General features: G+C 44.9%; 1 protein-coding gene and 1 pseudogene across 5 annotated transcripts; both read left to right on the forward strand.

Annotated features, from left to right (window-relative positions):
- Nucleotides 1–19,569: 19,569 nt before the first annotated feature.
- On the forward strand, nt 19,570–21,167 carry LOC104664392 (annotated as a pseudogene). Its single transcript, XR_748264.2, has one exon. The product of XR_748264.2 is annotated as a heterogeneous nuclear ribonucleoprotein A1-like (transcript).
- Nucleotides 21,168–23,067: 1,900 nt separating this feature from the next.
- On the forward strand, nt 23,068–55,355 carry ZBTB43 (zinc finger and BTB domain containing 43). Of its 4 annotated transcripts, none has more exons than XM_010365881.2 (3): nt 23,088–23,211; nt 26,841–26,962; nt 49,643–55,355. In XM_010365881.2, the coding sequence occupies exon 3, from the start codon at nt 49,666–49,668 to the stop codon at nt 51,067–51,069; it is 1,404 nt and encodes a 467-aa protein (XP_010364183.1). In that variant the 5' UTR covers nt 23,088–23,211; nt 26,841–26,962; nt 49,643–49,665; the 3' UTR covers nt 51,070–55,355. The 4 variants fall into 4 exon arrangements, with proteins under 4 accessions (XP_010364185.1, XP_010364183.1, XP_010364184.1 ...); XM_010365882.2 differs by having other exon boundaries at nt 23,107–23,243; XM_010365883.2 differs by lacking the exon at nt 26,841–26,962 and having other exon boundaries at nt 23,068–23,211.
- The last annotated feature ends 15,233 nt before the right edge of the window (nt 55,356–70,588 follow it).

Raw genomic sequence — 70,588 nt, forward strand, 5'->3', positions numbered from 1 at the left:
GAAATGGAGCCCAAGAAGTATTCATGGCTCATATTTCTGCAAAACTGGACACCTGGAGGTGATAGTCACTAAAATGAGGCCCACACTTCTTCCACCACATCTCACTGGCCAAGAGCAGTCAAGGATGGGAGCATTCTCTACCTTTGGTGGGAAAGACCACGAAGTTACATGGCAAAGGGCACACATGCAGGGACTGAAGAATCAGGGCCAGCGAAGCACAGTTTTTCGTTTGCTTGTTTTTTGTTTCAAGACAGAGTCTTGCTCTGTCGCCCAGGCTGGAGTGCAACGGCACGATCTCGGCTCACTGCAACCTCCACCTCCCAGGTTCAAGCAATTCTCCTGCCTCAGCCTCCTGAGTAGCTGGGACTACAGGTGCGCACCACCACAGCTAATTTGTATTTTTAATAGAGATGGGGTTTCGCTATGTTGACCAGGCTGGTCTCGAACTCCTGACCTCAAGTGATCTGCCCTCCTCGGCCTCCCAAAGTGCTGGGATTACACGTGTGAGCCACCGCACCCAGCCAGAGCACAGTTTTATTTCTTCTTAGTAATAGACGGTGTCCAGAGAGAAAGTGATCGATGTTTGAGAAGCCACCTTCCCCTTCCACACCCTTGCCCTGGTAATGGAGAAGGAGTCTTGCTTGCTGGTTCAGTTCCTGGCCACCCTTCTCTTGTGGGGATTCTGGGTGAATGGTGAATCTCACATAAACAAGCTAGAGGGTCTAGGTTAATCTATATAAAAAAGACTTGAGAGTAAGGGCAGGTTAGGGAGAGAAAAGCTGCTTGGGCAAGGAGAAAGAATACTGCCTGGCTTCCAGCAGCAACATGGGCCTTATTCCAGCCCTTACTAAGGCCTTGTCAAATTCCCAGCATTAGTTCCTTTTAATAAGCCATTAGAGGAGACTAGCCTGGGAGTGATGAGACTTGGCATACATTTTTAACAAAATTATCTGGCTAAGAATAGCTGAGAGGTTCTCAAGGGCAACAGGTAGCAGGGGTCAGGCCATCCTTATCACAACGCTCTAGTAATTAAAACAGTGTGGTTTCAGCACAAGGACAGACACAAAGACCAACAGAGGGGAAGGTAGAACCCAGAAGCAGACCCTCAAACACACAGGCACATGATCCATGACAGAGGTGCCCCACAGAGCAGTGGGGGACAGAGAGAGTCTTCAATAAGTAATTTTGGGACAAAATTGAGTACCCATGAGGAAAACATGAAATGGACCTCCACCTCTGCCATATGCAGCAACACTTACTCTCTGCAGGCCTCCCAGAGGGTCTGGAACCAAGAACTGGAGAGCTATCGGAACTGTGGCAGCTCCTCTGTCCCCAGCCCACTTTTTCTCCTCCCCTCCTGATGTTTACAGAGCTCATTTTAGACACTGGGCACTGTGCTAAGGGCTTTTTTGCATTCTCATTGAGTCTCCACAGCATTCCTCTGAGGCCAGTATGATGACCCCATTTTACAGCTGAGGAAACTGAGGCTCAGAGATTCAGTCATTTTCCCAAGGGTATATAAATTACAGGATGTGGGGTTGGGATTTGATCCCAAACAGGCCAGTTCCAGAGCCCACTGTGTTACAGCACCTGATATGGTTTGGCTGTGTCCCCACCCAAATCTCAACTTGAATTGTACCTCCCAGAATTCCCACACGTTTTGGGAGGGACCCAGTGGGAGGTAATTGACTCATGCAGGCTGGTCTTTCCCATGCTAGTCTCATGATTGTGAATAAGTCTCATGAGATCTGATGTGTTTTATCAGGGCTTTCCGCTTTTGCTTCTTCCTCGTTTTCTCTTGCCGCCGCCGTGTAAGAAGTGCCTTTCGCCTCCAATAGTGATTCTGAGGTCTCCCCAGCCATGTGGAACTGTAAGTCCAATTAAACTTCTTTTTCTTCCCAGTCTTGGGTATGTCTTTATCAGCAGTGTGAAAATGGACTAATACAGCACCCCTTCTGGAAACAGAAGTTCAATGTGATAGGGGTCTGTGGTATTGGGGTGGGGGGCTTGTGGTGTGGAGGCTGGAAGGTGAATGAGAGGGGTGGGAGGAGTTCCCGGAGAAGGGGGGTAGAAGCAGACCATCGAGGGCATCGAATGCCAATCAGGAAGCTGCCCCTCCTTCTTCAGGTAGGAGAGAGTGGGAGGATTGGAAAGTGAGAGAGTCACACTGGCTCCTCCACTGCAATTCCCCTCATCACCACTTAGACTATCCCAGCACCCCAAGCCAGCAGTTCTGCAAGAAGGCTGTTCAGACACAGGCCACTCCCTGCCAGCCTTCATCCTTGTCTCTTAGGCCTTAGAAGTGGCCCAGTTACATCTTCCCCTCTGTAATGCCAGAATCTGGCCTCACTGAATGCCGCATCAGGGTGAAGTGGAGAACCAGGAGGTAGGCTAGCCAAAGCAGTTAGAATGTTCCAGTTGGAAAAAAAAAAAAAAAAAAAAAAAAAAAAGCAGAAACCTACTTGGATTGGCTAATGCCCTAAAGTGAGAATTTCATGTTTCTAACACTGAAAATTAGAAATGCCACCAGGGCCTAGGAGGACCTGGAATCAGGAATTAAAGATCCCATGGTAAATGAGAGGCTCCTCTTCTTCACCCTAAGCCCCTCTTCTTTCTTTTTCTGTTTTAATTTTAATTTTTTTTTTTTGAGACAGGGTCTCACTCTGTTACCCAGGCTGGAGTGCAATGGCACGATCTGAGCTCACGGCAACCTCTGCCTCCCAGGTTCAAATGATTCTCCTGCCTCAGCCTCCCGAGTAGCTGGGATTACAGGTGCCTGCCACCATGCCCAGCTAATTTTTGTATTTTTAATAGAGATGGCTTTTACCATGTTGGTCAGGCTGGTCTTGAACTCCTGACCTCGAGTGATCTGACTGCCTTGACCTCCCAAAGTGCCAGGATTGCAGGAGTGAGCCACCACACCTAGCCCTTCTTTCTTTCTTAATCAGGGTTCATGTGGTCAATCCTCTCTGACGCTCCTGCAGTCCTCTGCCTCTCCAGCCACCTATGTGCGGATGAGCCCCACATCTCTGGTTCTAGCCTGGTCTGCTCTGGAATCTCACACGAAAACACCTCCTGAACATGGCCATTGGGATATTCCACTAGCTCCTCAAACTTAGCATGTCTCAAACTCAACTCAGCCCCCTCCCCTGAACGTGGTCTTCTTATCCTATGTTCCCCTGCAGTGGGTATATGATAGTGCCACTACGACAGTTGACCCAGTAACCAATGCCAAAAATCAGAGAGTTGCCCTGGACAACTTCCCCTCACTCGCACATTCACTATTCAGCAAGACCAGTTAGTTCTTTCTCTTAAATGGCCTTCACATCTGCCCTTTCCTCTAAGTCTCCACAGCCACCACATTAAACGTCTTTCACATGGAAAACTGCCATAGCTTCCTTACAGATCTCTCCCACTTCAGTCTTAAAATACAAAGTAGGTGTGCCACTCCTCTGTTTAAAACCCTTCTGTTACTAGGATTAAGATAGATAATGGTTCAATGGGATAGAATTGAGATTCCAGAAATAAGCCCATATATTTATGGTCAATAGATTGTCAACAGGGGTACCACAACGATTCAATGGGAGAAAGTTTAGATTTTTCAACAAACGGTGCTGGGACAACTGTGTATCCACGTGCAAAAGAATGAAGTTAGACCCCTACCTCACACTGTAAACAAAAATTAACTCAAAATTGATCAAAGATCTAAATGTAAGGACTAAAACTATACAACTTTTAGGGGGAAAATGTAGATATAAAATCTTTGTGACTCTGGATTAGGTAATAGCTTCTCATATATAACATCAAAGCACAACCAGGCCAAGGAAAAATGGATAAATCGGACTTCATCAAAACTTTTTAAATTTGTGCCTCAAAGGACAGTATTGAGAAAATGAAAATGTCTGCACGTCATATATATAAGAGTCTAGTATCCAGAATATATAAAGAAATATTACGATTCAACAATACAAGACACAAATGAACTAATTATTATTATTATTATTATTTTTTTTTTTTTTTTTTTTGACACAGAGTCTTGGTAGTCGCCCAGGCTGGAGTGCAGTGGCGTGATCTCAGCTCACTGCAAGCTTCACCTCCCAGGTTCATGCCGTTCTCCTGCCTCAGCCTCCCGAGTAGCTGGGACTACAGGTGCCCGCCACCACACCCGGCTAATTTTTTGTATTTTTAGTAGAGATGGGGTTTCACCATGTTAGCCAAGATGGTCTTGATCTCCTGACCTCGTGTCTGCCCGCCTCAGCCTCCCAAAGTGCTGGGATTACAAGCGTGAGCCACTGGGCCCGGCCCACTTGGGGCAACCTTTTCTAACACAGGTGCTCATAGGCAGTCCTGGGGCTGACTATACTCCTTTTGTTTCAGGGGATGGAGGTACCTGGGCACCAGGCTATTTCCTTTCCTAGATTGTGGGCCCCATCTGTCAAGAACCATGTCAGAACAGCTCAATGTGGGGTTCCCAGCATTTAGCCTAGGGGCTGGTGCACAGCAGACACTTGACGTCCATAAAACAAAGGAATGAGTGAATGTCTGGAGGATGAGAGAGGAGTGGCAGGAAAGAGGACAGGAAGATGGGTGGGCTGGGGGCTTCAGGAACTGGGCTGGAGGCAGAAAGACGAGATAGTACAGCGAGGTAGCTCAGACTGTGGATTCAGGAGCCAGACCCTCATCCCCATCACTTACTAGCTGTGTGACCTTCAGGAAGTTACTTCACCTCTCTGTGCCTCAATTTGTTGATCTGTAAAAATAGAGCTAAGAATAGCACCTCCCTCAAGGGATTGTAAGAGAATTCACTGGGCTAATATTTGCAAAAGGCATAGATAGCAGTACACAAGTGTTCATTAAACAAAGAAATACATACGTGCATGCATACATACATACACAAACAAACAAATGAATAAATACAATAAAGGAAAGATGAATAACTTTGTTTCTCTTTCAAAGCCAGGACAAAATGCGGCAGAAGGTGGTACTGGGGTTCCCTGTGCAAGTGGTGGGAAGGCAGTGTAGCGCTTTGACTCTGAAAGTACATAGGTTTAGGGGCATCAAGACAAATGCCCCAGCTGTCAAGAACTTCTAGACTAGAGGGTATTGCATTAGCGTACTGTTAGTTAAGGAGTTATAGCTCTTTGGATACCAGCTTCTGCACAATAAAATAATTTTTAAAACATTTTAAAAACCCAATTAAAACATAATGCTGTGTTTAGTTACTGCCACAAAATGTTTTGTTTGCAAATTACAACCTAGCAGATTTAATTTACTTTCTGCTGACACCCGTATTAGACATGATGGACCAGGCAAGCACAGAAAGGCTGCAGGCTGCAGAGCAGTGCTGCAGGAACTGGAGCTTGCGGCTCCACCATGGAGCATCTGTGGAGGAGGCGGCATGGCCAGGCCTCTCCGCTCCCACCACTAGGTCCTGAGGGTCTCACTAATGGTCTGTCACTATGGTCCTTCCCATAGGCTCTCTGCACCATAGAGGGTTTGGGGCTTGGCAGGACACTGTACGCTGAGAACAGAGACTGAAAAGGTGATCCAGGGCCAAGTTCAGCCACCTCATTGTTTGCCTGGCTCACACCAAGATTTCAAAAAATTTGAGCCAACCTTTTTTTTTTTTTAGTGCAGTGGGGCAACCTCGGCTCACTGCAATCTCTGCCTCCCCGGTTCAAGTGATTCTCTTGCCTCAGCCTTCCGAGTAGCTGGCATTACAGGCATGTGCCACCATGCCCAGCTAATTTTTGTATTTTTAATAGAAACGGATAGAAACGGGGTTTCACCATGTTGGCCAGGCTGGACTCAAACTTCTGACCTCAGGTGATCCACCCACCTCGGCCTCTCAAAGTGCTGGAATTACATGCGTGAGCCACTGTGCCCAGCCTGAGCCAACATTTAAAAATCAGGAGGTACAGGCTGGGCATGGTGGCATGTGCCTGTAATCACAGCTACTCGGAAAGCTGAGGCAGGCAAATTGCTTGAGCCTAGGAGGCGGAGGTTGCGGTAAGCCGAGATCGTGCCACTGCACTCCTGTCTGGGTGAGAGAGTGAGATCCTGTCTCAAAAAGAAAAAAAAAAAAATCAAGAGGTACTACTTTAAAAGTCTTGATGTTTTGCTACTCTTGAAAAAATGGGGCTGGGCGCGGTGGCTCAAGCCTGTAATCCCAGCACTTTGGGAGGCCGAGGCGGGCGGATCACGAGGTCAGGAAATCGAGACCATCCTGGCTAACATGGTGAAACCCCGTCTCTACTGAAAAATACAAAAAACTAGCCGGGCGAGGTGGCGGGCGCCTATAGTCCCAGCTACTCAGGAGGCTGAGGCAGGAGAATGGCGTGAACCCAGGAGGCGGAGCTTGCAGTGAGCTGAGATCCGGCCACTGCACTCCAGCTTGGGCGACAGAGCGAGACTCCGTCTCAAAAAAAAAAAAAAAAAAAAAAAAAAAAAAGAAAAAATGGGAAGAATAGGCAATACTGGGCTGTCATTGTCATGGCAACAAAAGGCTGGCGTATGAGTGGTCACGTGCCTTCTGTTTGTCACACTCTCTACCCTTCCCTACCGCCTCCCTCACATTCAGGAATCTGAGACGCACTGAAGTCCTATTTGCTGGTGCGTGTGAGCTGTTGTTTTTTCTTTGGGTGGAGAAGTATTTCCAGACTCCATAGATATCATTCCAGTACCAGCAGGAAACAGATGACACACTCAAGCTGAGTAATTGAGGAGAGTTTAGCAGTGAGGTTATTTACAAAGGTATGAATAGGGATTAAGAAAAGCAACACGGAAGGTATGATTTAGTACCCTGTGGCTAGGAACACTGGGGACTGTTACCATCCTAAATTTGAAGGGATGCAGAGAGGGGACCCGGAGAGAGAGAGCTACTGACAGAACTGAGGCTGGGTCAAGGGTTGTGGCCAGCCCATGGGGACTTCACAGGAAGGGAGCCTGGAAAATAATTTTTTAAATGTACTCCTCCTTCCCTTCAATCTCCCGTAGGGATCCCAGGGACCACACCAGCTGGAAGCTAGCAGACAGAAGAGTCCATATGAATTAGCCCCCCAGACACAGACTTGGGGTAGAGAGGCAGAGAGGATCTGAGGGAAGAGCCAAATGGAAGACAGCTAGCCTGTCACATGTCTTTCAGAAGTGGCAGGATGGCCAGGTGTGGTGGCTCACATCTGCAATCCCAGCACTTTGGGAGGCCGAGGTGGGTGGATCACTTGAGGTCAGGAGTTTGAGACCAGCCTGGGCAACATGGTGAAACCCCATCTCTATTAAAAAATTATCCAGGCATGGTGAAGCAGCCTACTCCGGAGGCTGAAGCAGGATAATCACTCGAACCTGGGAGGAGGAGTTTACAGTGAGCTGAGATTGCACCACTACACTCCAGCCTGGACAATGGAGCAAGACACCATCTCAAAAAAGAAAAAAAAAAATGGCAGGACAAAAAAAAATCCATACAGAGGAGTCAATGTCTAAGGACAAATGAGAGTGCATAGCTTTGTGTGGATGTTAAGAATATGCATCCTGGCTGGGCGCGGTGGCTCACGCCTGTAATCCCAGCACTGTGGGAGGCTGAGGCGGGCAGATAACGAGGCCAGGAGATCGAGACCATCCTGGCTAACACAGTGAAACCCCGTCTCTACTAAAAATACAAAAAATTAGCCAGGTGTGGTGGCAGGCGCCTGTAGTCCCAGCTACTCAGGAGGCTGAGGCAGAAGAATCGCCTGAACCTGGGAGGCAGAGGTTGCAGTGAGCTGAGATCACGCCCCTGTACTCCAGCCTGGGTAACAGAGCAAGACTCTGTCTCGAAAAAAAAAAGAATATGCATCCTTATAGAGTTAATGTGCAAATGTCTACTGTTCTCATTTGCATCACTGACTTTGCCTCCTGGGTAAGCTCGCCTCCCGTTGACACCCTCATGCCCCCGTCATCCCACTATACTGTGTTTTTGTGCTGTTTCCTCTTTGGGAAATGGATGGGACTTTCTATCCCCAAATGGAAATAGCATTAGAGAATCCTACCCCTCCGTCCCTCTGTGTGGGGAGGCAGAGGACAGGTGACAGCTCGGACACCAGCCTCCCCTGCACTTGCCCTCATAGACAGCTTGTCCCTTGTTTCTGCTCCTGATATCAAGCAGTATTTCAGCAAGGCAGAGCATCCCTGCTCCAGGAGGAGGGCTCTCCTACAGCCAGGAGAGAAATTCTGTTCTGGAGGCTGGGTGTGGTGGCTCACCCCTGTAATCTCAGCACTTTGGGAGGCCAAAGTGGATGGATCACTTGAGTCCAGGAGTTTGAGACCAGCCTGGGTAGCACAGGGAAACCCCATGTTTGTATTTTTGTTTCTACAAAAAACTAGCTGGGCAGGTGGTGGCACACCTAGCTACTCAAGGGGCTGAGGTGGGAGGATCATTTGAGCCGGGGAGGTCAAGGCTACAGCGAACCATGATTGTGCCATTGCACCCTAGTCTGGGTGACAGAATAAGACTCTGTCTCAAAAGATGAACAAAGAAAAGAAAATAGAAAAGAAGTTCAGTTCTGGGAGGGGGCAGGGAAGAGTCGGTAGCCCCATTTTGGCCCCAGGTTCTAGCTGCATTCTCCAATTTAGATCTACCAGGAATAAAACTGAAGCCATTGTCTCTATTTGATCTCAATCCCTTATGCCCTGTATTGAGTGTTTTACTCCCTCGCATGACACCCCATCCTGTGTTTGAGGAATTCCCCATTCTCCGAAACTTGGAGAGAGGCAGAAGCTACGTCCCACTGTAGAAGCCCAAAGGGCCAGTTTGCTGCTTCCTCAGCCTCCCTTGCAGCCAGGGAGCAGACGCTGGGCCAGGCTCAGCCAACCAGAGGACTCTGACTCGGCAGCTAGTGGCATATGAGGGCAGCGGTGGCAGCAAGATCTGCTTCCAAAGTAGCAGGGGCAGTGCAGTGCAGGCTGGAGGGGATCGGGGATCCAGGTGGCAACAGCAACGACGATGGCAACAGCGGCAGCCATGGTGGTGGCAGCAGTGTTCTGGCCACCCCAGTTCTGTAGCCTGATTGTGGGTGTGGCTTGGCTGCATAGTCACAGAGCTCGATTTTCCAGTCCTCTCAGGGATCAGATTACTTTAGTGAATTCCTTTTCTACTGTAATCAACCTGACTCCATTTCTGTTCCGTGCAGCTTAGAACGTCTACCCAGACATGTGCACGCATGCCCCAAAAGCCAGAACCCTGGAAGAAAGAGCGGGTGAGTCCTCCGACCACTCCCCCGAGCAACCACCTCACAGCCTGTGGATCAGTTAAGACTGTCTTGATGGTAAAGAAACGAAAACAAAAACAAAATCGCAAAGTGATGAGCAATGAAGGGAATGTGTTGGTTCACCTGTGTCTGGTCAGGTGCAGCTGGATCCAGATTCTCACCAAGACACTGACTTGGCCGGGCGTGGTGGCTCACGCCTGTAATCTCAGCACTTTGGGAGGCCGAGAAGGGCGGATCATGAGGTCAGGTGATCGAGACCATCCTGGCTAACACGGTGAAACCCCGTCTCTACAAAAAAATACAAAAATTAGCCGGGCGCGGTGGCAGGTGCCTGTAGTCCCAGCTACTAGGGAGGCTGAGGCAGGAGAATGGCGTGAACCCAGGAGGCCGTGCTTGCAGTGAGTAGAGATCACGCCACTGCATTCCAGCCTGGGCGACAGAGCGAGACTCTGTCTCAAAAAAAAAAAAGACACTGACTTTTCTCTACCTGTGTTTTATGTCTTTCTTGCTGTCAACTTCATTTCCAGCCCCCTCACACAGGCTCCTGCAACTCCAGGAGAAATAAAATGGCTGCAACAGTTCCTGACCTTGCATCCTCCCACACCATCCAACAAAAGGGTGTCTCTTCCAGTAGCTCCCCACACAACTCCGAGGTGTCCAGCTGGTCCCACAGTCTGAAGCAGAGCTGCCCAGTTGAGCCCAGCTTAAACCAACCAGCCCTTAACTGATCTGCAGACACACGAATGAGAATAAGTAATTACTGTTGTAAGCCACTGAGCTTTGCGGTGGATTGTTTTGTAATAACAGCAGGTGGACGCAGTCATCGGTACTGAAACTGGGAGCCTGCCATCATGAAATTCTCAAATATGAGGCATTGGGTTTGGGACCAGGCAATAAGCAACAAAGAAATATTTACAGGGGGCTAGAAAGTGGTGAGAAAACTTACAGGAAACAGGAAAAGGCAGCCTGTGTTAAGTAGTGGGAAACATTTAGTAAAACTCCTGTGTATGAAGATTTGAATGAGAACAATGTATCTAATGAAGTTTTAGAGTTGGGAGAAGATATTTAGAGGCAAAATGTCAAAAGTAGGACTTTCTTGGCTGGCCGCGGTGGCTCAGGCCTGTAATCCCAGCACTTTGGGAGGACAAGGCGGGTGGATCACCTGAGGTCAGGAGTTCGAGACCAGCCTAGCCAACACGGAGAAACCCTGTCTCTACTAAAAATATAAAAATTGGCCGGGCATGGTGGCGCGGCCCGTGGTCCCAGCTACTCAGGAGGCTGATGCAGGAGAATTGCTTGAACCCAGGAGACAGAGGTTGCAGTGAGCCGAGATCATGCCACTGCACTCCAGCCTGGGTGACAGAGAGAGACTCTGTCTCAAAAAAATAAAAAAAAAAAGGTAGGACTTTCTTTATGTTAGATAAATTTGAAAAGACATTACTATAAGAAGGAGATGTGCCCAGAAAAAAAAAATTGCCAATTTCACAAGCAATAATTAGGGAGAATATGGAGTCCAGAAATTGCTAGGTTGGAAAAATAAAGGTTTCTAATGTCCAGCCTCTCCAGACAGTGAAATTTCAGATTCTTTTTTTTTTTTTTTTTTTTTTTTTTTGAGACGGAGTCTCGCTCTGTCACCCAGGCTGGAGTGCTGTGGCCAGATCTCAGCTCACTGCAAGCTCCGCCTCCCGGGTTCACGCCATTCTCCTGCCTCAGCCTCCCGAGTAGCTGGGACTACAGGCGCCGGACTACCTTGCCCGGCTAGTTTTTTGTAGTTTTTTAGTAGAGACGGGGTTTCACCGTGTTAGCCAGGATGGTCTCGATCTCCTGACCTCGTGATCCGCCTGTCTCGGCCTCCCAAAGTGCTGGGATTACAGGCTTGAGCCACCGCGCCCGGCCAACAGTGAAAGATTCTTACATCAAAATACAATTTGGGGACAAAAATCAAATCAAGGGCATGGATTCTTTCAGCTGACAAAAAGGCTTCTAGAAAGATTAAGAGGTATTAAGGGTATGGTCCCACAAAATTTTAACACCCCTAAAGTGCCAGTAAGTACACTGAGTCTATAGAAAGAGGCACATGTTGAGAAAGTATACCTTTGTCTTATGAAGTTGACTGGAATCAAATACATAGAAAATCTATAATGTATTTGAGGGCTATGTACTAGCAAAAGTGCCATCAGTCTGGATGGAAAGAGGCAGAGATCTCCCCAACTTTCTTCCTGTTTTTTTTTTTTTTTTTTTGAGAGGGAGTCTCACTCTGTCACCTAGGCTGGAGTGCAGTTGCACAATCTCGGCTCACCACAACCTCTACCTCCCAGATTGAAGTGATTCTTTTGCCTCAGCCTCCTGAGTAGCTGGACTACAGGCGCACACCATCATGCCCGGCTAATTTTTGTATTTTTAGTAGAGACAGGGTGTCATCATATTGGCCAGGCTGGTCTCGAACTCCTGACCTCGTGATCCACCCACCTTGGCCTCCCAAAGTCCTGGGATTACAGGCATGAGCCACCTGGCCCAGCTGAGATCTCCCCAACCCTCTCTGGGAATGTAGCAACCTGAGAAAGTTAATCAGCCACAAAAAAAAAAAGTGCATATTTTTCAATGCTATCTTCAAGACATGCTTCAGAATTAAGCAAGGGAGTTGTTGTAAAAGGAAGGATTTCCCAGAGAGTAGAACCAACAGCTGTAGAGAATTGACTGAGGAGTTACTCTCAAGGAGAAATCAAGGGCCTTAATCCTAGCATAGTGAGACCTGGCAATATTTGTCCACTGGGATTTTGAAATTGCTGTTGACCAGTGACTGACTGCTATGCGTCTCCCATTCTTAACTATTTTCGAATGAGAGTGTTTATTGCAGTTATCTTATTCCTATTCTATCACTGTGTGTTGGGTGTGAGGGTGAGAAGGCAGACAATTGTCTTTCTAGTTCATAGATGTTTTAGAACCCAGAGGAGCCACATCTGGATCCGATGTAGATCACACGACTCTGAACTTTGACCCTTATGAGGATTTTAAGTCTCGATAAGATTTTGGAAGATTTCTTGGGATTGAGGTGAATGTGCTTTTCATGCGGGAGGAATTTGAACAATTGTAAGATGGCGACTCTGGTCAATTGGCTTATTGTTCCCAATCCTTCACCCCTCCCTGTGTATATGTCTGTTTTCACATGACGTTTTAGTTTCTCCCTCTAGAGGTCAAGTGCACTTCCTGCCCTTGACTTTGGGCTATCATGTGACTTGCATCAGCCAATAGAATATTAGCAAATAAGACATCCATGAAGGCTTAAAATGTGTTTGCAGGGTAGGGCTTTCGCTTTAGCCCCTCTGACATCATCATGAGATGAGCTTTTCCCGGGTAGCTGCTGTCCCTTTGGCCTGGACCTGCCTAAATGAATACACGTGGAGCAGACTTGGCCCCCAACCTGCAGACAGAAAAACCAAGCTCCACCAGAGATGCAGTTTAAAGCTGAAGAAGGACAAATTATTATCCTTTTAATCCACTAAGTTTGCAGTTATTATTTAACAATAGCTAACTCTGCCTCTTGCCTCTACAGTCTGCTCTCAAACTGATTGGTTTATCAGTTGAAAACATATCTGTCAGCAAACAAAAGAAAATCCCCAAAACAGTGGCTTAAATAGGAGGTTTGTTTATTCTCTCTTCTCTAGGTAGGTAATACATACAGAGAGATTTCCAGATATATCTCTGGGAGATACTCTCTATGATCTATGATATATATATCTCAGAGATATCTCTGTAAATCTTTCTCTATGTTATATATATCTTATCAGTCTTGCCTGAGATCAGTTTTATTAGTCAATTCAGAAACCTAACTTTGGGATTTATTGGTCTTCCTTATTGTATCTCTGTATTCTTTTTTTTTTTTTGAGACGGAGTCTCGCTCTGTCGCCCAGGCTGGAGTGCAGTGGCCAGATCTCAGCTCACTGCAAGCTCCGCCTCCCGGGTTTACGCCATTCTCCTGCCTCAGCCTCCCGAGTAGCTGGGACTACAGGCGCCCGCCACCTCGCCCGGCTAGTTTTTTGTAGTTTTTAGTAGAGACGGGGTTTCACCGTGTTAGCCAGGATGGTCTCTATCTCCTGATCTCGTGATCCGCCCTTCTGGGCCTCCCAAAGTGCTGGGATTACAGGCTTGAGCCACCGCGCCCGGCCTATATCTCTGTTTTCTAATTAATATACAAACTTACCTTTTTATTTCCTGTGTCTTTCCTTTCACTTTCCTTGAGTTTACTTTGCTTCCTTTTTCTAACCTTTTAAGTGATTAACTCATTAACTTAGACCTTTCTTCTTTTATCAGAATTGTTGGATATAAATTTCCTCCTTAAAACTTTTTTTGCTGACAACACAGATTTGGAAGGTAGTGTTTTTATAATCATTCAATTATAAATATTTTAAAATTTTCATTAGGATCTCTTTTTTAACCTGTTACGTATTTTTCTTTCTTTCTTTCTTTTCCCCCTAGACAGAGTCTTGCTCTGTCGCTCAGGCTGGAGTGCCGTGGCGTGATTTTGACTCACTGCAACCTCCGCCTCCTGGGTTCAAGTAATTTTCCTGCCTTAGTCTCCCGAGTAGCTGGAATTACAGGTGTGCACCACCATGCCCGGCTAATTTTTGTATTTTTATTAGAGACGGGGTTTCACCATATTGACCAGGCTGGTCTCAAACCTGACTTGGTGATCCACCCACCTTGGCCTCCCAAAGTGCTGGGATTACAGGCATGAGCCACTGTGCCCGGCCACCTGTTACTTATTTCCTTCCTTCCTTGCTTGCTTGCTTGCTTTCTCTCTCTCTCTGTCTCTTTTTTCTTTCTTTTTTAATTCTTTACCTGTTACTTATTTTCATGTGTGTTGTTAAGTGTCCAAATAGGGAATATTTTGTATTATTTTATTGTCAATTCCTTACTGAATTCCACTGAGGTAAGAGACACAACCCAGGTGATTTTATTTCTTTGAAATTTTTGGGGGGTTGCTTTATGGCCTACCACACAATTTTTATAACTGTTCTAAACATGTCATATAATAAAATGATGTACATTATCCAGTTCTTCTGTGCAGAGTTCTACCTATATCCTCTCTCAGTCTGTTTGTGCTGCTGTAACAAAATACCTGAGACTGGGTAATTTATAAAATAGCATTCATTTATTGCTCACAGTTATGGAAGCTGGAAGGTCCATAACCATGAACCAGTTACTGATCAAGGTGCCAACATGTTTTGTGTCTGGTGAGGGCCCAGCCTTGACTTCCAAGATGGCACCCTGAAAGCTGAGTCCTCCAGAGAGGAGGACAGTGGTGTCCTCACATGGTGGGAGGGATGGAAGGGGCAGAAAGGGCAAAACAGGGTGAACAGCTTCCATGCAGTTCTTTTATAAGATCATTAATCCCATTCATGAGGGTGGGTCCCTCATGACAAATCACCTTCCCAAGGGCCCCGCCTTCTTATCACCTTGGAGATTAGGTTTCAACATGCAAATATTGGAGGGACACATAAACCATAGCAACTAATGAGTTGCATAATCTCCATATGAAAGTGAATTTGTCTATTTCTTCTTATAGTTGTATCAATATTTATATGATAGTTTGAAGCTATATATATATATTATATATATTATATATATATTTTATATATTTTATATATATATATATTATATATATATATTTGAGACATAGTTTCACTCTTGTTGCCCAGGCTGGAGTGCAATGGCACGATATCAGCTCACTGCAACCTCCATCTCTTGGGTTCGAGTGATTCTCCTACCTTAGCCTCCCAAGTAGCTGGGATTACAGGCGTGCACCACCATGCTTGGCTAATTTTTGTATTTTTTGTAGAGATGGAGTTTCACCATGTTGACCAGGCTGATCTTAAACTCCTCACCTCATGTGATCCACCCACCTCAGCCTCCCAAAGTGCTGGGATTACAGGAGTGAGCCACTGCACCCAGCCTGAAGCTGTATTTTTATATGGATACGATTTAGAAGTATTATGTACTCCTGGTGAGCTTAACCTTTTCTCATTATAAATCACCTATTTGTATTACTCATCTTTTGCTAAGTTAGGCCATAGTAACAGCATGATAGCATGAATCATTCACTCGCTCTTAAAGTGCCCACCTGGAAATGATGCATGTTTTATAATACATTAGTGAGGCCGCGCACAATGACTCATGCCTGTAATTCCAGCAGTTTGGGAGGCCAAGGGGGGCGGATCACCTGAGGTCATGAGTTTGAGACCAGCCTGACCAACATGGAGAAACCCCATCTCCACTAAAAGTACAAAATTAGCTGGGCGTTGTGGCGCACGCCTGTAATTCTGGCTACTTGGGAGGCTGAGGCAGGAGAATCGCTTGAACCCAGAAGGCAGAGGTTGTGGTGAGCCAAGATTGTGCCACTCTACTCCAGCCTGGCAACAAGAGCGAAACTCTGTCTCAAAAAATAATAAAAATACATTAGTGAAAGAAAGCTACCCGAACACATCTACCTTCAAAAATTTCTGCAGCTTGCAAACGGTTAATTTCTCACTTACGTTATATGACTTTTGTGTGTCATTTGTGGCACTATCCATTCTTTTTTTTTTTTTTTGAGACGGAGTCTCGCTGGTTGCCCAGGCTGGAGTGCAGTGGCGCGATCTCGGCTCACTGCAAGCTCCGCCTCCCAGGTTCACACCATTCTCCTGCCTCAGCCTCCCGAGCAGCTGGGACCACAGGCACCCTCCACCACGCCCAGCTAATTTTTTTGTGTTTTTTAGTAGAGACAGGGTTTCACCATGTTAGCCAGGATGGTCTCGATCTCCTGACCTCATGTTCCACCCGTCTTGGCCTCCCAAAGTGCTGGGATTATAGGCATGAGCCACCGCGCCCAGTCTCCATTCTTTATTCTATATTATCTTCATCCGGGGACCCAGGAAGGAAGAATAATCAGTCCCACCCGGGACATGCTCTTCTTGTGGCAGAGGGAGAGAGCAATGGTTCTGAAAGCTGTGCTCCGGAGTGCACACATAACCTCCACTCACATTTCAGTGACCAAGCCTGACATCCATGGGATGGGAAGCAAAGCCTCTCACAGGAATGGCCACCGAATTACTGAAAACAATATAAGCTACCACATATTTCTAGAAATGCTTTTTGTTTTAGAGTCTATTTATCCAATGTTTTTTGGTTTTTGAGACTGAATCTCACTCTGTTGCCCAGGCTGGATGGAGTGCAGTGATGTGAACATAGCTCACTGCAGCCTCAAACTCCTGGGCTCAAGCGATTCTCCAACCTGGACTACAGGTGTCACCACACTGGCTTTTTTTTTTTTTTTTTTTTTTTTTTGGAGATAGGGTCTTACTCTATTGCCCAAGCTGTAATGCAGTGGTGCAATCATGGCACCCTGTGGCCTTGATCTCCTGGGCTCAAGTAATCCTTCCACCTCAGCCTCTCAAGTAGCTGAGACCACAGATGTGTGCCACCATATTTGGCTAATTTTTTTATTTCTTGAAGAGAGAGCATCTCACTATGTTGCTCAGGCTGAAATTTTTTAATTTTATAGGGACAGGGTCTCACTATATTGCCCAGGCTGGTTTCAAACTCCTGGCCTTAAGTGATCCTCTCACCTAGGCCTTCCAAAGAGCTGGAATTAGGGGTATGAGCTGCCACAACCATCCTTATTTATCAGATGTTAATATAATTTAACCAGCACAGAATCTCTTTTGCCATTCCTTTACCTCAATTTTTCTTTTTTTCCTTTTCTTTCTTTTTTTCTCTTTTTTTGAGATGGGTCTCACTCTGTTGCTCAGGCTCAAGTGCAGTGGCATGGTCATGGCCCACTGCAGCCTCAACCTCCTGGGCTCAGGTGATCCTTCCACCTCAGTCTCCCAAGTAGCTGGGATTACAGGTGCGTACCACTACACCATTTTTTGTAGAGATGGGGTTTCACCATGTTGCCTTGGCTAGTCTTAAACACCTGGGCTCAAGTGATCCACCTGCTTCCCAAAGTATCAGGCCTCTGAGCCCAAGCCAAGCCATCGCATCCCCTGTGACTTGCACGTATATGCCCAGATGGCCTGAAGTAACTGAAGAATCACAAAAGAAGTGAAAATGCCGGCTGGGCGCGGTGGCTCAAGCCTGTAATCCCAGCACTTTGGGAGGCCGAGATGGGTGGATCACGAGGTCAGGAGGTCGAGACCATCCTGGCTAACACAGTGAAACCCCGTCTCTACTAAAAAACACAAAAACAAAAACTAGCCGGGCGAGGTGGCGGGTGCCTGTAGTCCCAGCTACTCGGGAGGCTGAGGCAGGAGAATGGCGTAAACCCGGGAGGCGGAGCTTGCAGTGAGCTGAGATCAAGCCACTGCACTCCAGCCTGGGCGACAGAGCGAGACTCCGTCTCAAAAAAAAAAAAGAAGTGAAAATGCCCTGCCTCGCCTTCACTGATGACATTCCACCACAAAAGAAGTGAAAATGCCCGGTCCTTGTCTTAAGCAATGACATTACCTTGTGAAATTCATTTTTCTGGCTCTTCCTGGCTCAAAAAGCTCCCCCACTGAGCACCTTGTGAGCCCCACTCCTGCCCGCCAGAGAACAACCCCCCTTTGACTGGAATTTTCCTTTACCTACCCAAATCCTATAAAACAGCCCCATCCTTATCTCCCTTCGCTGACTCTCTTTTCTGACTCAGCCCGCCTGCACCCAGGTGATTAAAAAGCTTTATTGCTCACACAAAGCCTGTTTGGTGGTCTCTTCACACGGACGCGGACGCGCATGACACAAAGTGCTAGGATTACAGGTGGGAGCCACCATGCCCGACCTCAAATTTTCTTTAGGTTTGTGTTTTAAATAGTGTATAACTAGATTTTATTTTTTTAATCTCATGTTTCCACTTCATCCTCGCAAGTTGCTGGGATTACAGTCGCCCACCACCACGCTTGGCTAATTTTTTTGTTTTTGTTTTGTTTTGTTTTGAGATGGAGTCTTGCTCTGTCGCCAGGCTGGAGTTCAGTGGCACAATCTCGGCTTGCTGCAGCCTCTGCCCCCGCCCCAGGTTCCAGAGATTCTTCTACCTCAGCCTCCTGGGTAGCTGGGATTACAGGCACGCACCACCACACCCAGCTAATTTTTGTATTTTTAGTAGAGACAGGGTTTCATCATGTTGACCAGGCTGGTCTCGAACTCCTGACCTCAGGTGATCTGCCCACCTCAGCCTCCCAAAGTGCTGGGATTACAGGCACCAGCCACTACACCCGGCCATTTTTTTTCTTTCTCTCTCTTTTTTTTTTGTATTTTTAGTAGAGATGGGGTTTCACCATGTTGGCCAGGCTGGCCTTGAACTCCTGACCTCAGGTGATCTGCCCGCCTCAGCCTCCCAAAGTGCTGGGATTATAGGCATGAGCTGCCATGCCCGGCTGCCTGGCAATTTTTCAAGAGTTTCTCGATATTTGTGCTTTTAGCCCCTTTGTTTTTCTAAGCATGCTTGTTTTATATTCTGGTTCTAAAATATCGAATATCTAAAGCTGGTGTGGATCCACCTCTACTGCTTGTCTTCTCTGCTTATTTCCTCAGGGGGTTTGTGGTTTCTGGTTGTGAGTTCATATTTATTTAGAACCCTATCTGTGGGAATTCTTTGAAGCCTGAGTTGCCAGCAGGTTCTTTCAGAGATTTGTGTTTTGGCCAAATACTGTAGGCACCACCTACCCAGGTTCATTTCAAATTAAAATGTTCAGATTGTGGGCTTTTGAACTATGCAAATTGTGTGGCCATGTGATAGCCAGACTTTTTAGCCATGAATCCTCCAGGGGAATGATTTCCCCTTCTGCTCAGAACCAAGGCACAGAGAGACATCTTTAACTGCTGCCTACCTCTGTATGGCAGATTTTTTCCCCTATAGTTTATCGTTCACCTGAGGACATATTTCTTCTTGAGTCCCAACCTGATGTTGCAATTTGACTTTAATCCTGTCTGGACCCAGGTGAATGCTCCTATAGTTGGTAGCAGTATCAGTGTTTACCTATCTCCAGAGATAATTTTGAAAATATTTGTCAGTACAGGGCATGCACCAATGGATCAGAACAGATGCAGACTTTACCTCTGCATAATTTCTGAACATCAGTTGTTTGACTTCCCAGGCCTGTGTTCTTGTTTTCCTCCTAGCTTCAGATAATTTTCCTGATTTTTTTTTTGCAAGTGTATCCATGAGTTTAAGAGGGTATTCTAAATATTTCTTCTAGCAATTTTATATATTTTGTTGCAGTAATATTTGGAAATATATAGTCCTCAATATTGCCAGAAATAAAGTCCAAGTAAGAAGTTTATTTGTCTCCTTTCTGCCCGTGGACGCCGCCGAAGAAGCATCGTTAAAGTCTCTCTTCTCCCTGCCGTCATGTCTAAGTCAGAGTCTCCTAAAGAGCCTGAACAGCTGAGGAAGCTCTTCATGGGAGGGTTGAGCTTTGAAACAACAGATGAGAGCCTGAGGAGCCATTTTGAGCAATGGGGAACGCTCACGGACTGTGTGGTAATGAGAGATCGAAACACCAAGCGTTCCAGGGGCTTTGGGTTTGTCACATATGCCACTGTGGAGGAGGTGGACGCAGCCATGAATGCAAGGCCACACAAGGTGGACGGAAGAGTTGTGGAACCAAAGAGAGCTGTCTCAAGAGAAGATTCTCAAAGACCAGGTGCCCACTTAACTGTGAAAAAGATATTTGTTGGTGGCATTAAAGAAGACACTGAAGAACATCACCTGCGAGATTATTTAGAACAGTAAGGAAAAACTGAAGTGATTGAAATCATGACTGACCGAGGCAGTGGCAAGAAAAGGGGCCTTGCCTTTGTAACCTTTGACGGCCATGACTCCGTGGAAAAGATTGTCATTCAGAAATACCATCCTGTGAATGGCCACAACCGTGAAGTCAGGAAAGCCCCGTCAAAGCAAGAGATGGCGAGTGCTTCATCCAGCCAGAGAGGTCGAAGTGGTTCTGGAAACTTTGGTGGTGGTTGTGAAGGTGATTTAGGTAGGAATGACAACTTCGGTCGTGGAGGAAACTTCAGTGGTCGTGGTGGCTTTGGTGGCAGCCGTGGTGGTGGTGGATATGGTGGCAGTGGGGATGGCTATAATGGATTTGGTAATGATGGAAGCAATTTTGGAGGTGGTGGAAGCTACAATGATTTTGGCAATTACAACAGTCTTCAAATTTTGGACCCATAAAGGGAGGAAACTTTGGAGGCAGAAGCTCTGGCCCCTATGGCGGTGGAGGCCAATACTTTGCAAAACCACGAAACCAAGGTGGCTATGGCGGTTCCAGCAGCAGCAGTAGCTATGGCAGTGGCAGAAGATTTTAATTAGGAAACAAAGCTTAGCAGGAGAGGAGAGCCAGAGAAGTGACAGGGAAGCTACAGGTTACAACAGATTTGTGAACTCAGCCAAGCACAGTGGTGGCAGGGCCTAGCTGCTACAAAGAAGACATGTTTTAGACAAATACTCATGTGTATGGGCAAAAAACTCGAGGACTGTATTTGTGACTAATTGTATAACAGGTTATTTTAGTTTCTGTTCTGTGGAAAGTGTAAAGCATTCCAACAAAGGGTTTTAATGTAGATTTTTTTTTTTTGCACCCATGCTGTTGATTGCTAAATGTAATAGTCTGATCGTGACGCTGAATAAATGTCTTTTTTTTAATGTGCTGTGTAAAGTTAGTCTACTCTGAAGCCATCTTGGTGAATTTCCCCAACAGTGTGAAGTTAGAATTCCTTCAGGGTGATGCCAGGTTCTATTTGGAATTTATATACAACCTGCTTGGGTGGAGAAGCCATTGTCTTCGGAAACCTTGGTGTAGTTGAACTGATAGTTACTGTTGTGACCTGAAGTTCACCATTAAAAGGGATTACCCAAGCAAAATCATGGAATTACTGGTTATAAAAGTGATTGTTGGCACATCCTATGCAATATATCTAAATTGAATAATGGTACCAGATAAAATTATAGATGGGAATGAAGCTTGTGTATCATCCATTATCATGTGTAATCAATAAACGATTTAATTCTCTTGAAAAAAAAAAAAAAAAAAAGAAGTTTATTTGTCTCATGCAACAAAACATTTAAGGGTGTCCAAAGCTGGAACTGTGGCCTAATGTCATATGGAAACTAGGTTCTCTCAATCTTCCTGCTTTGCCAGCCTTAGCATTTACTTACCACTTCATAGGCACATGATGGCAGTTGAACTTCCCAACTTCAGGTCTGCTTAGAGGCAGGAATAAAAGTGGCAAAACACTTAAAGAGTATACTCAACTAGGCTGGGCGCAGTTGCTCACACCTGTAATCCCAGCACTTTGGAGGCCAAGGTGGGTGGATCATGAGGTCAGGAGGTTGAGACCAGCCTGGCCAAGATGGTGAAACCCCGTCTCTACTAAAAATACAAAAATTAGCCTGGCATGCTGGCGGGCACCTGTAGTCTCAGCTACTCGGGAGGCTGAGGCAGGAGAATTGTTTGAACCTGGGAGGCGGAGGTTGCAGTGAGCCGAGATTGCGCCACTGCACTCCAGCCTGGGCAACAGAGCAAGACTTTGTCTCAGAAAAAAAAAAAGGCTGGAGGGCTGGAGCATACATGTTTGAAGTAGAATCTTTGACAAGCTGTTCTGCATCCATTCCCATTTCTGTGCTTCCATATTTGTTTTCTTTCATTTTGTTTTCTAGAAATTTTTTTTCTTTTCTTTTCTTTTTTTTTTTTTTTTTAGAATTCTCTCTAGGAAAGCTACACTCCTGTGTCCTAGGGCCCAACAACAAGCAAGACAAGCATAATAGCTGGGAAACCAATCAGCTTAAACTAAGACAGACAATTATCAAAAGGGCATGTCTAGCCCGCGAGAACATCCACCCCAAATTCAGAAGGCATTATGACCACATCTCTTCAGCTGCCAGGATTTCAGGTATAAATTAGTTCTTCTACAAAGAGGGCACTTGGTCTGTAAACGGGTCCAAAGGTAAGAGTCCCACTGCTGAAGACCTATCTCTCTTCTACACTAACATGGTGGGGCAGGGGGGAAGAAAGGGGCGAGAAGAGGTATGGAGGGTTTTGGGAAGGAGTGGGAGAACTGGAGGCTAGAGAGATCGTTTCTGTCCCACCATCTGTGTGACCCCAGCGCCCAGCACAACGCAGCCCATGGAAAGGCACTGGTCCTTTCATTGAACATTTACTGAACATCTACTACATGCCAAAAAGCTGGATGGGTGCTGTGGAGGCAGAAATGGATTTGGAGATAATCTCCACCTGGCGAACTGAGGTCAACGTTTTCGTTTGTTTGTTTAGAGAAGAGACGGAGGTCAAGGTGTTTCTGTTTTGTTGTTGTTGTTGTTGTTGTTAAGAGTCTTGCTCTGTGCCCAGGCAGGAGTGCAGCGGCATGATCTCACCTCACTGCAACCTCTGCCTCCCGGGTTCAGACAATTCTCCTGTCTCAGCTTCCCAAATAGCTAGGATTACAGACGCCAGCAACCACACTCAGCTAATTTTTGTATGTTTTGTAGAGACAGGATTTCACCATGTTGGCCAGGATGGTTTCGAACTCCAGCCTCAAGCGATCTTCCCGCCTCGGCCTCCCAAAGTGCTGGGATTACAGGCGTGGGCTACCGCGCCTGGTCTATGTCAAGGTTTTAAGAAGATTTAGAACTCGGTATCTGCTCCCCTATTTTCAACAGCTTAGTCAGTCCCTAACATTGATTGACCCACTCCAGACTATACTGCGCAGGCGCTCGTTACCTATGCGCTCTCTCAGGACGCCTAGCTCAGACAGTGAATCCCGCATGCGCACTCCTCTTTCTCTCTGACGCACCCCCGGAAGCACTGTCAGTTTCGGGGGGCGGGACTTGGAAGCGTTTCCGGGGGCTGAGGCACAGGCTGAAGCTGTTGCGGCAGCGAAGGCTAGAACGGGCCTGCGCCGGCGGCGGAGAGGATCCCTTGGACGGGGGATGTGAGCGCTGAGCCCTTGGCAGGTACTGAGTGGCCAGGACCACGGGCAGCAAGGGTAAGGGAGGAGAAGTTGTTGGGGGAGTTAAGGGCTCCTCTGCAGGCCCCGACGCACGCGCCGCTTGCTCCGCCAGGCCCATTCCGTGGACCGGCATGCTAAAGCCCCGCGCGGAAGGTTGGGGTCCCGGCGCCCCAGCACCGAATCCCGCAGTCTCCTGCCCACGCGGCGCGCAGACCGCGATACCAAGGCCTTTGGGGCAGCTTCTCGCCCAAGGTCACCCTCGCGGCAGCGGAGCTCCGCCGGCCACAGCGCTTAGAGATCCTGCCCCTGTCCGTCCGCTGGGCTTTCGGGGCATAGGGTGGGCGCGGCTTGACGGCCTCGGGTTCGAGCGACCAATGCGTGAAGCGTGAAGAGCCGAGCTGGCAGAAAGACTGCGCCTGGACTTCTCTGATCTTCTTTTTCCTTCTGTTTCACCCCGGTTGCTGTCTCTGTCACCTGTTGTAACCTGCCCTTTTTGTCTTTCAGCTAGGTCCCTGTCGACCTGATATTTCTCTCCACTTTGTCTTTCTCGGGGTATCTGGATTCTGTTTTATATCTGTGTCCACCTTGCTTCTGTGTCTGTTCACCCTGTCTCTGCCACTCAGCCCTTGCTCTAATTCAGGGCCTGTCAGTCTGGCTTTTTGGCCATCTGTCTGTTTCTCTCTTTCTTCCAACTTTTATTTCCCCTCTTGTTTCTGTTTCCTAACTGAGTTTGTCTGGGTAGGGCAGGGCTACCCAGACCTCTGAGCCATGGAAGGTGACTCATGACCCCGTGAAGCTCCCTGCACTGGTGACACTCTCAGTGACTCGACCGCAGTTTGGCCTCAGCTCTGACAGGTGCCGCCCAACATAAGTGTCAGAGTGCGAGAGAGCCTGTCAGGAAGACAGGAGGCCCATTTTAGGGCCAGAGCAGCCTTTTCTCGCCTGTGGTTTTTCAGGCCTGCACAGCTTCCCAAATCCCTTCACTCCATCCACTTACCACGGGATGGTCTCCAGGGATCTCTGGAGCCTGCTCTTTGAGTTACAGCTGTTTAACAGGCGTGTCTACAGGCTAAGGAAGGATCAGACAGATCTTTGGGGCTACTGGATCAGTAGCAGAGTTTCTGGGAGAGCTGCATGCTTAGTTCAGAGATTGTGTCAGCATTTTCAGTTAAATTGTAAGAAACTTAATAATCAGGGATTTATTATTTGCTTTACAAAAGTACCACAGGAGAAGTAAAGCACACACAAAAGAACAAATATTGTTTGAGAGCACTTAAATGAAGTACGTAGAGTAAACCAATTAAGAGACGGAAAGTAGAATAGTTTACCAGGGGCTGGGGAGAGGAGTTAGTGCTTAATGGATACAGAACAGAGTTTTGGGGGATGATGAATAAAGTCTGAAAATGGGTTGTGATGATTGCACAATATTGTGAATGTACTTCACTGAATTGGACTCTTAAGAATGCTTAAAATTGTCAAGTCTTAAAGTTTTATGTATATTTTATACAATACAAAAAAAAAGTATTCATTGGAGACTCCTGAAACCAATAAGCTCCTTTTACGTGTAATTTTTCAAAATTCATTCTGTAGCTGTTAAGAACATCTAGTTGAACCTGTGTTTATTGATGCCTACTCTCTTTACAGCAGTGGGTACAGCTGAGGTTCTTAGAAAAGTTTAGTTAAATGGATATGGTTAAAATCTTCCTCAAGCTTTCTACTTACTTTCTGCCCTGGCTCTCTTCCCTCCGCCTTTCTTGGAATCAGTGCAAGAATCTGCTCATAAGTAGGATACTTGATAATTATACTCTTCACAGGAAGAAAACTCATAAGGTTGAAAAATAGCCCTTTTATTATAATGCAAAATTATGTGTTATTTCTTGAGTTTTCTTTTGGGGGATGCCTTTGTGGGTTTTTTGTTTTTTAAAATCTCTTATTTAAGCTATTTGCCTTCAAGGTAGTTTATCAAACTTTCTAATAAGATATCGCAACTGAATTACTAGTTTATTTCATTGAATCCTAGATGCTGTTGATTATTTCATGTACCACTAAGGAAGAGAGAAACCCTGCTAATTAAACTATGGCTTAATGCGCTCTTATCGTTTTAGACTTTTTATTATTGAAAACACTTTTAGACTTAGACACTAAAAAATGGTATCAATGCCTATGCTAATGCATGTATATACAAAGGAAAAATAAGAATAACTTGGTTAAACTATTCATTAAAGTTAACATTCCAAGTTCTACTCTTTATACTTTTCAGTTCAGAGTGTGTCCATATTTTTTCTAGCGTGTCATCCTTTGTGTCAAGAACATTGATGAAGACCTCAGCAGTTCTCTGTCATTGTCTCAGGCTGTGACAGCTATTAAAACTGCCACCTGGTGATCACGTTCTGATTTCATGAATTTTAAAATGTGAAAAAATGCATGTCTGAAACTTAATTGAATAGTATCATTTTCATGAACTTTTCCTTTTCTTTTCTTTTTTTTTTTGTGATGGAGTCTCGCCCTGTCGCCCAGGCTAGAGTGCAGTGGTGCAATCTCTGCTCACTGCAACCTCCACCTCCCAGGTTCAAGCGATTCTCCTGCCTCAGCCTCCCAAGTAGCTGGGATTACAGGCGCCTGCCACCATACACAGCTAATTTTTGTATTTTTAGTAGAGACAGGGTTTCACCATGTTGGCCACACTGGTCTCAAACTCCTGACTTCAAATGATCCACCTGCCTTGGCCTCCCAAAGTGCCGGGATTACAGGTGTAAGCCACTGCACTGGGCCTGAACTTTTTCTTTTCACTCTGTTTATATTTGCAGTTAGAATAGGGGCTTTTGTCTTATTTGTAACATATTGAGGAAATAAGATTTTTAAAACTTTGTCGATATGTTGTTAATTTCATGAAATGAGTGCTGTTTCTGCCTTCTGCTTTCTTGATTTCAACTTCTTATCCTGAATTCTAATGCACATGAGGGCACAGTTAAAAACATTTCCTTGGCTTTATTGAAATTTGATGGAAGGATGATTGATGAATGGAGGGTTAGTTTCTAGAACATTACCTTCTCTTTTGAATCTCAGAGAATTTGCTGTAATGGAATGTTTGTCCTGGAAATTTTTAAGTAAAACATTCAGCCGTGGCTTAAAATTGAAGGGAGTCATGAATCAAACTTCACAAAGCAGGTGGCTTGTTTTTTTACAAAACATCTTAAAATAGATTTTACTAAGTTATTTGGCCAAAGTGTTCTAATTAGGAAAAAAATAGAAGAATACTGATTGGTCAGGAGACCAATAGCGCTCTTCCAAAGGATATGTTAATTCTGCAAAATTACATAGTCATTGATCATGTTGGTTTTCTAGTTTTAACAAATACACCACAGTAATGGATGAGAGGTATACGGGAATTATGCACTGTCTTTTCAATTGTTTTGAAAATTTAAAATTATTACAAAATAAGTTTATTTTTTAAAAAAAATACAAAGGCAGGAGCTACAGAGTTGCAGAATGAATTTAATATAACCAAAAATGCCAGTCTTGATTACTTTTCTTTCTGCCACTAATGTACATCTCTAGTGTTTATTAGCAAATATACATGTACATAGCATCATAGCATCTCTTTTACATTTTCACTGTTACTCTTCCTTCCAGAAGTCAATGTGATATTATTTGAAGCAAAACTGAAATGGGTTCTTCTTCCTCATTCTATTCATATTGCTTTTTGATGGCCATGGCATAAGGAACTTTATCCCAGGAATACAGCTTTGCATTAGGTAAGCTATAAACTTGCTCATAATACCATTGTTAAAAATTACTTACTGTAATCATTTCTCTTTTAGCAAAAATAATAATGTATTTTGTTAAGATATTTAATTCCTCTAGACCAGAAGATTCTTTCTTCTCTTCTGAAGAGATATTACGCATTCTAAGGCCCACCAATGACATAATTTGCACTGATAGAACATTTAATGTCAGATAAATTTTTCTGCCAAGTGATTTTTTTTTTTTTTTTAACTTAGAAAAATATTAGATTTGGAGTTGTGCTGCTGTTTGAATCCTGACATGCCATTTCTGAGGTGTGTAACCACGGGCAGGTCTTTTAATTTGAGCTTCAGTTCACTCATCTTTCAAAAGGATGCAAGGATACGGGAGTGTTGCACAATGTAGGTTTACATAGTGTGCTCTGTGAACTCTAAAGCATTTCACTAATGTAAAGAGTAGGCATAGGGAATTGGTATTTTTGTACATTTGTGCCAGGCTTTAAATTTACTGAAGCAACATTTACTATGTTTAAATTTGCTTTCTGTAGTAAGCATGCCAATTACCATATGCTCTGATTAAAGAAGTCTCTGAAGGACTTCACAATAAGTAGCTAGTGGGTCTGCTTCCCTATTATATTGCTGTCATCTGTGTTTTTAGGATGTTTAATTGGTGTTTAAATCACGTATAAAATTTGACTTAGAGTTCCTCAGCTGAATAATAAATAGTGGCTGCTATTAAACTCATCAAAGTTGGAGGGAATCTGAAGGTCATCTAGTTCAAGATTTCTTCAGTATTGTTGCCCTTCATCTGCTTTTAAAAAGCCAAATAGCTTTTAAGAAGCAGAGTGGAACAGGCTGGGATTGGTGTGTTTGTTTTAGAACTGTTGCTATTGGATTAAAAAAATAAAATACATGCGCAAAGTGACATAAAACTGCTGGTATCTTTTTTTTTTTTTTTTGAGATAGAGTCTGGCTTTGTGACCCAGGCTGGAGTGCAGTGGCGGGATCTCAGCTCATTGCAACCTCCACCTTCCAGGTTTAAGCAATTCTCTGCCTCAGCCTCCAGAGTAGCTGAGATTACAGGCATCTGCCGGAATGCCCGGCTAATTTTGTATTTTTAGTAAAGACAGGGTTTCGCCTTGTTGGTCAGGCTGGTCTCAAACTCCTGACCACAGGTGATCCACCACCTCATGCTCCCACAGTGCTGGGATTACAGGCATGAGCCACCGTGCCCAGCCGTCTTTTTTTTCTTTTTTTTGAGATGGAGTCTTGCTATGTTGCCCAGGCTGGAGTGTGTGGTGCGATCTCGGCTCACTGCAACCTCTGCCTCCTGGGTTCAAGCGATTCTCCTGCCTCAGCCTTCCAAGTAGCTGGGACTACAGGCGCTGGCCACCACACCCAGCTAATGTTTTTGTATTTTTAGTAGAGACCGTGTTTCACCATGTTGGACAGGATGGTCTCCATCTCTTGACCTGGTGATCTGCCTGCCTCGGCCTCCCAAAGTGCTGGGATTACGGGTGTGAGCCACCGTGCCTGGCCTGGGCCATCTTAAGTCTAAGGATGGTCAGTGTGCTAAAGTTTATGAATGCATTGTATATAATAAGATTATTTAGATTATTTGTGAAAATGATATTCACGTTTACTTTCTATACTGTCAAACTATAATGATATTCACAGCCAGGCACAGTGGTTCACACCTGTAATCCCAGCACTTTGGGAGGCTGAGGTGGGCGGATCACATGAGGGTCAGGAGTTTGAGACCAGCCTGGCCAACATGGTGAAACCCCATCTCTACTGAAAATACAAAAATTAGCGGGGCATGGTGTCACACACCTGTGGTCCCAGCTACTCAGGAGGCTGAGGCAGGAGAATTGCTTGAATCTGGGAGGCAGAGGTTGCAGTGAGCCGAAGTGGAGCTACTGCCCTTTAGCCTGGGCGACAGAGTGAGACTCCATCTCAAAAAAAGAAAAAAGAAAAAATTATATTCACCTTTTCTTTCCACATCTTAAACTATAGTGGGCCTGAACAAGTGCTTTGGATTTAAATCTCAACTTTACTCCTTACCAGTTACATGACCTTAAGTTGCTTAGCTTTTTTGTCTATCTCCAATTCTGTACAATGGAAGTAAAAAATACCTATTGAGTGGGTTGCTGTGAAGATTAAGTGAGACAGAACATCTAAAGTGCTTTGCATAGACTTTGTACAATGTCTGTATGAAGCAGTTTATTTGTATATGCGTATCATAAATAGTAGTTGCTGTTATTTCCTATTAATGATGACATTTTCCTAGTCACTCAGTCATGAAACTTCAAAGTCAGCATTGGTACATCAGTTTGCCTTGCATTACTCTTTATTTTATTTCTTTCTTTCTTTCTTTCTTTTTTTTTTATTGAGACGGAGTCTTGCTCTGTCGCCAGGCTGGAGTGCAGTGGTGCAATCTCGGCTCACTGCAAGCTCCACCTCCCGGGTTCACGCCATTCTCCTGCCTCAGCCTCCCGAGTAGCTGGGACTACAGGTGCCCGCCACCACGCCCGGCTAATTTTTTGTATTTTTAGTAGAGACAGGGTTTCTCCATGTTAGTCAGGATGATCTCGATCTCCTGACCTCGTGATCCACCTGCCTTGGCCTCCCAAAGTGCTGGGATAACAGGCGTGAGCCACCGCGCCCAGCCTTATTTCTATTTTTTTGAGACGGAGTCTCATTCTGTCGCCCAGGCTGGTGCAGTGGGGCAATCTCGGCTCACTGCAACCTCCACCTCCTGGGTTCAAGTGATTCTTCTACTTCACCTCCCGAGTAGCTGGGACTACAGGTGTCCACCACCACACCCAGCTAATTTTTGTGTTTTTAGTAGAGACAGGGTTTCACCGTATTAGTCAGACTGGTCTCGATCTCCTGACCTTGTGATCCACCCGCCTCGGCCTCCCAAAGTGCTGGGATTACAGGCGTGAGCCACTGCGCCTGGCCACATGACTCTTCTTTAAACAACGTTATAGAGACATAATTCATAAGCAATGAAGAGGGGTTTTTTTTTTTTTTTTAGTATTTTCACAGATTTGTATACCCATCACCACAATCTAATTTTAGAACTTTTGTCTCTCCTCAAAGAAACCCAATTAGCAGTTGCTCCCCATTTCTTCTACCCCCAGCCACGAATCTACTTTCTGTCTCTGTGGATTTGTCTATTCTGGACATTTCATGTAAATGGAGTCATACACGATATGACCTTGTGTGTCCGACCTCTTTCATTTAGCGTAACGTTTTCAAGTGCCAGCTGTGTTGTCACATCTATAAGTATTTCATTCTTTTTTATTGCCAAATATTCTATTCTAAGGATATATCCCATTTGTTTATCCATTCATGAGTTGATGGAACTTATGATGGTTTTCACTTTTTGATTTTTAAGAGTAATGCAGTTATGAACATTCATGTACAAGTTTTTGTGTAGACATATGTTTTCATTTTTCTTGGGTGTGTACCTAGGAGAACTGTTGGACTACGTGGTAACTGTGTTGAACTTCCTGAGGTACTGTCACACTGTTCCACAGTAGCTGTACCATTTTACATGCCCACCAGCAATGTATGGGCGTTCTAATCCCTACACATCCTCGCCGACACTTGTTACTGTCTGTCTTACTTTTCACAGCCATCTTAGTGAATGAGAAGGGGTGTTTTGTAGTTTTGATCTGCATTTTTCTAATTACTAATGATGTTGAGCGGTTTTCATGTGTTTATTGGTTATTTGTATATCTTCTGTGGGGAAATGTCTCTTCAAATCCTTTATCTGTTTTTCAGTTGGGTTATGTATCTTTTTATTATTGAGTCATTAGAGTTCTTTAGGTATTCTGGATGCAAGTCACTCATTAGTTACATGATCTGCAGATGGTTTCTCCCATTCTGTGGGTTGTCTGTTCACTTTCTTGATGGTATCATTTGCACCTTGTACTACTGCTGTATCTTCCTGTTGACCAGTTCTGTCAGTCTCATCAATGCCACCCCTTTTCCATACGCACTGTTACTTTTTTTTTTTTTTTTGAGACATAGTTTCACTCTTGTTGTCCAGGCTAGAGTGCAGTGGCATGATCTTGGCTCACTGCAACCTCCGCCTCCCAGGTTCAAGCAGTTCTGCTGTCTCAGCCTCCCGAGTAGCTGGGATTACAGGTGTGTGTCACCATGCCTGGCTAACTTTGTATTTTTAGTAGAGACAGGGTTTCAGCATGTTGGCCAAGCTGATCTGGGACTCCTGAAATTTTGAGTGATCTACCCGCCTCAGCCTCCCGAAGTGCTGGGATTACAAGCGTGAGCCACCGTGCCCGGCCCCACTGTTACTTTTATTATTACCTAGACTGTACTTGTTGAAATCTTATAATTAACTTCTGCTTCAGACTTTCTCCTGCTTTAGTTCTTCAGCAGATCAACCTTCCTTAACCATGGCTCACAACATGTCACTTAAAAGTTTTCAGTGCTGCCCCAGTGCAGACGTCTCATTTGGCTTTTTCCAGATTTATGTCCCATCACTCATTGTCACTCGTAGAAGGAAGCACAGGTAATGGTGTGTGTGTCACCAGAGTTAGTCTTGAGTGGAAGAGAGCCAAGGGAGAAATGAAATGCCTTTCTGATGGTAATTTCACCATAGTCTAGGATCTTGCCCTTAATGTGATGGGACCAATAACTCAGTTTCTTCAACATGTCATACTTACGATGTACCAAACCCGCAAGAGATTGAAGTATACAAACCAGAATGCCATGTGATTTATAATCTTTCTTTTTATGTTAATAAATGAGATTGGATTGTAGGGTTTTTCGTTGTTGGCCAAGATACCAGAGTTTTGTATAAAATTTATGAATTTTCTCCTACCCTATTCCCTTGTCCTCTTCTCCTCTTCTACTTTTAACATTTCTAGTTTTATCATATTGTGTAATCCATTGTATAGTCACATGTAATCAAATGTGCCCTGTGCATTTCTGCTTTGGGGAAGTTATTGATGTTCTCTGTAGCCACGTATATTATCATTTTTATAAATGTCCTGCAGACATTAGGAAAGAAGGAGTATTATTATTTGTAGAGTGTATAGGTTTTGCATTAAATTAGCTTTATTGATAGCTGTCTAAACCTATAGATTCTTATCCTTTGCCTACTTGATTTATTAAGAATTAAAGAGGGATACTTTTATTTCCTGCTACAATTACATTTTTGTTACCATTGCCTTATTTTCTAACATTGTACTCTGACACATAAACATTCACAGAGTAAACTTTATTGTGAATTATAGGATTCATCAGTTAACAATAAACTTTCATCCTGATGATTTTTGCATTGAAATTTACTTTGATATTAGTATTGTGTTGCTTGACTTTTGTTTTCATGTGATCAAGTGACTTTTTTTTTTACTTTTGACCTTTTTGGTCATAAGTTCTTTCAACTTTTCTATGTCTGAAAAAGTATTTTGGGCCGGGTGCAGTGGCTCATGCCTTTAATCCCAGCACTTTGCAATACCGAGGTGGGCGGATCACTAGGTCAGGAGATCGAGACCATCCTGGCTAACACGGTGAAACCCTGTCTCTACTAAAAATACAAAAAAGTAGCCGGACCTGGTGGCGGTCGCCTGTAGTCCTAGCTACTTGGGAGGCTGAGGCAGGAGAATGGCGTGAACCCAGGAGGTAGAGCTTGCAGTGAGCCGAGATCGTGCCACTGCACTCCAGCCTGGGCAGTAGGGTGAGACTCTGTCTCAAAAAATATTAATAATAATAAAGAAAAAAATATATTTTGCCTTCATTTTGAAAGATATTTTCATGGGTGTAGAATTCTAAGTTGACAGGCCTTTCCACCCCTCCCCCACCTTAATGTCAGTACTTTAAAAATGTTGGTCTCCTGTCTCCTGGCTTGCATTGCTTCTGAGGTTCTCTGTACTAAAGGGGTCTTTTTTTCTCTGGCTGCTTTTAAGATTTTCTCCACTGATTTTAAGTGATTTGGTTATGATGTGCCTTGCTGTAGTTTTTTTTTTTTTTTTTTTTTGAGACGGAGTCTCGCTCAGTCGCCCAGGCTGGAGCGCAGTGGCCGGATCTCAGCTCACTGCAAGCTCCGCCTCCCAGGTTCACGCCATTCTCCTGTCTCAGTCTCCTGAGTAGCTGGGACTACAGGCGCCCGCCACCTCGCCCGGCTAGTTTTTTGTATTTATTTTTAGTAGAGATGGGGTTTCACCGTGTTAGCCAGGGTGGTCTCGATCTCATGACCTCATGATCCGCCCGTCTCGGCCTCCCAAAGTGCTGGGATTACAGGCTTGAGCCATCGCGCCCGGCCTGCCTTGCTGTAGTTTTTTTCATGTTTCTTGTGCTTGGAGTTTGTTGAGCTGCTTAGGTCTGTGCATTTGTAGTTTTCATCAAATTTGAAAAAGTTTTGGCTATTGTTTTCACATACGTATAAAATGTGTGTGTGTGTTGTTTTTATATATATAGTTTTCAATATATAAAACAGCACATACATATATACATATATATATACATATATACATATATATACATATATACATATATATACATATATACACATATATACATATATATATACATATATATACGTATATATATATATATATATAGTTCTCATGTGTCTCATAGCTTATCACATAAAACATTTTGCCTTCACCACCACAACCATGTCTACATTAGGCATCTGGAAGTTGTCTCACAGCTCGCTGATGCTCTATTCCCTTTTTATTTGCCTTTTTTTCCCTCTGTGTTTTATTTTGGGTAGGTTTTTGTTGTCATGTTTTCAAGTTCACTAATGTTCTGCAGTCTTAATTCTGTTGTTATTCTCATCCCAATGTATGTTTGTGTGTGTTTTAAATCTCTAGATGTTTTATTTGGGTCTTTTATTTTGCAATAGTTTCCCTGTCTCTACCTAACATGCTTAATCTTTTCTCTACCTTCTTGAAAATATAGAATGTAGAATTGTCTACCAGTTGTATAAATCTCTTGTCATTTCTGGATCTGTTTCTGTTGATTGATTCCCACCCCCACCTCAGTATCTTGGGTTATATTTTCCTAGTTCTTGGCATGCCTGGTGATTTTTAAATTTGATGTCAGATATGAGTTTTACCTTGTTCGGTGCTGGATATTTTTGTATTATGTAAATGTTCTCAAGTTTCATTCTGGAACATAATTAAGTTGGAAACAGTTTGATCCTTCTGAGGCTTGTTTTTAAGCTTTGTTTGGCAGGACCAGAACTGCATTTTGTCTGGAATTAATTTGTCCCCACTACTGAGATAAGGCTCTTCTGAATACTCAAGATTTTCCACTCAGGGCAGTTTTCTTCAATGAAGTTTAATTTTTATTATTTCACGTTCTCTGTTTGGTTCTTTCTCTCAAGGACATTAACGGGCTGTACATTGATCTGTCTTCTCTGTTCTCCTGCTTTATCATCTTCTCTCTTGCTGTTTTCATTTTTTTATCCTTTTCCTGTATTTTAGTAGAAGGTCCCCAAAGTGCCTTCCACATTATCGATTCCGTTTTTTTACTGTTGTAATTCTGCTTCTTATCGCCTGTGTAAATTTCTGCTCTATATTACTTTCATGACTCTGTTGTTAATTCAGTCTGCCCTTTTTTTCATATTGTTCTACCGTTTTGTCTCATCTTCCTTATACTTTATTCAGAGACTGTGTTTTCATGAAGTTTGTGAAAAACATTAAAAAAATTGTTTAAAATGCACTCTTTGTCTATTTCTTGCCATTTTCTCCTTTTTGCTATTCTGGAATATATCCACAGACCCCGTGTTGGTTTTATTTTGTTTAATTCTTGAGAGGGGAACCTGAATTTCTGTTCAGGTCTGAAATTTGCTTTTAGGTCCCTTGCTGTATACCTGAATATTGTTAGAATCAGCTCTTGATTCTTAAGCTAGACGTAGGGCTGCACCACATTGACATCTGGGATTAGCTGAATGGGGCTGGAGGGGTAGGCCTTAGGCACTCTCAGGGGAGCTTGAGCTCTGTGTACTTTCTTTGCAGTTGGTGAAATTGGTATGCCAGGACCCTCTGTTGTCTTTGGCCCAGCTGGCAAATGATGGCTATGCCTTTATCTCTTTTCCTGGGGCTACTGAGCCCCACCCCCTTATGTTAATATTTTTTTCCTTCTGCCGAGGCAATGTGTGCAACCTTTGGTATTCTAATACCACCCACCTCTTGAGTTTTGCCAGTCTGCAGGACCTGTCTGTCCCTGGCTTTTAGCTCTGGGCCCCACGTGAAAGAGTGTTACTGATCCTGTCAGAATTGCCTGGAATAAGAAGTGGAGTTTCAGGCCAGTGTTTCTCTTCAACTTGGCCCCATTTCCACTATATCTTTTTTTTCTTTTTTTTTGAGACAGAGTCTTTCTGTGGAGTACAGTGGTGGCAGTCACAGCTCACTACAGCCTCGACCTCCCCTGCTCAAGAGATTTCCCCTCTTCAGCCTCCTGAGTAACTAGTGCGTCAGGTGCATGCCACCGTGTCTGGCTAATTTTTGTATATTTGTAGAGATGGGGTCTTGCTGTGTTGCCCAGGCTGGTCTTGAATTCCTGAACTCAAGTGATCTGCCCACCTCAACCTCCCAAAGTGCTGGGATTACAGGCATGAGCCACCATGCCCGGCTGGGCTGTGATATTTCTTGATTGTCTTTGAAGTCCCCCATAGTACATTGAATATAATGTTCCATGATTTTTTTTAGTGAGCTAATTAATTACTTCTATGACATCATCTAAATAACTGAAACAACAGCTATACTCTCAGTATAGGTCACAATTGCGTATGAGTTTGTAATAGAAAAACCTGTAGAAGTGTAGCATGTTGCAGCTCAGAGAATATGGATAAATGCCATATTCACCCAAAGTTAAGGGCAAGGATTTTTGATAGGGCTTGGTTTGAATCTATGTATTGCTTTGGATAGTATTGTTATCTTAGCAATATTATGTCTTCCAATCCATAAACAACATGGGATGTCTGTTTATTTGTGTCTTTAATTTCTTTCTGCAGTGTTTTGTAGTTTTCTTCTTTTTCTTTTCTTTTTCTTTTTCCTTTTTGGACAGAATCTCCCTCTGTCACCCAGGCTGGACTACAGTGGTATGATCACAGCTCACGTTTTTTTTTTTTTTTTTTTTTTTGAGATGGAGTCTCGCTCTGTCGCCTGGGCTGGAGTGCAGTGGCCAGATCTCAGCTCACTGCAAGCTCCGCCTCCCGAGTTTACGCCATTCTCCTGCCTCAGCCACCGGAGTAGCTGGGACTACAGGCGCCCGCCACCTCGCCCGGCTAGTTTTTTGTTATTTTTTAGTAGAGACAGGGTTTCACCGTGTTAGCCAGGATGGTCTCGATCTCCTGACCTCGTGATCCGCCTGTCTCGGCCTCCCAAAGTGCTGGGATTACAGGCTTGAGCCACCGTGCCCGGCGATCACAGCCCACTTTAGCCTAAAACTCTTGGGCTCAAATGATCCTCTTGCCTCAGTCTCCCAAATAGCTGGGACTACAGCTGTGCACCACTATGCCTGGCTAATTAAAAAATATATATATATTTATTTTTAGAAACAAGGTCTTGCTGTGTCGTCCAGTCTGGACTCAAACTTCGGACCTCAAGTGATCCTCCCAAGTAACTGGGATTACAGATGAGAACCACCACACATGGCAGTTGTGTAGAGACAGGATTTTACCGTACTGCTCAGCCTGGTCTCAAACTCCTGAGCCCAAGCAATCCGCCCACCTCGGCCTCCCAAAGTGCTAGGGTTACAGACGTGAGCCACCATGCCCAGCTTCTTGAGTGTTTTTGTCACAAAAGGGTGCTGAATTTTGTCAGATGCTTTTTTGATATCAGTTAAGACGATACGTGTTTTACGTGTTTTTTTTTTTTTTCCTTTATTCTGTTAATTTGTGTTACATTGATTGATTTCATATGTTGAACTATCCTTGCATTCCAGGAAGAAATCCCACTTGCTGGTAGTGTATAATTCTTTTAATATGCTGCTTAATTTGGTTTGGTAGTATTTTGTTGATATTTACTCCAGTGTTCATAGGGATATTGGGCTATAATTTTTGTATAGTGTTTTTGTCTGGCTTTAATATCAGAGGGTACTCCTGACCTAGTAGAATGAATTAGGAAGTGGTCCCTCCTCTTCAGTGTTTTAGAAAAGTTTGAGAAGGATTGGTGTCAGGTCTTCTTTAAATGTTGTTAGAATTTACCAGTGAAGCCATCAGGTTAGGATCTCTTTATTGAGAGAGTCAATGCCCTTGATAGTTATAGGTCTTTAAGGTATTGTTTAATTTCCACATATTTATTAGTTTTTCAGTTTTCTCTCTTACTGATTGCTACTTTCATTTCATTGTGGTTAGAAAAATACTTTGTATTTTTAAAAAGACGCAGTCTTTTTAAGTGTATTGAGACTTGTTTTATGGTCTAACACATGATCTATCCTAGAGAATGTCCTGTGTGCACTTGGTGGTTGACATGTCCTATACAGGAATACCTTGTTTTGTGCTTCACAGATACTGTATTTTTTTTTACAAATTGATAGTCTGTGGCAACCCTGCATTAAGGAAGTCTATCAGGGTCATTTTTCCTGTTGCACGTGTTTACTTTGTGTTTCTGTGTCATATTTTGGCAGTTCTTGCAATATTTCAAACCTTTTCATTATTATTTTGTCTGTTACAGTAATCTTTGATCAGTGATTTTTTGATGTTACTATTGTAATTGTTTTTTGAGGCACCGTGAACTACACCCATAAGGGACAACAAACTTAGTCAATAAATATGTGCTCTAACTACTCCACTGAGCCACCATTCCCCCATCTTTCCCCTTCTCTTCAGGCCTCCCTGTTACCTGAGACACAACCATCTTGAACATAGACACAACCATCTTGAAATTAGGCCAATTAATAAACCTACAATGACCTGGTGTTTAAGTGAAAGGAAGAGTCATATGCTTCTTACTTGAAATCAAAAGCTAGAAATGACTAAGCTTAGTGAGGAGGGCATGTCAAAAGCAAACAGAGGCCAAAAGTTGGACTTCTTTTTCTAAACAGCCAAACTGTGAATGCAAAGGAAAAGTTCTTGAAGGAAATTGAAAGTGCTACTCTAATGAACTTATGAATGATAAGAAAGCAGCAGCCTTAATGCCGATATGGAGAAAGTTTTAGTGGTCTGGATGGAAGATCATACCAACCACAGCATTCCTTTAAGCCACAGCCTTCGGAACAAGACCCTAATTGTCTTCATTTCTCTGAAGGCTGTGAGAGAGGTGAGGGAACTGCAGAAGAAAAGTTTGAAGCTAGCAGAGGTTGGTTTATGAGATTTAAGGAAAGAAGTGTCTCCATAAAGTAAAAGTGCAAGGTGAAGCAGCAAGTGCTGATGTAGAAACTATAGCAAGCTATCTAGAAAATCTAGCTAAGATAATTGGTAAAGATGGTTGCAGTAAGCAACAGATTTTCAATGTAGATGAAAAAGCCTTCTATTGGAAGAAGATGCCATCTATAACTTCCATAGCTAGAGAGGAGAAGACAATGCCTGGCTTCAAAAGACAGGCTATAATTCTCTTGTTAGGGGTTAATGCAGCTGGTAACTTTAAGTTGAGGCCACTGCTCAGGTACCATTCCCAAAATCCTAGGGCCCTTAAGAATTATGCTAAGTATACTCTGCCTGTGCTCTCTAGATGGCATGGTGAAAGCTTGGAGACAGCCTGTTTACAGAATGCTTTACTGAATATTTTAAGCCCACTGTTGAGACCTACTGCTCAGAAAAAGATTCTTTGTAAAACATTACTGCTCATTGAGAAGCACTTGGTCACCCAAGAGCTCTGATGAAGATGTACAAGGACATTAGTATTGTTTTCATGCCTTTTAATACAACATCCATTCTGTAGCCCCTGGACCAAGGAGCAATTTCAATTTTCAAATCTTATTATTTAAGAAATATATTTTGAGTCAGGTACAGCAGCTCACACCTGTAATCCTAGCACTTTGGGAGGCCAAGGCAGGCAGATTGCTTAAGCCTTGGGGTCCAAGACCAACCTGAGCAGCATGCAAAACCCTGTCAATACAGAAAATGCAAAAAATTAGCAAAGCATGGTGTCATGTACTTGTATTCCCACCTACCCAGGAAGCAGAGGTGGGAGGATCACCTGAACCAGAGAGTCAAGGCTGCAGTGAGCCACAGTCACACCACTAGCTACTATAGCTGCTATTGATAGTGATTCCTCTGACGCTCTGATGGATCTCTGGGCAAAGTAAATTGAAAATGTTTTGGAGGCAGCGCGGTAGCTCACACCTGTAACTCCCAGCCCTTTGGGAGGCCAAGGCGGGTGAATCACTTGAGGTCAGGAATTTGAGACCAGCCTAGCCAACGTGGTGAAACCCTGTCTCTACTAAAAAAATACAAAAATTAGTGTAATGGCGTGGTGTCACATGCCTGTAATCCCAGCTACTCGGGAGGCTGAGGCAGGAGAATTGCTTGAAGGCAGGAGGCAGAGGTTGAGCTGGGATTGCGCCACTGCACTCCAGCCTGGGCACAGAAAGAAAGAAAGAGAGAGAGAGAGAGAGAGAGAGAAAGAAAGATGAAAGAAAGAAAGAAAGAGAGAGAGAGAGAGAGGGAGGGAGAGAGGGAGGGAGGGAGGGAGGGAGGGAGGGAAGGAGGGAGGAAGAAAGACAAAAAGAACATATTTTGGAAAGGAGTCACTATTCTAGATGCCATTAAGAACATCTGTGATTGGTGGGAGGAAATCAAAATATCAACATTAACGGAAGTTGATTCCAGCCCTCGTGGATGACTTTGAGGGGCTCAAGACTTGAGTGGAGGAATTAATTGGAGGTGTAGTAGAAATAGCAAGAGAAATAGAATTAGAAGTGGAGCCTGAAGATGGGACTGAATTATTGCAAAGGCATGATAAAACTTGAGTGGATGAGAAGTTGCTCCTTAGGGATGAGCAAAGAAAGTGATTTATTGAAATATACTCTACTCCTGGTGAAGATGGTGTGAACATTATTGACAACAAAGGATTTAGAGTAAGCTTTTCCAACCTGTGACCCAGGACGGCTTTGAATGTGACCCAACACAAATTCGTAACCTTTCCTAAAACATGAGTTTTTTTGTTTTTGTTTTTGTTTTTTTTTTTTTTTTGAGACGGAGTTTCTCTCTTGTCGCCCAGGCTGGAGTGCAATGGCACGATCTTGGCTCACTGCAACCTCCGTCTCCCGGGTTCAAGCAATCCTCCTATCTCAGCCTCCCAAGCGATTACGTTGCCCACCACCACACCTGGCTAATTTTTGTATTTTTAGTAGAGACGGGGTTTCACCATGTTGACCAGGCTGGTCTTGAACTCCTGACCTCAGGTGCTCCACCCACCTTGGCCTCCCAAAATGCTGGGATTACAGGTGTGAGCCACCATGCCTGGCCGAGTTGTTTTTTTTTTTTTTTTTTTTTTTTTTAAGCTTATCTGCTATGGTTAGTGTTAGTGTGTTTTATGTGCGGTCCAATTCTTCCACTGTGCCTCAGAGAAGCCAAAAAATTGGACACCCCGATTTGGAATATAAACTTTATTGATAAAGCATCAGCAGGGTTTAAAAAGATTGACTCAAATTTTGTGAAAGAAGTCTGTGGGCAAATTGTTATCGAACAGCATTGCATGCTACAGAGAAATCTTTTGTAAAATAGTCAATTGATGTGACAAACTTCACTGTTGTCTTATTTTAAGAAATTGGCAGACCAGGCACGGTGGCTCATGCTTATAGTTCCAGCACTTTGGCAGGCTGAGGCAGGCAGATTGCTTGAGCCCAGTAGCTCAAGACCATCCTGGGCAACATGGTGAGACCCTGTCTACAAAAAATACAAAAATTAGCTGAACGTGGTGACACACGCCTGTAGTCCAGCTCCTTGGGAGGCCGAAGCAGGATAATTGCTTGAGCAATTCCTGACCTAGGAGGTCAGGGCTGCAGTGAGCCATGATCACACCACTGCATTTCATCCTGGGCAACAGAGCGAGACCCTATCTTGGGAAACAAAAAAGAAAGAAATTGCTACAACCACCCTACCCTTCAGCAGTCACCACCCTGATCAGTCAGCAGCCATCCACTCAAGGTAAGACTCTCCACCAGCAAAAGGATTGCAACTGGCTGAAGGCTCAGATGATTGTTAGCATTTTTTAGCAATAAATTTCTTTCTTTCTTTTTTTTTTTTTTGAGACGGAGTCTGGCTGTGTCACCCAGGCTGGAGTGCAGTGGTGCAATCTTGGCTCACTGCAGCCTTTGCCTCCCGGGTTCATGCCATTCTCCTGCCTCAGCCTCCCAAGTAGCTGGGACTACAGGCGCCTGCCACCACGCCCGGCTAATTTTTTTTGTATCTTTTAGTAGAGACGGGGTTTCACCATGTTAGCCAGGATGGTCTCCATCTCCTGACCTCATGATCCACCCGCCTTGGCCTCCCAAAGTGCTAGGATTACAGGTGTGAGCCACCACGCCCAGCCAATAAAGTATTTTTAAATTAAGGTGAGTACATTGTTTTTTTAGACATAATGCCATTGCACACTTAATAGACTACAGTAAGGTGTAAGCATAACTTTTATATGCACTGGGATACCAAAATTTGTATGTCTCACTTTATTATGCTGTTTGCTTTATTGCGGTGTTCTTGAACTGAACCAACAATATCTCTGAGGTATGCCTGTATATGTCTTTATAGTAGGCTTAACTGGTTTATAATGTTGTTCAAGTCTTCTATTTCCTTATAGATCTTCTGTCTGCTTTTTTCTGTGCATTCTTGAAAGTGGGGTATTGGAGTCTCCACCTATTGTTATAGAACTGTCTATTTCTTCCTTCAGTTTTATCCACTTTTACTTCGTGTATTTTAGAGTTATATTGTTAGGTGTGTATATGTTTATAATTGTTATATTTTCTTGATAGAATTGAACCTTTTTACTCAACATATAATTTGTCTCTTGCAACCTTTTTTGACTTAAAATCGATCATTTCTAATAATATAGCCATCTCAGACCATTTTTTGTTGCACTTACATGGAATATTTTCTTTCATCCTTTTACTTTCAGCCTCTTTGTGTCATTATATCTAAAGTGAGTCTCGTGCTCACCTCGGCAGCTAAAGTGAGTCTCTTGTAGACTGCATGTAGATGAGTCGTTTTTTAATCCAGTTACTGACAAGGAAAGATTCACTTTACAATTTAGATATTTGTTTTCTGTATGTCTTACATGTTTTTTATTCCTCAATTCTTCCATTATTGCCCTCATCGTATCTTTTATTATCTAGGGGTTTTGGGTTTGTCTGGCAGTAAACCATTTTGATTCTCTTCTTTTTGAGTGTGTTTTTTGTTATTTTCTTAGTAGTTACTTTGGGGTTTGCAATTAACATTTTAAACTTTTTAACAACTTACCTTGAATAATGCCAGCTTAGGTTTAGTACAGTCACAGCAAAATGTATCTCCTGTCCCTTCACTTTCATGTTGTCATCACTGATTACATTTTTATACATTGTATAATACATGTATTAACATAGATTTATAATGATTGTTTTATGCATTCATCAGCCTTTTAAATAATGTAGAAACAAAAGAATTATAAGCCGAAAGTACAACAATGATGGCTTTTTTTTTTTTCTGAGACAGATTCTCACTCTGTTGCCCAGCCTGGAGTGCAGTGGTGCGATCTCCACTCACTGCAACCTCCACCTCCTGGGTTGGAGTGATTCTACTGCCTCAGCCTCCCGAGTAACTGGTATTACAGGTGCGTGCCACCACACCTGGCTAATTTTTGCTTTTTTTAGTAGAAATGGGGTTTCACCATGTTGACCAGGTTGATCACAACTTCTGACTCACATGATCCACCTGCCTTGGCCTTCGAAAGTGCTGGGATTATAGGCATGAGCCACTGAGCCCAACCAGTGGTGACTTGTATATTTACCTAAGTAGTTAACCTTTACCAGAAATCTTAGCTTTTTTATGTGGCTTTGAATTTCTGTTTAGCCGTTCTTTTATCTCAGCCTGAAGGACCCCTTTAGCATTTCTTGTAGAGCAAGTCTACAGGTAGCGAACATCCTTAGCTTTTGTTTCTCTGGGAATGTCTTAGTTTCTTCTTCATTCTTGAAAAGATACTTTTGCCAGATCTTAATTGACAGATTTTTTTTTAAGCGTTTTAAATAGGTTGTCCTACTGCCTATGGCCTCCATATGGTTTCTGCTTATGGTTTCTGATGAAAAATTAGCTGTTAATTTTAGTGAGGATCTCTTTTACTTGACTAGGAGCTTCTCTCTTGTAGCTTTCAAGATTCTCTTTGGCTTTGGCTCTTTCTACAAGTTGACTATAATGTGTTTTATCCTGCCTAGAATTTGTTGAGCTTCTTGGATGTGTAGATTCAAATCTTTTATCAGTTTTTAGAAGTGTTTGACCAGTATGTATTTCTTCCAATTGTTTTTCAGCCCTTTTCCGTGCCTCTACTTCTGAAACTCCCATGATATGTATGATGGTGTCCCACAGGCACCTCAGGTTCTGTTCATTTTTCTTTTTTTTTTTTTTGAGACGGAGTCTCGCTCTGCCACCCAGGCTTAGGTTAATCACCTCCTAAAGGCTCTACTTGTAAATATAGCCAGACTCTGAGGTGCAGGGCATTACAGCTTCAGTGTGTGAACTGAGGGGCAGCGGGGAAATGCATTTCAGCCCATAATGCATTGTTGTACCTTTCAGCTCCAGCTTTTTCCATTTGGTTCCTTTTTATAATTTCTTTTCTTCTTTTCTTTTCTTTTTTTTTTTTTTTTTTTTTTTTTTTTTTTGAGATGGAGCATCACTCTGTCACTCAGGCTGAAGTGCAGTGGCGTGATCTTGGCTCACTGTAACCTCCACCTCCCAGGTTCAAGCGATACTCATGCCTCAGCCTCCTGAGTAGCTGGGACTACAGGCTCATGCCACCATACCCGGCCAATGTTTTTTTTTTTTTTTTTGAGACGAAGTTTTGCTCTTGTCACCCAGGCTGGAGTGCAATGGAATGATCTTGGCTCATTGCAACCTCCACCTCCCGGGTTCAAGCAGTTCTCTTGCGTCAGCCTCCCGAGTAGCCGGGATTACAGGTGCCTACCACCACGCCCAGCTTATTTTTGTATTTGTTGAGGGCTGGTCTGGAACTCCTGACCTCAGGTGATCCGCCCATCTTGGCCTCCCAAAGTGCTGGGATTGCAGGCGTGAGCCACCACACCTGGCCCACGCCCAGCCAATTTTTATATTTTTAGTAGAGATGGGGTTTCACCATGTTGGCCAGGCTGGTCTCGAACTTCTGACCCCAAGTGATCTGCCCACCTTGACCTTCCAAAGTGCTGGAATTACAGGCGTGAGCCACCACTACTCCTGGCCCCACCCCCCCCTTTTTTTTGAGATGGAGTCACGCTTTGTCGCCCAGGCTGGAGTGCAGTGGCATGTTCTCAGCTCACTGCAAGCTCCACCTCCAGGGTTCAAGCCATTCTCCTGCCTCAGCCTCCTGAGTAGCTGGGACACAGTTGCCCACCACCACGCCCGGCTAATTTTTTGTATTTTTAGTAGAGACGGGGTTTCACCGTGTTAGCCAGGTTGGTCTCCATCTACTGACCTCGTGATCCGCCTGCCTCGGCCTCCCAGAGTGCTGGGATTACAGGCGTGAGTCACCGTGCCTGGCCTCCTGGCCCCTTTTTATGGTTTCTGTCTCCTTATTGACGTTGTTATCCTGATTTTCTTTGTTCATCATTTTCTTTTGTTCTTTGAGCATATTGAAAACAGTGGATTGAACCTCTGCGACGTGTGATTCTAGTGTTGGTGTTTCCTCAGGGGCAGTGTTTCTCATTCTTTTTCCTGTGAATGCACTGTATATTCCTTTTTGTGTGTATGCTTTTACTTTCTTGTTGAGAACTGGACATTTGGAGTATGATATTGTGGTAACTCTGGAAATCAGATTCTACGCCTCCTCAGGGATTGCTTTTGTGACTTGGTGAGGTTACAGTTACCTGTTTGTACAATGACTTTTCCTATTTTGTGAAGTCTGTATTCCTTGTTGTATGTAGTTGCTCAAGTTTTTTTTTCTCTTATCCATGCAGCCAGCCTGTGACCTGGAAGATTTTCTTAACTGTCTGGATCTGTGTGTGTGAGTGTACAGATGTAGGTGTAGGTGTCTTAAATCTTGTGATAGGTACCACCAGGGAAACCACTGCAGCCTGAGGGGGCCAAAACAAAGCTGAGCGAGTTTGCCAGACTGGACAAAATGCACAACCGCACATTTTTGGAGAACAGGGTCCTTCCTCCACCCCCACTCCTTGTATGAGCCAGCTGCTGTGGGAACACAGGCCTCCTTCCTGCAGGCTGCGGGTGGCAGGGCTGTGGAATGGGGATTTATGCACACTGATCTCTTCTGAGTTTCAGCAGCCTCCCTTCATTCAGCACTCTCTTGGTTGCTGTGAGTGTCTGATCTGCTTCTAGAGTTCTGAAATTGTGATTTTGATCATTTTTTCAGCTTCCTGATTATATTGGTGGAGGGACCGACCCATGGAGCTTCTGACTCCACCATTTTCCATAACTTCCCTTGTAGCATTTATTTTTTTAGAACGGATTTTAAATGTCTTATTCTCAGTCATTTAGAATTCCACAACAGAGGCCAGGAGAGCTGGCTCACGCCTGTAATCCCAGCACTTTGGGAGGCTGAGGCGGGTGGATCATCTGAGGTCGGGAGTTGGAGATCAGCCTAACCAACATGGTGAAACCCTGTCTCTACTAAACAAAAAAATACAAAATTAGCCAGGCATGGTGGCACATGCCTGTAATCCCAGCTACTTGGGAAGCTAAGGCAGGAGAATGGCGTAAACCCGGGAGACGGAGCTTGCAGTGAGCTGAGATCTGGCCACTGCACTCCAGCCCGGGCGACAGAGCAAGACTCCGTCTCAAAAATAATAATAATAATAATAAATTTGGAGGTGTAAATACCCTCCTGTGTCTGACACAAACCCTGGAGCAAAGAGTAGAAGCAAAGAGTAGTTATTTTATGTAAATTTCATCTTGGCAAAAAAATCTATAAAATCAGCTAACTGAAAAAAAAATCACAACATAGGATAAAGTTAACTTCCTGAATTTACAAAAAGCCCTACAGATCAATAAGATTAATTGCCCAATATATTTGCATCAAGGATGTGACTGATTTTATAAGAAAAAGCCACAAATGACCAGTAAACTAAGTACAGAGTGCCAGCCAGCCTCATTCGTAATTAAGGAAATGCAGATCAGAACAGGAATGAATCATGTCACTTAGAAGATAGGCAGGCTTTATTTTTCTTGTTAAATGATATCCAGTCTTGGTAAGAGTGTTGAGTGTTGATTGTGAGGGTGTGACTTGGTGCAGCCTTTCTGGCAAGTAGTTTGGTAATATGTATCAGAAAAATTTTTTAAAACATTAGCCAGTCATGGTAGCATGCCTATAGTCCCAGCTACTCGAGGGGCTGAGGCAGAAGGGTTGCTTGATGACCCAAGAGTTCAAGGCTATGTCAAATGCACAGCCCTTTAACCCAGCAGTTCCACTGGTAGAAATTAAGCTATGGATATTTCCAAAGGTATGCAAGATAGTTATGCAGAAATATCTATTATAGCATTGCTTGTGATTTTAAAACCCCTGCCAAATGAAATTCTGTAAGAGGAGAGCTGCTTAAATTACGATACATCCATATAATAGAAAGCTATGTGGCCATTAAACAGAATGAGTTAGCTCTTCTTGTACTAATGTGGGAAGATCTCCAAGATATATTAAGTGACAAAAGCTAAGTGTAGAATAAAATGTAGGTAATGAACCCAGTTGAGTAGGGATTTTTAAAGGATGTATATGATTTATTCTGATATATGCACAGAAGTTTCTAGAAATATAAACAGGAGTTTAATGGTGATTTCCTTTGGGGGAGACTAGGAATAAATGATGGAGAGATTTTTTTTACACCTTTCTATAAATTTTTTTACATGTGCATGTGTTATCCCACACCCCCTTTTTCAAATAGCTAAAAACAAAATTCTACAGTGGTGAGATCTAGCAGAGAATCTGTTCACCCAGATGTAGTTTCCAGAATTTACATACTTTTAGTCTACTCATTTATATAGTCAACTTTTCTTTTTGAAATTACGAATACCTAAATCATTTATTTCATGATCTATTTTTGTTTTAAATGACTATGAAATGTTTTAAGATGTATAAAACTGTAATACTTCACTCAAAAATGCTGTCTTTTAAAATTATTAGTACCTAATCTGGCGTTTTTGGCATCTTAGAGGAGGCAGAGTGATGTGATAGGAAAAATCACATAGACTTTAGAGTCATCCAGACCTGGATTCACATCTCAACGTAATAAAAACTAGCTTTTAACCTTGGGAAAATTTCTTAAAATAGCTGAACTTCACACAATCAAGCCCTACATTTGCGGAGTAAATTATAAAGATTAAGTGAAAAAAGGTATACAGTCTCTAGCAAATCATAATTACTCAAGAAACCTTCATTTCTTCTCGCCATCTCTCCCTATCCCTCGAAGATGACTTTCAGTCTTTGTCTGGGTTGTCTGGCTCTGTTATACTTAGAAAACTTGGGGCTGGGCGCGGTGGCTCACACCTGTCATTCCAGCACTTTGGGAGGCCAGGTGGGCATATCGCTTGAGTTCAGGAGTTTGAGACCAGCCTGGGCAACGTGGCGAAACCCTGTCTCTGCAAAAAATACAAAAATTGGCCGGGTGTGGTGGTGCGTGCCTGAAGTCCCAGCTACTCAGGAGGCTGAGATGGGAGGATCACCTGAGCCCAGGAGTTTGAGACTGCAGTGAGCTGTGATCACACCACTGTACTCCAGCATGGGTGACAAGAGTGAGACCCTGTCTCAAAAAAAAAAAAAGAAAACTTGGTAATTTAGCAATGTTTGGACATAATATCAAAGCAAGGTGACATATAGCAGTGATAAATCGTTTGGGTGGTTTTTTCTTTAAGTACAGGATTTTGGGGAATTAGAGTATGGGCAGGATCTCTAGCACTGCTCATCTTGTGTGCCATTGTTAGGAATTATTTCTAATGTTTGACTTACCCCACAGAATATATTTACAGTAGCGACGCAGGCAATGCCTTATTCTTCGTTATAACTTTGTCTTCTGATCGACTCTGTTCGGTAGCAGGGACTACTTAACTATCGTGTTTGGTCTATAACTCTTTAGACAGTTTGGAGATCACCAGATAAGAAAATAGCTCACCGTGCAGTTTCATTCAGTTTCATATCCTCAGAAGCCCTTAAAGGGCTAAAATTCTGGCAGCAGCTGGAGAGAGCTCAGGGCCTGAGTGACTGTGCCCCTTTAGTGGTGAAAGACCAAAGGTGCTATTGTCCTGTCCTCACTGCTCCAGCCCCCAGGCCCCTCACTCCCTTAATGTACTCTAGTCTGATGGTCTCCTTTCAGTTCCTTGCAATTGCCAAATGCATTCCTGCCTCAGAGCCTTTGCATATGCTTTTCCTTGTTCCCACTATTCTGTTCTCCCACCCTCACCACAACCTGTCAAATATCAGTTAAATCTGAGGCTTAAAAGTTCTGTCATTTTGAGATGGGCACAGTGGTGTATACCCATAGTCCCAGCTACACAGGAGGCTGAGGTGAGAGGATCACTTGAACCCAGGAGTTCGAGACTGCAGTAGCTATGATGGTGCCACTACACTCCAGCCTGGGTAAAAGAGTGAGACCTCATCTCTTTAAAAAAAATTCTGCCAGGAGCAGTGGCTCATGCCTGTAATCCCAATACTTTTGGAGGCTGAGGCAGGTGGATCACTTGAAGCCAGGAGTTCAAGACGAACCTGGGCAGCAGAGTGAGACCCCTGTCTCTACAAAAAAAAAAAAAAAATTAATTTTTTTTAAAAACTAGCTGGGCAGCCAGGTGTGGTGGTTCACATCTGTAATCCCAGCACCTTGGGAGGCCAAGGTGGGCAGATCATGAGGTCAGGAGTTCGAGACCAGCCTGGCCAACATAGTGAGACCCCATCTCTACTAAAAATGCAAAAAAAAAAAAAAAAATTAACCAGGTGTAGTGGTGGGCGCCTGTAATCCCAGCTGCTCGGGAGGCTGAGACAGGAGAATCGCTCAAAACTGGAAGGTGGAGGTGGCAATGAGCCGAGATCACACCATTGCACTCCAGCCTGGGCAACAAGAGCGAAATTCTGCCTCAAAAAAAAAAAAAAAAAACTAGCTGGGCATGGTGGCATGTATGTATAGTCCCAGCTACTCAGGAGGCTGAGGCAGGAGATTGCTTGATTACCCAAGAGTTCAAGGCTGCAGTGAGCTATGATTGTGCCACTGCACTCCAGCCTGGGCAACAGAGCAAGACCCCATCTCATTAAAATATATATATATTATTTGAATGGGTATCGTTTGTTTTAACTGTAAATATTTACAGTACTTGGTTTTACTTGGGAGATTTGTATAGCTTACAAATCCTGTCACTGGATTCTGTTCTCTTACCCACAGACACAGAGCCAAAATCAGGAGTTCCACAAGGAGCAGTGGTGAGTCCTGCCTTTGGCAAACTCACACCTGCAAGCTTTGCCCTAGGGATTGAATCCCGGGGGGCCCATAGGCTAGAGGACCTTGTGGAACTTTGGAACTTGTCTTAAGGATGGAGAAGGGGATAAAATACATTTATCTTTGGGCTGGAATTAGTACTAATTTTTCTTTTTCTTGTAGCACCGAACAAGATTTGTGATGAAATGGAGCCTGGAACAAACTCTTTTCGGGTAGAATTTCCTGATTTTTCCAGCACCATTCTACAGAAACTGAACCAGCAGCGCCAGCAGGGACAATTATGTGACGTCTCCATTGTTGTCCAAGGCCACATTTTCCGGGCACACAAAGCCGTTCTTGCTGCCAGTTCACCCTACTTTTGTGACCAGGTACTCCTGAAAAACAGCAGGAGAATTGTTTTGCCTGATGTGATGAACCCAAGAGTGTTTGAGAACATTCTCCTATCCAGCTATACAGGACGTCTAGTAATGCCCGCTCCAGAAATTGTTAGTTACTTGACAGCGGCAAGCTTCCTCCAGATGTGGCATGTGGTAGACAAATGCACTGAAGTTTTAGAGGGAAACCCTACAGTCCTTTGTCAGAAGCTAAATCATGGCAGTGACCACCAGTCACCAAGCAGCAGTAGTTACAATGGCCTGGTAGAGAGCTTTGAGCTGGGCTCTGGGGGTCATACTGATTTTCCCAAAGCCCAAGAACTGAGGGATGGTGAAAATGAAGAGGAGAGCACCAAAGACGAGCTGTCATCCCAGCTCACCGAGCACGAATACCTGCCCAGCAACTCGTCCACAGAGCATGACCGCCTGAGCACGGAAATGGCGAGCCAGGATGGGGAGGAGGGCGCCAGCGACAGCGCCGAGTTCCACTACACCCGGCCCATGTACAGCAAGCCCAGCATCATGGCTCACAAACGCTGGATCCACGTGAAGCCCGAGCGCTTAGAACAGGCTTGCGAGGGCATGGATGTGCACGCGGCCTACGACGAGCATCAGGTCACAGAGTCCATCAACACCGTGCAGACCGAGCACACGGTCCAGCCTTCAGGAGTGGAGGAGGACTTCCACATCGGGGAAAAGAAAGTGGAAACCGAGTTTGATGAACAGGCTGATGAAAGCAATTATGATGAGCAGGTGGATTTCTATGGCTCTTCCATGGAAGAGTTTTCCGGAGAGAGGTCAGATGGGAATCTCATTGGGCACAGACAGGAGGCTGCCCTCACAGCAGGCTACAGTGAGAATATTGAAATGGTAACAGGAATTAAAGAAGAAGCTTCCCACTTAGGATTCTCAGCCACTGACAAGCTGTATCCTTGTCAGTGTGGAAAGAGTTTCACTCACAAGAGTCAGAGAGATCGGCACATGAGCATGCACCTCGGTCTTCGGCCTTACGGCTGTGGTGTCTGTGGTAAGAAATTCAAAATGAAGCACCATCTCGTGGGCCACATGAAAATTCACACGGGCATAAAGCCCTATGAGTGTAATATCTGTGCAAAGAGGTTTATGTGGAGGGACAGTTTCCACCGGCATGTGACTTCTTGTACCAAGTCCTACGAAGCTGCAAAGGCTGAGCAGAATACAACTGAGGCTAACTAAAAATAGGATCTGGCCCTTGAGTGGCATGCACAAAAATAAACTATGGTAATTAATGCAAATCTGGGCACAGATGATGCGTGCTACTTGCTATTATGAGAGAAGCTTAAAAAAAAGGAAGATATTTCTGAAAGACCAGCTCTAAGTAGGCCAATTAAAAAAATCTAATTCCTCAAATTTGTGTGTTCCAGTCCTGGCCTGGAATGGGTAATGGGGTGAGTTAACCCACCGCCCAGCTGGCAAGGGAAACCTTCTGACCGGTTGTGATTGAAACAGGTGGACAGAGACACCTGCACTTGGAACTGGACTCCACCCACCAGTTCCGTTTCAGGTGGCAGCAGCTTCGGATCACTCATTACTACAAGGTCATGCTGAAATTTTATTTTGCTCTTGCTATAGATACTTAGGTAATGCGGATTTGTTTTGATAGCTGTTTCCCTGAAGGAAGTGCTACTTATATAAAAGCTACAAATAATGTGATTCCTAGGATGAGAAATTGGTTAACAGAGCTCTGTTGTCTGGTTTTATTCTTTCTAAAGGATATTTTCACTAAAACTATGGAGATGCTAAGAGAATGACGTTCTAAATATGAAACAGATAACTTACGGTACAAGGCTGACATAGTGCCCTTGTCAGTTTCTGTAAGATGCCACTACTGTCACAAGGTGTTTCAGACTCTTGATAAGGCAGTGTTTTGTATTTTAGTTCTAACATTTGAGTTTGGACAGTTGTATCTCATTGTAATTCTCTAGGGTGCCAGAGATAGGTATTTCTCATTGGTTTGCTTTCCCAAATCCTGTTTGGTTAATCGTAGCCTCCATGCAGTGGGGTCTACTCTGTGGCTGGTAGACACCAAGCTGCTGTGACTGACCACGGTACCACGGGCCGCTGCAGCCCCTGCTCTGTCTTAGATTATGGTGCTTTACAAAGAGGGTGGTCCATGACCACACTTAGTGGGAAGGAGCCCCAAGTTGTGGCTGAGAGTTCCCTGTGAACTTCGGTAGTTCATAGAGTGCTAAGGTGACACTACACCAACCAGAGTGAGAGGGCAGATAGGCAGGATTCTATGAGTGATTATACTTAAGGGGAAAAAATGTGCCCAAGGAGAATCTTGAAAATACACTCTTTCAAGGTGGGGGAGATACTCTTTAGAGGGTACACTGAGCTAATACTGCCAGTTCTTTATGAGCGCCGGAATGTGTTTTTAAAAGGAGTCCTAAGTTTAGCAAAGTAGTCTACAGAATCATGCTCCCAAATTATAGATAAAGCTGCTTAAACTTACAAGTCCACAAAGCTATGCCAACCAGAAAAAAAAAAAAAACAAAAAAAACAGCTCTTCTGAGACCTTTTCTGCCCATCAACTAGATGGTTTCGGTTAAAAAGAAAGGTATATTACACGTGCTTTTAGGCTGTGTAATGTACCTGAGGTTATCACCAGGGTAGGACAGGGCACTACTACTATGTCATCTTTTCCATAAATGTGCTGGGTTATTTACTTCTAAATAGAAACGTTTTTCCTTAAACTAAAAATAATTTTTCTTGGATTTGGGGTAAAATTTTATTTGAAAAGTTTGGCTTTGCTGTAATGTAATAGACATTGCTGGCAATGGCCTCTGATTCTCAAGCTCCTAACACCAAGGTGTTTACTTGTTGAACATTGTCTGGAAAGAGGAAAGAAAATACTTATTTACCAGTTAACTCTTGTAAGCAAGATTACAAACAGGGATTTATTCACAACACTGTATCATTCTCGATATATAAAAAGCACTTTGTATTTAAAACTTTATTATAAATATATATATATATATTGTTTTTTTAAAACCTAGAAACTAGATATTACCTCTTGGTTGTTTGCCACATTAATAGCTTCTCTTAGTATTGAAACGTTCCTGGTTAGCAGTCTTTTCTCTGTGTACCTGACACATGTATACAGAGGGGACTGTACAATCAAGCCTAATGTCTCCTTTTCTTTTTCTCATGGTAGAGGCCAGTGGGTTTTAGGTATGATCCTAGCCATTATATTTGAGGAGAAATTGTTCTATTACTACCAGTTTCAGTACTAAGGTGGTGATGCCATTTTGTTCTGCCAAAAACTGATCACCCTCTCCCATGGTATTAGCAGAGCATTTTCTGCCTGTTTGGAAGGTTTGGTGTGCTGCTTCTCATTGTGCTATTCACATGATCATTAGGACACTGTGGGAGAAGAGTCTGAGAAGTGAAAATACAGCTCTTCCGGGAGAGATGTGGTCCTTCAGTTCTGCTGAAGTCAGCATAGTCCCTTGTCATGAGGAAGAGTTTCTGTTCAGCCGAGAGTGGTGGCACGCTTGGGTGGTAGTTTTGGAAGCAGTCGGTTGTGCTAGGACTTATTTAATACGTTGTGAAGAGAAGAGTGTCTTCTTGAAAGCCTTATGCATCCATCAGCTACTAAATGTAGAACTTAAATAAGTTGCTCACGTCTGTTCTTTTAAGTTTTTTGTGGTATTTGAGGTTTTGGTAAAAGTTGGGATTTGTTATCAGGCAGCCAGAGCCTGTGAGGTGGTAGGGTGTCTGAAATGCTGGCCATGTTCAGAGAGGCAGGAGAAGAGGATTGCTTTCATTTGAATATTAAAAGTGAATTTTTGTAAACTCTGGTTTTTACCTTTTTTTCATCCCCACCTTGGGTTGGAGGAATAGTCTCTTCTCTTCACCTCAGTATAGCTTTAGAAAATCTTTATCCTTCCTAATGAGTTTGGGTAGTGATGGGTAACATTGTTCAAACAATCTTTCAGGGATCACGTCAGTGGCCTACAACCAAGCTATTTGTCCCCTACTTTGAGTCTTAACTGTGGTTTTTCTTCAGTCCCCGTGGGAAAGGGCTTCAAGGCACCACCAGTGGTATTTAATATTCATACTTGGGGCCAGGCGCGGTGACTCCCGCCTGGAATCCCAGCACTTTGGGAGGCCGAGGTGGGTGGATCACCTGAGGTCAGGAGTTCAAGACCAGCCTGACCAACATGGTGAAACCCCATCTCTACTAAAAACACAAAAATTAGCCGGGTGTGGTGGCACGCACCTGTAATCCCAGCTGCTCGGGAGGCTGAGGCAGGAGACTCACTTGAACCTGGGAGGCGGAGGTTTCAGTGAGCCAAGATTGCACCACTGCATTCCAGCCTGGGCAACAGAGTGAGACTCCGTCTCAAATAAACAAAGAAACAAAAAAAACAAACATACTTATGCCATGCTTTTACCTTTGGATACACACATGATAGTAATCCACATGGTGAGGTGCCTGTCATCGTTAACTAAGGAAGGACTGCGGTAACTTACCCTGCAGGGCTGTGGGTTGCCTGCAGGCGCTCCAGGGCCCCAGCCTGTTGATTCTGATTTCTAGGTCTCCTCTTCCTCTGGTGCCTTTTGGCCATGACTTTAAAAGCTTGCCCAAAAGGATCCCCTCCATTCTAGTGGGCATTTGCTGAACTAACCTGACCCTCAGGCTGGCTTCTAACCACTGGGGGAAGCTGCTTAGCCTCTGGGGCTCTCTCCTTGAGAGGCTCACACCCCCCCGAGCTGCTGTGGAAGTGAAGTTGAGACAGAGCAGAAGCTGCAAAGCCGTGCTTTCCCTGGGGAAGGGGATGTGCTGCAGCCTCCTGGGTGGGCGTGGAGAGGATACCATCACAGCGAGGCCAGGTTTTTGCTTTTGGAAGTTCTCTGATAATTTGGGGATGCTGGAAACCAGCATCATGTTATCCCCAATCCCTCCCGTGCCACCAATTTTGTGATTTGGGTTGCTTTAGTGGGTGACTAACTTTGTTCAGTGAAACCAGGGTTTGTCTGAAGTTTTTTCTTTGCTACTTACATATTTAAAGGTACAAGTTTCTTATTTCAGATCTCTACTGATAGTACCCTATGGGAAGATGCTGGAACACATTTTGCAAATGTGACTTTTTTTTTTTTAATTTTTGCTTGAAGCCTGTGTCATGTTAGTTGCTGCTGCCTTCTTTCCTTTTATGAGGTTCCCAATGTTTCGTCCAGAGAAGTACTTTATTTATGCAAGTCAGGTGACTCTTAGGCCACAAAACCATTTGATGATAAACAGATTATCATTAGGTGCATATCTTATTGATATTTTGTGAAATGTTATGCCTATGTTGCAAAAGTTGAATAGTTTTGTCTTTATATATTGCTGTCTTCAGTGTACAGCATGGTTTTACTTAATTGAATGTTAATGTTTAATATTTTCTTCTTATAGAAGAGATCATGCCCTTTTGTATGACATGTTTTAATAAATGTTATCTGTCAACTTTGTAAAAGTTTTGTTTTTCACTATGAGTAGATGACCACATCTTATTTGACTCTGGGTTTTGCCACCCGAGAATACAGTTATATGGTGGACTTTTGGTAAGGAAATGCCAAATAATCTGATCCAATGGGCAGTGAGTGACTGCCAGGCAGGCATTTATAGTAATATTTTAGACCCCCACTGGCCCCATCGGGTACTTGGGGTGTGCTAGAGGCTCTCTGTGTGTCCCTCTGGGTCCCCTTCCTGCTGTGCACTTCTCTCCAGGAGGCTGGCCACTGTGGACCTGTCCTGGCTTCTGGTCAGGATCCAGAGACACTCTGGATGGAACCTGGTAGATGAGAGAACAGAGAAGTCAGGGAATTCATTCCCCTGACTCCCTCCCGCCAGCTGTGGGTTGGCAGTGGCTGGGCTCCTCTGCCAAGGCCCACAAGTCCTGTCAGGCAGCTTCTGGGGTTTAGTAGCCACACCCGCTCCTTGTCCCCTCAAGCCAGTCCCAGTCCTGACTCCCTGCTTTTGCCAGGCCTCAGGTACATCACTGTCCTCAATGGAGTCTCTTAACCTTGCCCACACCCTTTGTAGATAGTCCCTTTATGAAACTCTCCTTGGTCACTCCATCTGAGTGTACCATCTCTCTCCTGCCAGGACCCTGGCTGATAGCTTAGGTGTCCTCATTTTACCTAATGAGGTAAAATGAGCCAACTGTGATTCAGAAAAGGTAGGTAAGGCCGGGCGCGGTGGCTCACGCCTATAATCCCAGCACTTTGGGAGGCCGAGGCGGGCGGATCACAAGGTCAGCAGATCGAGACCACAGTGAAACCCCGTCTCTACTAAAAATACAAAAAATTAGCCAGGCGCGGTGGCGGGCGCCTGTAGTCCCAGCTACTCAGGAGGCTGAGGCAGGAGAATGGCCTGAACCCGGGAGGCGGAGCTTGCAGTGAGCTGAGATCCGGCCACTGCACTCCAGCCTGGGCGACAGAGCGAGACTCCGTCTCAAAAAAAAAAAAAAAAAAAAAAAAAAAAAGGTAGGTAAGATACTAAAGGTTGTCCAGCGCCCAGAGCGGAACTGGGCTTCTCTGTGTGATCCGTGGCTGGCACGCTTGGCAGTGGGTATCTCCACTGCCCTGTCACCTCCACGCACTTTCGTGTTTGTTGGGTCTTCGCTTGCCTTCACTGTGCCCTCTCCTACCCCCACGACCCTGCCCTCTAGAAGCAGCAGTGGTACTCTTTCAAAGGCTGCAAGCGCCGGGTATTTCCTAACAACAGCCCATTACCAGAGACACTGCTTGTTTTAGACCACACTCAACCACCTTCCCACACAAACCTTCTGTTACCACTGTTTGTTGTGAGGTTCTTCCCCCTCCCCATTGCTGATTTTGAAGCCAACTCCAGATTGCCTCAGCTAGATTAACCATTCTCTGTATGGGAAAGAAGTCATCCAGAAAAAAAAACACTTCTAGCCTTTATTTGAGGCAGGGCTTGTCCATCCTGACCAAGGACAAGTAGCTCAGTCCCTGCAGCATGGTGATCTCTCTGACCCCCACTTTCAGCCCTGCAGAGGACCCCGCGGAGGCGCTGGGTACCAGCCGTGCACACCTGGGAAGCAGGTGTCCCCACAGCACGTGCCTCTCCCGGGGTGGAGGCCGGTGGGTTGAAGGAGAGCAGCGCTGTGGTTCTTGTGAGGAGAAAGAAGATGGAGTGGTTCCTTTGTGCTTGGGAACAGAAGTGGGTGGGATGTGAGGGGTGTCACCCACATGGAGCATTTCACACCTGTGAGGTTATTTTGATTCCGTCACAGTCAGCTCAGGGACTGCTACTTCCCACCAAACCACCGAAACGTTTCTTGAGACAGTCCCCATCCCTGGGCATCTTAGAGGGCGCAGGGCTCTAGAATTTGCCCAGTCAGTGGACCAGTTAGCAGGTCATTCGAAATGAGGTAAGCTTGAACTTGCTGTAACAGTCTGTTATTCCGTAAATGATGTAAAATATGTACTTCCTCAGTGCAGGTAAGTGAAGGATAAGAACTCTGTACCCTTGGTTCCAACTCTTAGGTTCTTTTTAAGAAAATACTCTACATTTAAAGTTCAGTGTGACGATGGGTGCAAATAACATTTTTTTCCTTTAACCGGGAAACAGAAAGTGAAGTAGTGGTGGGGAGAGGAGTCTTGGGGACTTTTTCTGAACTGGTTTGACTTGTTTGAATCAAAACCAAACAATTTGCTGGGTGCAGTGGCTCACACTTGTAATCCCAGCACTTTGGGAGGCTGAGGTGGGCAGATCACCTGAGGTCAGGAGTTCGAGACCAGCCTGGCCAACATGGTGAAACCCCATCTCTACTAAAAGTACAAAATTAGCCGGGTGTGGTGGCACATGCCTGTAATCCCAGCTACTCGGGAGGCTGGGGCAAGAGAATCACTTCTCCCAGGAGGTAGAGGTTGCAGTGAGCTGAGATTGCACCACTGTACTCCAGCCTGGGCGACAGATACTCTGTCTCAAAAAAAAAAAAAAAAAAAAATTGATTTTAAAATCTTGTACTACTTTTAATTTCTTCCAAATAAACCAAAACTTAGCCTTGCAAGTAGCTGGAAGAGTTACCATTGTCCTTTGAGGGACTTTGTGGGCTCTATAAAAAAAGAGAATTCATAAACAATATTGTAGGTAAATACACATTATTTTTTTAAAGTGGCTTTTTACTTAGACTACAGTGATTATGAGATCTGGTTTTTTTCCTCATTCCAAAATAAGAAACCAATACGAAAGCCATTAAATGTATTTATAACTTAATAAGAGACTATGTTACTCCCCAGAGTATTCTGGTCTGCGTAGTGCAACAGCTAACCTTTGTTAATGGAAGCTAAAGGCTGCCTCTAGAACTGCCACCGTCTTGTTAATTTGGGATTAGCAATGGTGTGATAAAATCTCACTTACTAGGATTCTCGGGAAGGATCCTCAACTGCACAGCATTCCACTCAGGATAGACGGATGCCAATGCTGTAAATGCTGCTAGAAATCCTGCAGGATCTGGCTTAGCTAGAAATTCTAGGCTTTAACATGACAGCAAAGTGACCTTCAGCCAAAGTAGAAAGGACTCATTTTTGCTTCACATACAGTGTGTCATATTGTGTGAATCTCTTTTGTCTATTCATAATATGAAGAATATAAGAGAATTTTTCTTGGAGAGAATTTTTTTTACTGCAGTTCTATATATTTATTGGACTCTGAACACCCACTCAACTCACTAAACACCATGCCGACTTTAATAGATATAAGAAAAATTGGGATTATGGAGTAAAAATAACAGCTCTAAGTGAAGATGCACTGCATGCTTAACATGTGTTAAGAACGTAACTTGGATTAACTCATTTATAACAGAACCATGAAGGAGAATTTCCTTCCAGGCCTCGTGTAGTGGGAAGGGCTGACAGCTTCCTATTCTGTTGGCGAGATTTTTTTCTTCTCCAGGGAAACCCCTCTGTAAGGCCTTCCTCCTGGGCCAGCAGGGATGTCTATGTCTGGAGGGAGATGCAGACAGTTGTCCCTCTCAGGGCACCAAGCCCAGCTTCTGATGCTGGGGAGCAAGAACCTAGGCCAGGCTGTCCTACTGAAGCCTTTAGGTGGCAGGTGACTCGCCGGATCCCCCTCAGGCTCTTGCACTGGATTCTGTGAGGAGAAATAGAGACTCCACCCCCAGACTGTGCTCTAGGCCTGGCACCAGCAGATAACCCTACTTGAACCCTCAGGTTTAGGAAATACATGTAGAAATTAACCCCAGGAATGCAAAGTCCAGTGATTTTCAAACTAGTAGAAAAGCTTCATCAAGGCCTACTCCAAGGAATGGGCGGGGAAAGGGAGCACTGACCCCTCCTCACCATCCAGAGCAGTTTTAATCTCACGTGCCACAGTGGCCAAGCGCTCACTCCTTGCTAGCATTTACATTTCCCCGGGGCCCACTGTGTTCTGCAGCGTTCTAAATGCTTTCCATGGATTAAACCTTCACCCTGACACCAACCCTGCCAGGTAGGTGCCATTGCCGTCCCTACCTAACAGGAGAACACTGACTTTCACAGATGTAAGAAACCCAGGCAGCCGGTGTCCTGGGCCCCACTGGGCTACAGGTACCCTGTTGCTATCTTGTGACTGCCGGCCCAAGGGCCCAGAACATCAGAGGAAACCCCACTCTGCCTGCTGGCGCCTGGAGAGGGGTTCCAAAGGCCAAGGGCTTATCTGGGCCCCTGACCATTGCCCTAGTGTTTATCTCCAAGAGACTCTGGGTCTCAACACCAGCAGAACCTGCTTATCTCCGGGTTGTTGGGCCCCAAGCGGGCCTGCCCTGTTCCCATTTGCTCCGGCACAGCCACTCCCTCACAGCAGCCTCCCTTCCACACGTAGTCTTCTGCCCTTGACTGCTCCAAGGCCGCCTCCTAAGCAGATCTGATGCCATCATCTCCCATGTGAAGTCTGCCTGACAGGATCTCAGTTCCTCAGCTTGGCCTCCAAGACCCTTCCAGATCTGACATCAGCCCTCTTGTTGGTTCTGTTCCTCTGCTCCCTACTTGGGACCTGGCTACTGTCCTAAGGCTTCTCTTGGCTCTTGCATGATGATTCTGTCTTGAGTATTCCCTCCTCCTCTTTTCTATTCACTCCCCTCTGACTTTTCCCCTCCTGGGTGAGCTCCTTTCTATTGTTGTAGGCTCTGCAAAAATTATTGCCGTGACACCTTCCCTGAGCATCCCACCCAGCTGCGTACCACTCAGTGATCCCATTTCAATTTTTTTTTTTTTTTTGAGACGGAGTCTCGCTCTGTCGCCCGGGCTGGAGTGCAGTGGTGCAATCTCGGCTCACTGCAACCTCCGCCTCCCAGGTTCACGCCATTCTCCTGCCTCAGCCTCCTGAGTAGCTGGGACTACAGGCGCCTGCCGCCACTCCCGGCTAATTTTTTGTATTTTTAGTGGAGATGGGGTTTCACTGTGTAGCCACTATGGTCTTGATCTCCTGACCTCGTGTTCCACCCGCCTTGGCCTCCCAAAGTGCTGGGATTACAGGTGTGAGCCACCGTGCCTGGCCTTTTCTTTTTCTTTTTTTTTTTTTTTTTGAGATAGAGTCTCCCTCTGTCCCCCAGGCTGGAGTGCATGATCTTGGCTCACTGCTACATCCATCACCTGCATTCCAGCGATTCTGCTACCCTGGCCTCCCAAGTAGCTGGGACTACAGACGCCTCCCACCATGCCTGGCTAATTTTTGTATTTTTAGTGGAGACAGCGTCTCACTATGTTGGCCAGGCTGGTCTTAGAACTCCTGACCTCAAGTGATCCACCTGCCTTGGCCTCCCAAAGTGCTGGGATTACAGGGGTGAACCAGCATGCCTGGCCCCATTTCATTTTGAACTTAGCTCTTCTGTGGCACTTGTCACTTTGTAATTTTGTATATACCATCCGTTCTTCACTCCCCTCCCCGCCACACACACCCACATGTCCCCTGCTAGACAGCGGGCTCCTCCGAAACAGGAACTATGACTTCATTGTCTGCCCGTTCCTGGCACAGTCCTGATCCACACTCAATCAATACTGCTGAATTTTGTGTGTGTGTGTGTGTGTGTGTGTGTGTGTGTGTGTGTGTGTGAATGCAGATTCACTGTTGAGTCTTTATCTACCAGTTACAGCCATGGACTTTTTGCTTCCAAGATCTTAGGAAGTACAGGCACACGACAATCTTACAAAGAAAGTGCCCTCTTCCAACTGAATGTCACCTAAGTGTTGCCAAAATTGCCTGTTAGCTGAGAATTCTGAGATAAGTATGGGTCTTCTTTTCTAACCCAAATGAAAGATTTTATATCTCAGGAGACACTTAGCTGAAATACTGGACACTGGTTTATGTAAGTCAGGCAGAAGAAGGCAGTGGGATTGATCAGAAAAGGGTTTCTGGTACAGTCAGTGTGTGTCGAGAGAATGACAGTTGGCAACTAGCTTTGGAGGTAGAACAAATGGAATTGACACATTCTCGATTAAATATACCAGACCTATAGTTATAAAAAGTGACTAATGGCTGGGTGCGGTGGCTCACGCCTGTAATCCCGGCACTTTGGGAGGCCGAGGCGGGCGGATCACCTGAGGTCAGGAGTTCAAGACCAGCCTGACCAACAGGGTGAAACCCCCGTCTCTACTAAAAATACAAAATTAGCCGGGCGTAGTGGCATGCGCCTGTAATCCCAGCTACTTGGGAGGCTGAGGCAGGAGAATCGCTTGAACCTGGGAGGTGGAGGTTGCAGTGAGCCAAGATTGTGCCATTGCACTCCAGCCTGGGCAACAAGAGTGAAACTCCATCTCAAAAAAGAAAAAAAAAAAGTGACTAATTTTGTTAATTTCTGCTGGGAAGCTTGTTCTAGAAGGGCATATTTTCAGTGAGGTTTTGGCACAATCTAAAGCAGATGGTTACATGTTATTTGGTGCTTCATCTAATACTGAAATTTGTGGCAATCGGTTAAGGACCGAAAGTTGCTTTTGGACAACTTTCAGATTGTGATTTCACCAATCTGAGCTTTAAGTAACAGTAGCACATTGTAGTCAGGAAACACAGAATGTGGGCTAGATAACTTAGGAGGTTATACGTAATAAAAAACTGTTTCGTGTGCATCAGCTCTGAAGAGTATGGTGTGAGCCTGTTCAGACCACCCAAAGTTAGAAAGGGCAGGAGTGAAGTCTGTGACTCACACAAGGAGCTCTGCCAAGAAGGTGCCATGCAGTTCTGCTGGCAGGGGCTTCAGAAGCATCTTAGGACAACTGTTTCCAATCTTTTCAAGTACAGTAGAATGATGGATTTTTATCTATCTATCTATCTATCTCGGCTCACTGCAACCTCTGCCTCCCGGGTTGAAGCAATTCTCATGCCTCAGCCTCCCAAGTAGCTGGGATTACAGGTGCACACAACCATGCCTGGCTTTTTTTTTTTTTTTTTTTTTTTTTTTTTTTTGTATTTTTAGTAGAGACGGGTTTCGCCATGTTGCCCAGGCTGATCTCGAACTCCTGAGCTCAGACAATCCACCCACCTCAGCCTCCCAAAGTGCTGGGATTACAGGCTTGAGCCACCGCGCCCGGCCTGTTTTGGACATCAGAAAATTTTGCAAAGCGTCCCCCTCCACCACATAATAGTTGGTCAGGAAAAATTCAAAATCACAAAACTATTATGAATTCAGTAATGCTTAATGCATTTATATTTGTTCTTCAAAAAAATATACAATTGATCAGTAGTAGTGCAAGTATATGGGAGACCTCAAAAGTAGCTTTATATCCTTCCAGAGTCTGTTCTTTGGCTTAGTCATTCACTCCTTTATTTACCAAATATTTATTGACCGTCAGCTTTGACTCTGGGCTGGGTCTACAGTGGCGATTCCCTGTCGTCAGGGCTTGTGAAAATCACTCCAGTACACAAAGTAGGTAGGTCCTTTGCTGTCTGTGTCTCATAATTGGCTAAACCTTAAGAATCCAGACCTGTAAAAAAAATTTAACCATCAACTTAAAGAGAACAATTCTCAGACAAAGCTAACTGTGCTTGGTAACTAGGACACTCTTTTCTTTCTTTCTTTTTTTTTTTTTTTTTTAGACAGAGTCTTGTTCTGTTGCCCAGACTAGAGTTCAGTGACGTGGTATCAGCTCAGTGCAACCTCCGCCTCCCAGGTTCAAGTGATTCTTCTGCCTCAGCCTCCCGAGTAGCTGGGATGACAGGCATGTGCCACCATGCCTGGCTAATTTTTGTATTTTTAGTAGAGATGGGGTTTCACCATGTTGGCCAGGCCGATCTCGAACCCCTGACCTCGTGATCCTCCCACCTCAGCCTCCCAAAGTGCTGGGATTACAGGCATGAGCCACTGTTCCCGGCCTAACTGGGACACTCTTAACTGTGAATGTGGTCCAAGCTACTGAGCTTAATTGATCTGTAGCACAAGACCAAAGTTAAGGCCACTTCTTGTAATAGCTGTGTAGCTACCTTCAATCACATCTCCTTTGCTGGGTGCTTTCAGTTAACTCGTAACTTATCACCTGACTTTGAAAAGGGGCAAAACTTCCGCATCAAAGATTTCTATTTCTGCCTCCTAGGCTTTTGCCATTCCCCTTTTTGAGCAGAACCTTTTTCTTATGTTTCACCTGCCATAGTTCAGCACGTCGACTTCACAAGGGCAGCATGGAAGCTGTAGAAAAAATCAGACACTCAAACAGCACTATCCATCTAGTAGGCAGAGTCATGCTTTCAAAAAACCATAAGAGCCTAATACTATGTGCAGTTCTAAGCACTGGAGATACAGCAGTAAATAAAATAGATTTTTTTAAATCCCTACTGTCCTGGAGTTCACATTCTAAAGACAGATAAGAGTGGTCCCTCTCCAATGCTAATGAGAAGTACCACAGACTCTCATGTAGGAACGGAATACCTAGGAAAGATGCAGGAAGAATGGGTGGAATTCTGACCTTGGGAAATGTGGATTGGAGTGAAGAAGAGGGCATCCACCACCAACACCAAAGTGTGAAGAAAGGCACGGAGGTGGGAAAGTGTGGAGGTAGCTGTGGAAATACAGTAGGAAAGGTAGGTTGGGGGCCAGATTGTTACCATAGTAATGGATATCAACTTGCAAGCATTTACTTATGCCAGGCCCTGTGCTACCTTCCAGATGTGTAATCTCATTAGGTCCATACTACAACCCAGCTTGACAGGTGAGGGGAAACAGGCTGAGACAGGTTAAGTGATGGAGCTGGAATTCTGAACTAGGTCGTCTGACACTAGCATCCCAGCTCACGATGATGACACTGCATTGCTGCACAAGGTCACGAAGGGCTGCAGATCCCAGGCTGAGGAGCAGTGGACTTGATTTCATAGGAGCTCATCAGAGCTGCCAGGAAGATTAGCCTGAATGATAGGATCTAGGACGTGGTGTGTGCGCTGCATTCCCTACGTGGGCTGGGTGGCTAATAATAGGCTTACCAATATGGTCTCCTGGGTGTGGAACAGGTGCCTGGAGGGAGGAGCCACCAGGAGTCCAGGTAGGTCAAGTTCAAAGTCAGTGATGAAATGAGACAAACCCAACTCCTAGTAGCCTAATGGGGGGCTGTTGTTAGCCTAAGTAGGGCCATCTGAGAACAAGGACTGCAGAGGCTCCTAAATCTGGTTTTCTTCCATGGGACTTTTGCCTCTGGCAGTGGTCACACAACCTTCCAGTCATGTATGCCAGCCAAACTCCAATGAGCAATTTCTTTCATATAACCCAAGCATTGCTCCACCAGCGTTGTCAGGATGAGCCATGCTCATGTCCTCCTTTCCATGAGGCTCACGCAGGGAAGGGCAGCTGGCAGGGAATGTCAAGAACCCCATCCCACACACATACTTCAGAGGTCCAGTCCTTCATACCTGGAGGGTGTTTTCCCCACCTATCCTCATTGTCTCTCACCTGGATGATTGCTGCAGCCTGGCCTCCCCGCTCCACATCATCCTACACATTCCTACCCGCCTCACTTTTCAAAACTCTCATGCCGCCAGGCTGCTCAGAAACCTCCACGGGTTTCCCAGTTCCTGCCAAAGCATACCTACTGTAGACCTATGCCTAGTCCAGACCATAGGCTTGGACTTTCTTTCTGATTTGTTTCCTTCCCCACTTCTGCATCCTACTTACTCTACTCTGCAGCCAAATCTCATATTCCTTGAACGTTCCCCTGTGTCCGGATGTAGGCATTGCTAATGCTGTACCCTTTGGGATGCCCCCTTTGTCTTCTCTCCTCCTGCTAGAATCCTACCAATTAGGCAAAGCTTTTTTTTTTTTTTTTTTTTTTTTTTTTTTGAGATGGAGTCTCGCTCTGTTGCTCAGGCTGGAGTGCAGTGGCATGATCTCAGTTCACTGCAACCTCCGCCATCCAGATTCACAAGATTCTCCTGCTTCAGCTTCCTGAGTAGCTGGGACTATAGGCATGTGCCACGACACCTGGTTAATTTTTCATATTTTTAGTAGAGACAGGGTTTCACCATGGTGGCCAGGCTGTTCTTCAACTCCTGACCTCAGGTGATCCACCCGCGTTGGCCTCCCAGAGTGTTGGGATTACAGGCGTGAGCCACCACGCCCAGCCTATTTTTTATTTTTTGACAGGGTCTTGCTCTGTCTCCCAGGCTGGAGTGCAGTGGCACCATCTCTGCTCGCTGCAACCTCCACCTCCTGGGTTCAAGTGATTCTTGTGTCTCTTCCCAAGTAGCTGGGACTACAGACGCATGCCACCACAGCCGGCTAATTTTTTTGTATTTTTAGTAGAGACGGGGTTTTGCCCTGTTGGCCAGGCTGGTCTCGAACTCCTGGCCTCTAGCAATCCACCTGCCTTGGCCTCCCAAAGTGCTGGGATGACAGGCATGAGCCACCATGCCCAGCCTAGGCAAAGCTATTTCTAATGCCAACTCCTCTAAGAAACTTCCGCCCTTCTAGCCCAGCATCATCTGTCCTTCCTTAGAACCCCATAAAGCTTAGGTCGGCCGGGCGCAGTGGCTCACGCCTGTAATCCCAGCACTTTGGGAGGCTGAGGCAGCCGGATCACGAGGTCAGGAGATCGAAACCATCCTGGCTAACACAGTGAAACCCCGTCTCTACTAAAAATACAAAATAATTAGCCGGGCGTAGTGGCGGGTGCCTGTAGTCCCAGCTACTTGGGAGGCTGAGGTAGGAGAATGGCGTGAACCCTGGGGGCGGAGCTTGCAGTGAGCCGAGATGGCGCCACTGCACTCCAGCCTGGGTGGCAGAGCGAGACTCCGTCTCAAAAAAAGCTTAGGTTGTGTCCTGCACACAGGCATCATTTAGAGCACATTTCTAGTTCTGTGAGGACCACAGGGCTGCGAGATCAGCTTACTTCTGTTTCCTTACAGCCTAGGGCCTGGCCCCCAACTCGTGCTTGTTCATTTGAGGTCACAGCAGGCTCCTACGGTCTTGAGGCAGGCTTGGGAGTGGCACTAGCAGGGTGAGAGAATGGGGAGACCAAAATACTCCCTGAGATCCAGAGATACCCAATTCGTCTTCTGGTGAGAGCTACAAATGTACGAAACTGTACCCTTACTGGTTGTGTTGCCTCTTGTAAGTTCAATCATCCAGTAAATACAGATGTTTCATTACCAGCCACTCCCAAGCCAGGCAGGACCCGCTTCAGAAATTACTGAGTGTTGGCCGGGCGCGGTGGCTCAGGCCTGTAATCCCAGCACTTTGGGAGGCCGACGTGGGTGGATCATGAGGTGAGGAGGTCCAGACCATCCTGGCTAACATGGTGAAACCCCGTCTCTACTAAAAATATTTAAAAAAAAATTAGCCGAGCGCGGTGGCGGGCGCCTGTAGTCCCAGCTACTTGGGAAGCTGAGGAGAATGGCGTGAACCCGGGAGGCCGAGCTTGCAGTGAGCTGAGATCACGCCACTCCCCTCCAGCCTAGGCAACAAACAGAGCGAGACTCTGTCTCAAAAAAAAAAAAAAAAAAAAAAGAAAAGAAAAAGAAATTACTGGGTGTCGCAGGTCAGCTTTGTCACATTCAAGTTTCTCCCCCCTTGGGGACTGAAATGTGCTGAGCCACAGAGAAGCTCCTGCAGCTCCTCCACCAGCCTGGCCCGTGAGCATTTGTCACAGCTGGAGTGCGGTGCCTGGGATCAGGAACTGATCACTGTTCACAAGCTAAAGTTGTCTGGGGCCGTCTGTCAGCTATCTTCTACTCCACCCCTAGCTGAGCTGCTTCTGCGCCTCCTGGTCTCTGCACCCTCTGCAAATGGAGGCCCATAATCATTCAGGCTGGATTTTCTTTTGGAACTTAGAAAAATGACTGACTTGGCTGACTTTAAAAACAGTCTCTTGTTCTTTGAGTCATCTTATCAGGGTCACAAACCCCTCCCTTTCAGAAGTCTGGACCCCAGATTGCCTCCCTCTACCTTGGGCAGGATGAAAGTCAACTTGTTATTCTACCAAATGCCTGGGAGGCAGCTTGTCCTGTGATCAGAGTTGGGGGTTGGGAGGATTCTGCCGGGTGGAAGGGCAGCCTCCTTTGTGGTTGGCAGCCCCTCCCCAAATATGACCCTTATCTGCTCCAGGCAAAATTGTTACATGCTCTTACAGATTTTCTCCTGTAACAGCTGCACTTTCCAGCAGCTACTGACCCCTGGCCTCCATCAGGGGTAATGATACGGAACTTGCACAGACAGTGATCCAAGGAAGAGACCCTGGACAAGCATTCCCCCTTTCCCCCACCCCTTATTCACTAGAAAAGGAAGGTTTTCTCTTGGTAGAGTTTAATGACCCCTACGGACACAAGAGAACTGGACTGAATGCACCATTCTTTCCATCGCGCTGTTAGTTTAAACTTAAAGAAATTTACACAAAAGCTTGCATTATCATTGTGTGGTTCAGTTATGGACCTCAGGATTTCCTGCTGGCCACATTCACTTTTTTTTTAGTAACTGAAGTATGATCAAGCATAAAAGCACAAATCATAAATGTACAACTCAATGAATTTTCACAAAATGAATGTGCCCATATCACCAAGTATCTAGATCAAAAAACATGGAGCTCAAAATTTCCCTCCTCCTTCTTTCCAAGGGTAACCTATCCTGACTAGTAGCACTATAGAGTAGTTTCACCTGTCTTTGAACTCAATATAAATGGGATTGTAGTGGCCAGGTGCGGTAGGTCACATCTATAATCCCAGCATTTGGGCAGGCTGAGGTGGGAGGATTGCTTGAGCCCAAGAGTTTGAGACCAACCTGGACAACAAAGGGAGACCCTATCTCTACAAAATAACATTAAAAAAAATGTTTGCTAGATATAGTGGTGTGTGTTTGTAGTCCCAGCTACTCAGGAGGCTGAGGTGGGAGGATCACTTGAGCTTAGGAGGTCAAGGCTCCAGTGAGCAGTGATTGCACCACTGCACTCCAGCAACAGAGTGAGACCTCAACTCAAAAAAAATCATTCAGCAAATGCTGTTGCATCTGGCTTCATTTTCTCAATGTTATGTTTCTGAACTTTGTCCGTGTTGCCTGTGATTGGAATTCCCCACACTCGTTCTGAATTCATTTGTTCTTTAAAGGGGGTGGTCCCCCAAGTTGCAGCTCAAGTTCCATTAGGGTGTCATACTCCACAGCAGACAGTTCCAACTATGATTAAGATAGTTTTGTACACCGGCCGGGCGCGGTGGCTCAAGCCTGTAATCCCAGCACTTTGGGAGGCCGAGACAGGCGGATTACGAGTTCAGGAGATCGAGACTATCCTGGCTAACATGGTGAAACCCCGTCTCTACTAAAAAATACAAAAAACTAGCCGGGCGAGGTGGCGGGCGCCTGTAGTCCCAGCTACTTGGGAGGCTGAGGCAGGAGAATGGCGTGAACCCGGGAGGCAGAGCTTGCAATGAGCTGAGATTCGGCCACTGCACTCCAGCCCGGGCGACAGAGTGAGACTCCGTCTCAAAAAAAAAAAAAAAAAAAAAAAAAAAGATAGTTGTACACCATCTTCATCCTGCTAACCACAGCATTCCTGTCTACAGGAACATGACACAAGCAAGTAACCATAGGTATTTGGGGAGATGCATGGGCAAAACAATATTGCTTAAACTGTAATGAGCAAAGAAAAGGCCACGTGTACAATTTTGCTTTAAATTCTTTCTCATGAGTTTCTGGGCTTCCATAGCCTCCTGATCAAGAAGGCTATGATCCGACTGTCTTTGGAGTGTGATTTAGAATTCAAGGCCTTTCTGCTGAAGAAGATTTTTGGTTTGTTTGTTTTCTGAGAGTCTCACTATCATTCAGGCTGGAGTGCAATGGTGCCATCTCAGCTCACTGCAACCTCCACCTCCCAGGTTCAAGCAATTCTCCTGCCTCAGCCTCCGGAGTAGCTAGGATTACAGGCATGCACCACCACACCCGGCTAGTTTTTGTATTTTTAGTAGAAACGGGGTTTCACCATGTTGGCCAGGCTGATCTCGAACTCCTGACCTCGTGATCTGCCCTCCTTGGCTTCCCAAAGTGCTGGGATTACAGGCATGAGCCACCGTGCCCGGCCTTGGCTGAAGAAGGTTAACTGGTAGAGGAATCTAAAGCTAAGATATCAGCAAACATGAAGAAATGCTCCATCCATTTCACTGAAAAGAATCGCTGTCCAGGCCAGGCACGGTGGCTCACTCCTGTAATCCCAGCACTTTGGGAGGCCAAGGCTTGACCTCCTGAACTCAAGCAATCCTCCCACTTCAGCCTCCTGAGTAGCTGGGACCACAAACACATGCCACTATATCTAGCAAACTTTTTTTATGTTATTTTGTAGAGACGGGGTCTCCCTTTGTTGTCCAGGTTGGTCTCAAGACCATCCTGGCTAACATGGTGAAACCCCGTCTCTACTAAAACTACAAAAAATCAGCGTGGTGTTGGGCTCCTGTAGTCCCAGCTACTCAGGAGGCTGAGGCAGGAGAATGGCATGAACCCGGGAGGCAGAGCTTGCAGTGAGCCAAGATCGTGCCACTGCACTCCAGCCTGGGTGACAGAGTGAGACTCAATCTCAAAAAAATAAAAATAAAAAATAAAAAGAATCGCTGTCCCGCAAGTGGGTTTCTGGAACATACTGTGGGTACAAGAGCGATGATGGAGGAGAGGTTGTTGCAGGTGACTCTCCCACTGGGAGAGAGAACGGGGTCAGTTACACCCAGCCCCCCTGGGGCTTCACCATTGGTTGTCTCTTACAAGTGGACTCTGCCTGTTTTTCAACTGTATGGAAACGCAGGGTGAGCAGCAGTTTTGAGATGATATTGGCATAAGGACCCAGGAAGGCTGGCATGGTGGGAGATGGTCTGCCTACAGGCAGGGTGGTTGGAATGCTGCCTAATCCGGAGGGTGCCACGAATCTGTGTTCCCTGGTTCCAAGCCATCTCATCCTAGCGGGAGCCTGACCTCTTTTTGTCCTTCCTCTGTTCCTTATTTTAAAACATTTATTGAGCACTTTCCTGTGTCCAGCTTGGTGCTACGCTCAGGGACCACAGTGGGAAATAAGACAGTCCTTGCCCTCAAATTGCAGGATGCCCGCGACAATGGGAGATGCTGGTAACTCCTAAGAACCACGAGAGAGCAAGACAAGGTCCCTGTTGTTAAGCTGCTTATGCCTGACAGCAGATGTCCAGGCTCAGTGTGATAGTTCCCAGGTAAGTTGGGCGTGATAGAGAAGCTGCAGGAAAGTAAGACCTCACTTCAATAAACTCCAACCTGGATGTAAGAACTAC

This window comes from Rhinopithecus roxellana, chromosome 16, assembly GCF_007565055.1.
Source record: "Rhinopithecus roxellana isolate Shanxi Qingling chromosome 16, ASM756505v1, whole genome shotgun sequence".
NCBI lineage: Eukaryota > Metazoa > Chordata > Mammalia > Primates > Cercopithecidae > Rhinopithecus > Rhinopithecus roxellana.

Bases quoted from the DNA above. Each gene is read 5' to 3' on its own strand.
- ZBTB43 (XM_010365883.2), top strand. From the start codon at position 49,666: ATGGAGCCTGGAACAAACTCTTTTCGGGTAGAATTTCCTGATTTTTCC.